This window comes from Emys orbicularis, chromosome 5, assembly GCF_028017835.1.
Source record: "Emys orbicularis isolate rEmyOrb1 chromosome 5, rEmyOrb1.hap1, whole genome shotgun sequence".
In the NCBI taxonomy this organism is placed as follows: domain Eukaryota; kingdom Metazoa; phylum Chordata; order Testudines; family Emydidae; genus Emys; species Emys orbicularis.
This window is the reverse complement of record NC_088687.1, coordinates 102737080-102809168: the sequence shown is the minus strand read 5'-3', so window position 1 is coordinate 102809168 and position 72089 is coordinate 102737080. Positions and strand designations below refer to the sequence as shown.

Below are 72089 nucleotides of genomic sequence, written 5' to 3'. Positions count from 1 at the left end.
CACAAACATACTAACACACTCACCAGCCCCCACACTGTTATTCACAGAGACTGGTCTCCTCTCCCTGAGGCACACAAGCCCTCCCAGTGACATACTCCTGTCCCCACCAGACCCATCACAATTGGATTATCTCCTCCACCCCCTCAGACCTGAGGGGACAACAGCTCTCCACATTGGCTACTCTGAGCTTGTGCTCCCCAGCCCTGTGCTTGCAGGAGGGAGCAGTAGCTGAGGAACATGAGGAACTCTGATCAGTCCGTGGAGTTGAAGGGAAGGAGACACAGAAGTGCCAGGAAGGGGGTGTGGCCCTGTTTCTGAGTCCTGGTTTCCATACTAAACAGTTACTAATGAACAAGACCTTATTTTACTCTTACCAGAACCATAAAAATAATCAAATTGAGGGAAGATCTCACCCACTATAGTGCTTGCGTCCTAGTTCCGCCATCCTTACTCAGGCAAAATTCATTCTGAAGTAAATGCAAACTATGCAGAAAGAAACCTACATCCAGCTGCAACAAATCAAATTTAATCTACCAGTCCAGTGGGATGAGCAAAACATTGTGGTAGGTAACAATTCTGTATTTTATCATGGGGCACTACCATTCAGGTATACTGAAGACAAGAGAGAATAAACTGAAAAGCGTGAAGGGGAGACATTCAATCGGTTAAGCATCCAGGAGATGAAATGGCTGAAACTTCTCCTGTGTACCTACTGCTCTCTCCAACTCCCCCAGCCCGACTCCAACTTCCTTCCCTCCTTCCACTCCCCATCCCATCCCACCTCACCTCACCCTCCCATACAGCCCCAATCCACCCCCCAAACATGCTCCTGCAACCCTAGCCCCCCCCCCCCCCCCCGCAGCTCCAGCCTAAAAGGGAGGAGCTCCCCAGGCTCCTACCTCCACTAACTCCCCCTTCCTCATACTGGGGCGGTGGCTGCTGCTGGCCTGCGAGGGGAGGGCGGGTCCACACGTGCTGCATCGGCTCCAGGGCCTCTGCCCCATATAGGGTACGTCTTCACTACGGGGGGGGTTGATTTAAGATACGCAAATTCAGCTACGCAAATAGCGTAGCTGAATTCGACGTATCGCAGCCGACTTACCCCGCTGTGAGGACGGCGGCAAAATCGACCTCCGCGGCTTCCCGTCGACGGCTCTTACTCCCACCTTCGCTGGTGGAGTAAGAGCGTCGATTCGGGGATCGATTGTCGTGTCCTGACGGGACGCGATAAATCGATCCCCGAGAGGTCGATTTCTACCCGCCTATTCAGGCGGGTAGTGTAGACCTAGCCTCAGTGCATGCAAGGGCACTCTGCAGGCACTGGGAGCAGCTAAGGCTGCCACTTTCGAGCACAGTTGCCTCTGGAGGCGGAAGGGGGAACTGCAGCAGACAAAATTACTGAGCTGCCTGTGGGTGTTGGTGTAATACCTAGTAACTCCCCGGTGGAAGGAGCGAGAGGTAATAGAGGCTAGGGGTATGCGGGCAGCAGCTGCTGCTAGACACAGGGTTTGATTAATTATCACATCCACCTTGAGAGAGCATAGAGGGGAAGACGGACTGAAAACCATGATTTATCCTTTTTAAAGTCTCACTACTTGTAGGCTACTCTACGGATTTTCTGTAGCGTTCAACTCCTGATTTTTGCAATACTGCCTTGAAATATGGTTTCACATTTCACGGTTTTGTTTGTTTTTTGTTTTTGGCTCAGACCTGGGAATCAAACCATGGAGCTGATCCTGCCACAGAAATCTCAGTTGCTATAACCCCCCCCCCCCAATACCCCTTTGGGGGAGCCAAATTTGGAATGGTATTTTTCACAGTCAGGGCCAGCTCCAGGCACCAGCCGACCAAGCACGTGCTTGGGGCAGCACCTTAGAAGGGGCGGCCAACGTTGGGGTGGCGGGGGGTGCTCGCGGTGTTTTTGTTTTTTTGTTTGGCGGGGCGGCGCTCGAGGGGTTTTTTGGGGTTTTTTTGTTTGTTTGTTTCAGCCAGGCAGCACGGGGGGTGTTTCGGCGGCACGGCGCTGGGGGGCGGGGGTTTGGGCGGCCCGGCCCGGCGCTCGGGGGGAGGGGCGAGGGTTTGGCCGGCCCGACTCAGCGAGGCGCTCGGGGGTTTGGGCAGCCCGGCGCGGCGCTCCGGGGGGGCGGGGGTTTGGGCGGCCCGGCCCAGCACGGCGCTCGGGGGTTTGGCCGGCCCAGCGCGGCGCTCTGGGGGGCCGGGGGTTTGGGCGGCCCGGCCCGGCGAGGCGCTCGGGGGGGGGGGCGGGGGTTTGGGCGGCCCGGCGCAGCGTGCCGGGGGTTTGGGCAGCCCGGCGTGGCGTGATGCTCGGGGAGGGGGGGCGGGGGTTTGGCCAGCCCGACCCGGCACAGAGCTCGGGGGGGGTTGGCGGCCCGGCGCAGCGCTGGGGGTGTTACGGCGGGGCGGTGCTCGGGGGGGTGGGGGTTTGGGCAGCCAGGCGCGGCGCTTGGGAGGGGGCGGGGGTTTGGCGGGGCGGGGCGGCGCTCTTCTTTTTTGCCTGGGGCAGCAAAAAAGTTAGAGCCGGCCCTGGCCACAGTTTAGCTTTCATTTTACGCTCACACCTAATGTTCATGACCTAAATAGAGTACACTAAGCATGCGCAGACAAAGGAGCTGAAAAAGTATAGCTGCATAACTCAAAGGGATATGCCTAGTCTTTGATTATGAACTACACACAGTGTCAATTCAAGACCAAGCCCCCTCCAGGACAGAAATCTGGACGAGGGGTGAAAGCATGTTGCTAAATTCTGTCTTAGTCAGAGAGTCTTTTCATTATTATTATGGGGTAATGTAATCAGTGTGTTTTTGAACAAAAAAAATTGGACATGCAAATACTTTGGGGGGGGGTTAGAAGACAGGAGTTGGGGGAATACAGGGAGAGAGAATTATGGGGAGAGGTAGTAGCAGGGGGCTCAGCTGAGGGAGCAGGAGAGGAAGGCTAGGACACTAGGAAAGGGACAAGGGGATGAGTGGCTGGGGAAATATAGGTTATGGGGCACTTGTCATCAGTTCCACAGCCTTCCCTCATGTGTGTGGCCAACTCTGGGGGTGGGGGGGTCTGAGCCTCTCACCTTTGTGTATGTGCCAGGATCTGGGACCCCTGCCCCTATAGGTGACTAAATCCCCCTACCTACCCACCTTATGTGAGCTAGGCAATAGGAGGCCTTGACCCTCTGGGGGTATCTCAGCCCCTCTCCCGGACCTGTGTGTGTGTACACGCACCAGGATCTGGAGCTTTGATCACCTTCCCTGTCTCCTCTCCTCTGAGCTGAGTTGTGGAGAGGGATCTAAACCCTTCTCAACCCCTCCCTGCCAATGTAAGCTGGTATCAGTGGGGCCTTGTCCCTCTAGGTCTGAACCCTGCTCCCTACCCCCTATGTGAGCCAGGATCTGGGGAAGCCCTGCCTCGCTGGGTAGGGAGCTGAGAAATACACGTATGCTGCAGAAATACACCACAAACACATTCCTGCGATTGGATTGAGGAGTTGAGAATGGGCATGCTTGTTGCACATCACAGGCGCTCCAGCACAGAGGAGGGGGAATGGGAACACTCAGCTCTCTGGAGCCTTCTGTGCTTCAGATGGATGGATAAAGCCCCTTCCCCCCTTCAAAAGTCCCCCTTTCAGCATTACCCTGTGCTGGGGATCTGGATCAGCAAAGCAATTGATGAGGATTGATTTCATACTACATTACAGCAGAAGCACCAGCTTTGCTTTAGTTAAGGTTGGGAAGCCCTTCCTGTTTAAAGAACAATTCTTCCAGCTGCTCACATGGATTGTCTTCAAATTTGCCATTCCTCCTGGGAGAGTAGGGTAGGGTAAGTCAGTCATGGTGGGGCTTATTTGAGCAAGGGGTTCCTGAGATACATACCCTTGGGAGGGGGGGAATTTCCTACAATTCACATAGTCTAGCAACTCCGAAGTTTGAAACCCATTCTGCACAGAAGTCTGAGAGGGAACTGTAAATATTTGAGTAAAATCCACTTCTGTCAAGTTTCATTTTTTTATTTAATTTTATTTTGGAGAAATGTATCTGAGAACAGGAAATGACACTGCTCTACAGCCAAAATGCTTCTGAAATAAATGTAGTCAAACTTTACTAATTCTGGGTCACTGAGAACGAAAATGATGCTTAAAATTGTTGATTGGCTCTAGTTGTCAAGATATGCTATTGGGTCAGTATATACGACCCTTGACTTGGGAATGGCGGAGGATAAGTGAGTTATAAAGGGAAGGGATCTCAATTTAAACCAGAAATGACTAAAATACATCTTTGACTGGATCTATGAATAAATCTATGACTGGGTTTGGACAGTACTTGCTTTTTAGGCAAAACAATGAGTGATGCAATCTGAAGCTGGTATTGCGTCATACATGATATGAAGTGCATCATGTTATTCCTAGAAGTCATGGATGATGCAATCATAACGAAGCTTACATCACTCTGCTGAACAAATTGCCCTATATCAGCTCAGAAATCATACAGTGTCGTGCTCTCTTATTTGTCAGTGTTTGATTTTGCAAAGGGACACATTTCTGTTTAGCCAAAGTGAGCAGAGATGCCTCGTACTTGTGTGAACAGTGCAGATAACTTCTGCTAAGTTTGTGGTGAAGTGACTTTTGCATCACAAAAGCGCAGTATAACCACTATGGTTAAGAAAGCCTATCACCTTTATTTTGGCTGCAAAATTGGAGATCAGAACAAGAGGTGGGCCCCACACATATGCTGCAACACTTGTGCAACAAATCTTCGCCAGTGGTTGAACAAGAAAAGGAAATCTATGCCTTTTGCAGTGCCAATGATTTGGAGAGAGCCAACAGATCATACCAGCAATTGTTACTTCTGCATGGTGCCTCCAGTTGAGAAAGGTGTGTCAAAGAAGGAAAAGTGGACTGTGCATTATCCAAACATTCCATCAGCTATACGCCCAGTACCCCACGGAGAAGGACTGCCGGTTCCTGATGCACCAGAATCATTCTCACTTGAGTCAGACGAGGAAGAGGAAGAGGATGAAACTTCTGGTCCTGAACCATCAATGTCCCAGGACCCACATTTTCTCCCATCCTCCTCCTCTGAACCACACCTCATAACACAAGGTGAACTGAATGACCTTGTCAGGGATTTGGAACTACCCAAGAGTAAGGCAGAGCTGTTGGGCTCCAGACTACAGCAGTGGAATCTCCTGGCAGGTGATGTTAGGGTTTCCATGTTCCGTGACCGTCAAAAGGATCTTGTCCCATTCTTCTTCATGGAAGCTGATCTTGTAGCCTGCAACAACATCAATGGTGTGATGGCAGCCCTCAACGTCGTTCACGATCCAGATGAGTGGAGACTGTTCATTGATTCATCCAAGACGAGTCTTAAAGCTGTTTTACTGCATAATGGCAATGTTTTGCCATCAATTCCAGTTGGTCATGCAGTCCATATGAAGGAAACCTATGACAACATGAAACAACTTTTGAGGTGCATAAACTATGACCAACATCAGTGGCAGCTTTGTGGCGATTTGAAGGTTGTTGCTCTCTTGCTTGGTCTGCAGACTGGATACACAAAGTACTGCTGTTTTCTCTGCGAATGGGATAGTCGTGCAAGAGATTCCCACTACATCAAGAAAGATTGGCCACTCCGACAGTCATTGGAGCCTGGGAGGAAAAGTGTTCAGCATCCACCACTTGTTGAATCAAGGAAGATTTTGTTACCACCCTTACACATCAAGCTGGGTCTGATGAAGAACTTTGTCAAGGCCATTGACAAAACACAAGCAGCTTTCAAGTACCTCCGTGGAAAATTTCCAAGGTTAAGTGAAGCTAAGATAAAGGAAGGTGTCTTTGTTGGTCCTCAGATTCGTGAACTTCTTCGAGATGATGCATTTGACCATGCACTGCGTGGCAAGGAAAAGACGGCATGGAAAGCCTTCCAGTTAGTGGCAATAAATTTTCTCGGAAACAACAAGGCAGACAACTACAGGTTGTTGGTGGAAAACCTCCTCAAGGCATACAAAAGCCTGGGTTGCAACATGTCACTAAAGATACATTTTTTGCACTCTCATCTAGATTTTTTTCCACCGAACTGCGGAGCAGTGAGCGACGAGCACGGCGAGCGATTTCACCAGGACATTGCAACAATGGAGAAACGCTATCAGGGCAAATGGAGCCCAACAATGCTTGCAGACTATTGCTGGACAGTGACAAGAGATGCTCCATTTAATGAATACAAGAGACAAGCCAAGAAGCGCCGAGTAGACACTGAATAGGACTAAACTATGTACATAATAGTTTTTTGCCTTTTGTTTCATAATAAATTTTATTTATATAACCCTTTTGCTGATTTTTAAAGTGTTACATAAACAGGACCGGTGAAATATTATCATGTAAAGCAACCATAAACACATGAAAAGACCTAGGTTTACAATTTATGATTAAAACTCTACTATCTACACAATATACATAGACATAAAATGTAAAAACTTAAATATCTTAGAAACAGTAGCCAATCAGTTGTTTAAATTGTCATATTTGAATTCAGCACATCAAAATACATAATAAATAGCACATTTTATCTCTGAAGCAGACGACTTCTCAAAAATTGTAGACCAGTGTAATTGAGAAGGTGCCCAAACTATTTTTGAAAAGAAAATACATTTAATATACAAATGGTAGCTGGGACAGGTGACTACAGATGGGAAAGGATAAGAGGAGTTTGGTTGTAAGGCCCAGCTTGGGATGGGTTGTGGGGATGACCGACCTAGCCCAGGCTTCATAACCAAGGAAGTGGGCAGCCCTCAAGTAAGCTGCTGCCTGCGATGTGGACACAGCAACACAGGAAACAAGACAGCAAAGAGCATCTTCTTACATGCCAACAGTCTCTACAGTGCTTACTAATGGCTTAATGGGATGGGAAGAAGAGAGTGAGCTGGAAGTATTGGTGCATGGGGGAGAGGGGCCTATCTATCGTGGGGAAAGGTGGTAGGGTAGAAGAGACACAGCTGTCTTCTCTTGTGCACTTAAAGGTTACCGTAGCCACCATGCGGTAAAAGTGTTTAGATTCTATGCCACACATAAGCCATGTCTGAGAATTCTCACACGGGCACTGTTAGCAATTAGACCTTCTAAGCACAATTATCCCCATTCCACTATAAAGCAAAGGTAGAGCGGGGGGGAAGGAGCACAATCACACAGCAACTATGTGGCCTGGTAAAGAGACCCGTACATTGGGCCTATTCAAGGCTCTGCCACTGGCCTACTGGGAGACTTGGTCAAGTCACTTCACCTATCTCTGCCTCTTTCCCATCTGTAAAATGGGGATCAATGGTATAAAAGTACTTTGAGATCTACTGATGAAAAGTGCTATATAAAACCTCGGTCTTTTTGTTATTACCTAGCCCCACTAATGTATCAACTGCAAACCTAGGTGAGGAACAGCCTAAATGACCATTAAGTCAAACTTTTTTTTTTTTTTTTTTTTTAAATCAAAAGAGATTCACTGACAAAAAGTTTAATTACCATAGAGTTAAATAAAAGTTGGCTGGAGCTCTCTCAGGCCCTTCCAGAATGCTGAGATCTCAAGCCTGTGAAAACCAGGAAAGGAAGAAGAACAGGAGTACTTGTGGCACCTTAGAGACTAACGAATTTATTTGAGCATAAGCTTTCGTAGGCTACAGCCTACTTCATCGGATGCATAGAATGGAACACACAGAAAGAAGATATTTATATATACAGAGAACATGAAGAGGTGGGAATAGCCATACCAACTGTAAGAGGCCAATCAATTGAGATGAGCTATCATCAGCAGGAGAGAGAAAAAAAGAAAAGGAAGAGTTAAGTGAGACACATATTTTGGATAAATATGTATGTCAGTGTCCCAAACTCAGGTCAGACTGTCAGAAAACAGTGAACACACCCAAACCGGTGGTATATTTGATAACTAGATTTTACCAAACCAGTAACAAGTGTGCACTCCTGAATTACTATATTAGCCTTATCATGGAGCTACACATGGTCCCCTTAGGCTCTCCAGCGCATCTTGCCACTCAGACAAACTGGACTTTTGTGAAGAAAGGTTATTAAAACCAAAAATCACCACACATTAGGTTACTCCCAACACCAAAGGGTCAGTCATTTACCCCATGTAACGGATGCTCTGGATCTCACCAAAAATAACGCTATAGCCAATCCGTTGGTAAAAAAGAAATGAGAGATATTGAGAGGTTAAAAAAGGTGGAAGTCAGAGTTTGTAAGTCCAAATGATGGGAGCAATGTGGTAGCTGCTAGTTTCCCATAGGTCTCTCAGGGCTGCCCAAAATGGCTTTGCAGACCTCTATCTTGTATCTGGAACGCCTCCTGACAGCATCCAAATAGCTGAGAGATGCAGAATCACTCCCAGGGTCCCTTCTTATAGCTGAAAAGAGTCTGGAAAGCGTTACCATCACAGCATGGGTCCGTATTCCCCATTGCTGAACACCATGCTTTGAGGTAAACATGTTCCTGAATTAACATAACCAACACTCCAATCTCCAATGGGTAAACATAATGTAAACACAAAGTGACAACCAGAAACAATTCTTTATTAGTTTTCATGCAGCTTACACATCAAGTAAATTCACTTTTATTTAAATGCTAACACACATTTCAATCTAAGGCTAATTAAGTACAGGCCACAGATAGATGAAAACAATACAATCAACGTCTCTCTTGATTTGTATCAGAACAAATGAATTGGCCTGAATATTGATACTCAACCCTCCTTTGATATTCATACACAAGTGAATTGCCTTATTGCTCTATTCTGAGCTAGTCTGTCTGCATGACATAGCTGGAAACCTGTTTAGACAGCATCACAATTTACTCCCACTTGGGAGGTGAGAGACCCAGGGTTCAGTCCCCCTGCTCCAATGATTATTTATTCAGAATGGAACATCTTCAACAGGAGAGATGGGGAGAGACCCACATCAAAATATCCCATAGCCCAGTGGGTAGGGCACTTACCTGAAAGGGGGGGGGGGACAATCTTGTTTAAATCCTCTCTCCTCCCCCCCATTCAGACAGAGGAGGGAACTGAACCTGCGTCTCCCACATCCTCAGTGAAGGCTCTAAACACCAGGCTAAGTTATAAAGGAGGCACTTGCAGCATCACCTCCTCCAGCCATTTCTTGCAAAGAATGGCTTAGTCACTTATCTCTGGGTGAGGGTTTCCCTGCTGTAAATCCCAAGCAGAGGGAGGCATCTACAGCTTGTATTTGGGGGCCTAAATTCCAGAGAGAGGTGGGGCTTAGAAGTACTGACAGAAGGGGTGTGTCCTATCGGCTCACTTAAGCAGGGGGCTGTCTAGGATGCTTGCTTTTGTGGCACCTAACTCAGGCTTTGTGGATTTCAATGATTTTCTTGGTACCTAAAAGTTGGGCATTGCAACACAAAGACCAGTTGTACATCTGGGGCTAAGCTCTTTCTAGGGTGCTCCAACATTTAGAAGATTGAGACAAAAGGAAAATGGCTCATCCTGCACCATATACTGCACTACTCAATTAAAAAACCCCTTCACAATAGCTTGAAAAAGGCCTTGTTTTCATGATGCAGGTAGAAACTCTTATATAAAATAGCAAAGGTTGCAGGACATACCTATCCTGGTAGCATATTGATAACCCAACATGGGTTAACCCCAGTAATAACTTGCTTTGGGCCTCCTCCTGATCCACCCTGCAATGAAGTCATAATTGTACAGTTGTCATAACAGTTATTACAGCTTGCTGTCATGGAGATTGCAATGTGACAAAGAACATTGTAACTTCACTGCAGGCCAGGCTGAGAAGCAACAAATGCAAATAGCTTCCTGTCATTTGTAAACACGGCAAGAAAAATTGCACGTGAAAAGTAAATTGAGAATTGTGCACACCTAATATATTTGGCACCGATTCTTCAAATCTTAGGTTTAAAGCACTATGTCATCTGTCTTCCTACATTAAATATATTTCAAAAAAGGATCTACAGGAGGTCTTTCACTGGAAGTTAAGCAGCTGTTGCAAAAGTGAAAGTGTGGCATAAATTCCTTGCCACCCCACAGACCTTGACAATTTTACTATAGTGCAAACACAATAGCTACAAATACACAGCATGTATATATTTTTAAGAATTAAGCTTTTTTAAAACAGGAACACAAGGGAGTTTAAGAATCAGTTTATTATTTATTTTTTTACTACTTTGGTAGTACAAAAATCTTATACAAACCATATTGTTAAAAATACAGTTGATGTGCAAGATTAAGAAAAACTGACTTCAAAAAGTTTAGGTTTATTTGGTTTTTTGATGATGACAATGTTTGTACCACTGAAAAATGCTGTTAGTAGTGTTTGTTATATACAATAAGATCACACAGTCACCAAATTCTTTTGCTAAAGTGGCAATACACATTTTACTTCCCACAAACATTAGCCTTATGTACATAAGTAGAAATTCATGTTTAATAATTACTAGATAATCTCAACTAATAAGATTTTACACGTTGAATGTACTGGATATAACATTTTTGCATATTTCTAATGGAATCAAAATAGCAATTATTGTTAAATTAAGTAAAAAATAGCATATATATTAAACATTTTCACTCGTTTGAGCATATTTACTCACAGTGTTAAGCAACAATTTCTAAAATGTACTCTCATCAGAACAAAATCTCAATTTTTAAAGTTTTTGGGATACTCTACAATTGTGCATCTTCATATTCAAAACAATGAACTGTTTAGTTTGGCTGTGTAAGTACAAAACAACTTTTACTCTAGAGTCCATATTTTCATCCAGTAATTTTAATATTAATAATACTGTCACATATGTACACTTCAGTTACCTATTCTCACAATATCCTGAAATCCTGAAATTAATATACTGGCACTATTTAAATTCCTTCTGCATACATTTTAGTATGCTGTAGAGCTGTTCATGAAAACAGAGTGAAATCTGCAAACCTAAGGGGGGAAAAAAGTAGGCCAGGGATTTCTCAATTTGAGTGTCTCTTTTAGTAGTTTTAATTTTATTTTGGGAGTCTGAGTTAAATCTGAGTGAAGCAAGAAATCTTATTTACACTAATAATGAAAAATCTATTAATTCTTTGGATTTATTCCCAAGTAGCAGTCGGGCTCAGATAAAAGTTACTTTTGGAACTTAGTTCTTGAAAACTATAAATAAAACATTTGTTAAAAGACTTAATTTTATTTAGAATTGACAAAAAAAATTTGTTTCTCTTGTAGGTCTGAGATGTCTGGGCTACATCTGCCACCTATGGATCAAGTAGAGCACAGGCAGCAGCGTAAACTTCCCTATATACAGTGTTGCCAACTCTCATGAGTCTCATGATAATTGTTCTCCTTAAAGCCCCAGCTCATGGAGTCAAGGGATACGTGATGATTTCAGCCTTCATTCTTAAAGAAAAAGTAAGTTTCTAGCCCCCATGGCTGTGGAGAAAGCTTCAAAATGTCACCTCCAATGCACCCTGAAGGCTCAAAAAGCGGAAGGCAAATAAAAAACATCAAATCTATTATTTGTACATAATTTCATGATTTTTGGTGAGCCTAACTCATGATTTTTGAACATTTGGGGTTGGCAATAGGGCTACAATAACCCACCAATGTGCCTCATTCCTGAACTTTAAGTGGCAACCTATGAGGCATTTGAGATGATAGCCAGGGGAAAGTTCTTTTGCTGTTACACATATTGATAATTAACATTGCATGCGCTGATGGAGAAACCTCACTTTCAGAGATAAAGAAAAAAATTAGAGCACTTACTCAGACTAAAGAAGATTGACAGTATTCATTTAAAAAGACAAGGTGAGTAAGGTAATATCTTTTACTGGACCAACTTCTGTCTCTCTCATCAACAGAATTGGTTCAGTAAGAGATATCACTTCACCCACATTGTGTGTCTAATATCCTGGGACCGACACAGCTACAAAAACACAGCATTAATTTAAAACATGAATCAGTTACAAAGACAATTATTTACAAGAAGTTTGTGAAGCAGACTGAACTGCTTTATAGTTTTCTCATGATTTAGTACAATCCCTATTGACATGCATTAAAGCTACAGATTGATGTGTATTCTTGTTAGGCACACAGTAGAACAAAAAAGTGTCACTTTTCAGTTTCTCTTATACAGCAAAGTCTGCCAAAATATCACAAATGTTCCCAATTAACAGATCATTTCTAAGACAAAGTGGTAATCATGGCAAATAGATACAAACAACAATTAGCACTGCTTAACAGTCATTGATTTTCTATCAGTGAGCCACACTCAAATATGAAGATAAGAAAGGACACTGACATTATGACTTAATAGTTGGCACTAATGGATGGAGGGTACCTATTTTCTGAGACAGACACTCTGAAGGATATGGGGCTGCTCTATAATAATATTTGAATACTGTATTGTGTGCTATATGTTTGATTGTTGTCAGGGAAGTTTACTGTATGGATGTTGGTTTAGTTTAATAGGCTGTTGTAAAAAAAACAAGCAGGAAGGCAAAACAATGACTCAAGAGGTGGGCTTGACCTCAATGGAGCCCACCAAATAGGTTTTGAGCAGCAGAGTCCAAGCACAGGAATGTGAGAAGACAACTTCTGGCCAACAGTCACGTGGTTATCGGGAAGTTGTTCAGGGGAAACAGACTGACACCTGACATGGTGTCTGACAAAGCTAAGCCTTTCTAGGCTCCTCTGGCAGGGTGGAAGGGCTTAGATAAGACAGACAGCATGTAGGCCTTTTGTTGTTTAAAAATCCTCTCTCTCTCTTATGTTTTATTTTGTTGCTAACTGTTAAGATTAAAAAATACTTTTGTTTTCAGAAGGCTGTCTGGGTCATTGTATTTGCCACTGGTAACAAGCTCCCAAAGGAAGACCAGCAGGTGCTGAATGTAGTTGGACCTGCTGGCATAAGCATACTTGATCCAATGTAGCCCATGACCCACTCTAAATGTGGGAGAATCACCACTCCAGGGGAAGTAAACACCTCAGGCTCAGGACCTGAGGGGGTAACACTCAGACCAGACAGTGGTCAAAAGTGCAGTTATCCCTGTAACCATGACAGCCACCATGCCATAAGTTTCTTATTTGGAAATAAAGGATAAAGCTGTCCCCATATAATACAACTTGCCTATGTTTTCCATTGTTTACATTGCTGAGCTCATTAAATATTTTAATTTGGACAGAGCAGTGAGGAAGTTTTGGTAGAAGAACTTTTGCTTTCCCCGAGAGTTACATGAATTTTTCTTTGTAAGATGAAGGCAAACGAATAGGCTGCTGACCACAGGATCCAACACTATGTCAGTGACTGGAAATGTTTTATTGGCTACAAATCTTAAGTATTTAGGACCTACCCCTGGCATAGATTCATTCACAGAAACTATAAAGAGCTACAGTGGCATAAATACATTTCCTATAATAGTACAACTCCTAAGTTTTCAGTTTCAGTAACATGTTATCAAACACTTCTAAAAACTCCATCTGCGACAAACAAAACTAGTTACCCCACAATAAAACTGACAGACTGTTGGTTTTCCTTTACAAAAGTTATTTTAAGTACATTGTTGACAATGCAACGGAATGTCACTCATGAAAAGTGGCCTGATTCACTACTATATTGGAGCTGCTCTGCACCACTTTGGGTGCACAAAGCAATCCTGAGTCCAACTTAACTGGCCACTGAAAGATCTCTTGATCACTGAGCTCCTAGGCCACCCTTAATTCCAGCTAGAGGGGCTCTGGTGAGGAAAAAAGTGCTGCAAGGCCCAGGAATGTTCCTTTATCTGGCAAAATCCTGGCTACTGTAAGGGCCCAGAGGGTCACTGGCAACAGACAGATTAAAGCAGTTTACAGGCTACTCTAACACACACCAGTGTCTGGACAACCCAGAATTTGGGAGGAGGGTCCTCAGACTGGAGAAGATAGCACAAGATATTAGTTTAATATAGTGAACAGTATGTGTGCAGGCTTTTTTCAGCATGCTCAAATGTAAGTAATTGCCATGTATTTAGATTAACAGAACTGTAAATAAATAACAGATGCCTTACAATTAAACTTACAATTAACTGGGGGGGGGGGAAAAAAAAACCACAACCTGTATGCATACCTTTCAATTATACCGGATTTAACAACCTGATTGTGAATGACTAAACTAGGCACAGGAATGTACCATGAGCCCTGCCACAGAATTCAGATCTGCTTGATCCATAGTACAATGAGCAAGAATACAGATCAATATTTTGAACAGACTTTAGGAAGTCAACCAGTAGAGAAGAGTCGCTTGAGTTTTAGTGCTTATTTACATTCCTTACTCTGTGTCTTTTCTTCTTCTCCTCTTCTCAGTGTGTTTTCTCTTCCTCCTTGTTGCCTTAGCGTAAATAGGTCATCTGATGATGGCAAAGACACTGGAGTCAGAAAATGGCAGTAGAGCACACACCCTAGTACAGGTTTCAGAGGGGTAGCCGTGTTAGTCTGTATCAGCAAACGAGGAGTCCTTGTGGCACCTCAGAATAACAAATTACTTGGGCATAAGCTTTCGTGGGCTATAACCCACTTCATCAGATGCATGGAGTGAAAATACAGTAGGCAGGTATAAATATACAGCACATGAAAAGATGGGAGTTGCCTTACCAAGTGGGGGGGTCAGTGCTAATGAGGCCTACTGTATTTTCACTCCATGCATCTGATGAAGTGGGTTATAGCCCACAAAAGCTTATGCCCAAGTAATTTGTTAGTCTGTAAGGTGCCACAAGGAGTCCTCATTGTTTTACAGTACAGAATCTGACAGGGCTGGTGCTAGTTAGAGTGCATTTTATTTATTATGAATATTTTCATTTATGAGTTATACTAAAAAAGGGAAAGAGATGGATGTGGGGGTTTTCTTAAGTGAACTTGGTAGATTTACCTGTGCTAAAATTTTAATACATATCACAGTAACTTAAGAGCACTCAGAAAACCCAAGGCAAACAATATGTCACATTTGAAAATGCCTTTTTTAATATTAATATAAAATGACATTCCTAAAATTTATCCGTGTCCTGTGCAGAGATGAGAATTTTACCAAGTGGGTAATCTATTATAAAAGACATTCAAAGAGCATATATATACACCTACCTTAATTATATCACTTCTCCATGGCGCTCTGGTGCTGGAAGTTTAAGATGACACTCATTAGTGGGTGTGACAATGATTATACCTACTTATCTTTTGGATTTCTATAAATCCTGTTACAGTTGTATCTAGTTTATTTGTACTGTGATTTATAGACTTTTTTTCCCCCCTAGTAAAAATTATTAACATTATTTGCTTGCAGCACATGGACTATTTGATATGAATTGCACTTGTTATTCATTTAGTAAGGTTAGTACGGTCTCTAAAGTACTGTGTTATCTGTCAAACTTAAACCTGTAAACAAAGGTTATCTGAGGGTAAAAAAGTAATTTTAACTTGCTAAAGACACCTTTAAAAAAATGTCAAAGATAACAACAGAGTCCATCATTAGTTTTAGGATGAAGCAGGCATGTATTCAATTTATTAGGGCAACTGTTGGCAATATTGTGCAAAACTGCCCTAAAGCAAGAATGCCCCCAGCATATGGGAATCCTCAAGTGGCACAGCAATGCTGTAACAGCTCCTACACCAGCCCAAACCCTGCAGCTGATGTCAGGGCACAGGGCTGCCTCTGCCATATCCCAGTGATCTTCAGCAGCCAGAAATGTCCCCTTCATGCTGTGTGGGCAGCTGGTGCATAGCTTTTAAGATGCCTTTGCACCTCCCTGTCCTGCAACTGCATGAAGTCTTCTTTTACTGTAGCAGAGGATCAGGGTCAAAATTCTCTAGATGTGAATGTATTTCATCAACATATGTTTACTGACTGCAGTCACAAAAACTCTGAACTGGTACCAATCTCTGTTCAGTTTCAGTAAGTCGGGATATTTTCTTAGGAGATAGTAAAAGGAATACGTGGGTTACATTCCTGAAATGACTATTGCTTCAATTTTCTGAAACACAACTGTGAAATAGGATTTTGATTCCATTTATATTAGAACAGCTTTTTGCCAATATGAACAGAAAAAAACAGGAGTCTATAACTATGTTATGGAAAAGTATTTTAGCCATCAGTCAACACCTGATTATGGCCTAACACAGGATTGGGCTTTTTCCCAGATGATTTGCAAAACAGTTATGTCAGACTGGCATGAACTTTACAAAAGTTTTCACTGAGTCCCTCCTCCACTACGCATATTATTTCTGTTTTCAATAGAGAGCAACCACTTAAATCCTATGGGAGATTCTACAATACAAACAGGGTTGCCTTAGATGGACATTCAAAGTTTCTAGCAAAACTTTAACAGTATCATGCATTCCTCGAATACAGTCTATTTTTAAATTTAAAAGATACAGTACATTTTAGAGAGCAGCTTTTAGGTAATATGCAGCAATACTGTTTTATTTAACAAATGGAGTCTTAAAACTATCAAGTTGTATGCTATCAAAAAGATTAGAGAAATACAAAACCTGTTTGATGTATAGTTTTGTATAGGTTTGAAATAAGACTTTTTTACAATAACCCTCCAAATGTACTGGAACTCAATTTTTACTTAAACGTTGTGTGTCATTTTTTTTGCTGCTTCATGATATATATTAGAAAGCCTGGATTTCTTCTTTATTTTTTATTTAAACAAAAACTTAAAAACCCTGCATGCAGGTTAGTGTGCCCAACCTTGTCTTATCCTGGAAGACTTTATGGAGACAGGAGAACCAGTGAAACAAGAGTCAGAGTCAAGAAACAAAGATGAGAACTGAGGGTTTGGTTAGACTAGGAAAAGGAGTCAAAGTTAGTCCCTAGTGTAGAATTAAGTTATCACCTCAGGTTAGCTGGCAGAAATAGACTCTAACTGGCCCAAAGCAAAGAAAGAGGGTTGGTGTCCCTGTGACGTTGCACTCTATATGATTTTATGAAAATATGCTAATGAATATGAATATAATGTAACTGGAATATGCTTCATGCAAAAAAATCTCTTGTAAGGTATCATTACAAAGCTTATAATCTACTGAGTGTGGTCATTCTATTTGTATAAATGTATCACTCTTGTATCTGAAACTAGAAATATAAAATATAACTCTGAGGGCCTATTGTAATTATGCAAAGTGTGGGCCATTAATGGTGGTTTGGAATCTTGATGACTCCCATTAACCAGGATAATTGACTGTGGATGGCTCTGTCTGCAGGCAGGCCTTCCTGTGAGTCAGGCTGGGAGGAATGAAGGCTTGGGGTCTTACAGTGACATGTGATCATGTCACCTGAACTGGAATCCATCTTTAACCTGGTGTTTTTCCATTGAGAAGGAGGGGAAGGGAACCCAGAGGGACAAAGGATTCCCGCCTTATGCAAAAAGATATATAAGTGGGTGGAACAGAACAAAGGGGGGAGCCATCATGAGAAATCCCCTAGCTACCACCTGAGCTGGAACAAGGGCTGTACCAGGGGAAAGGATTGTGCCCAGACTAGGAAGGCATCCAGTCTGTGAAAAACTTATTGAAACATCTCTGAGGGTGAGATTTTATCTGTATTCAGTTTTATTACTGTATTAGGCTTAGATTTGCATGTTTTATTTTATTTTACTTGGTAATTCACTTTGTTCTGTCTGTTACTACTTGGAACCACTTAAATCCTACTTTCTGTATTTAATAAAATAACTTTTTATTTATTAATTAACCCAGAGTATGTATTAATACCGGGGGGGGGGGGGGATAAGCTTTATACAGGGTAAAATGGATTTATTTGGGGTTTAGACCCCATTGGGAGTTGGGCATCTGAGTGTTAAGGACAGGAACACTTCTGTAAGCTGCTTTCAGTCAAGTCTGCAGCTTTGGGGCACGTGGTTCAGACCCTGGGTCTGTGTTGGAGCAGACTGGCATGTCTAGCTCAACAAGACAGGGTGCTGGAGTCTCAAGCTGGTAGGGAAAGCAGGGGCAGAAGTATTCTTGGCACATCAGTTGGCAGTTCCCAGGGGGGTTTCTGTGATCCAACCCATCACAGTCCCCTTCAGCTACCACCAGCAGGCATCTCAACAGGTGACTAATGTTACACTAGAGACCAAAGTCCTTAAATCAGGAGGAGTCCCCCATTGTGCTAAGCACCATACAAACCATTAAGAATGCCCAGTTCCTATCCCCCAGATCTCAATCTAATCCTTAAAAATAACAGGAGTACTTGTGGCACCTTAGAGACTAACAAATTTATTAGAGCATAAGCTTTCGTGGGCTACAACCCACTTCTTCGGATGCATATAGAGTGAAACATATATTGAGGAGATGTTTCACTCTATATGCATCCGAAGAAGTGGGTTGTAGCCCACGAAAGCTTATGCTCTAATAAATTTGTTAGTCTCTAAGGTGCCACAAGTACTCCTGTTATTTTTGCGGATACAGACGAACACGGCTGCTACTCTGAAACCAATCTAATCCTTATAATTCCATATGGCAGGCAGGCAAGTATTATTATTCCCAGTTTACAGCAATGAGACCTGAGGTACAGCGTCTAAACACAGACTGGAACTTTAAAAACATATCTACAAACTCTAAATAATAAACAAAACTCCATTTTTTCTCAACCTTAAAATGTGGAGTTTTCTTGGTGTTTGGTTTTAAATATTCTCCTGTGAGAATCATAGAATCATAGAATATCAGGGTTGGAAGGGACCTCAGGAGGTCATCTAGTCCAACCCCCTGCTCAAAGCAGGACCAATTCCCAACTAAATCATCCCAGCCAGGGCTTTGTCAAGCCTGACCTTAAAAACCTCTAAGGAAGGAGATTCCACCACCTCCCTAGGTAACCCATTCCAGTGCTTCACCACCCTCCTAGTGAAAAAGTTTTTCCTAATATCCAACCTAACCCTCCCCAACTGCAACTTGAGACCATTACTCCTTGTTCTGTCATCAGGTACCACTGAGAACAGTCTAGATCCATCCTCTTTGGAACCCCCTTTCAGCTAGTTGAAAGCAGCTATCAAATCCCCCCTCATTCTTCTCTTCTGCAGACTAAACAATCCCAGTTCCCTCAGCCTCTCCTCATAAGTCATGTGCTCCAGCCTCCTAATCATTTTTGTTGCCCTCCGCTGGACTCTTTCCAATTTTTCCACATCCTTCTTGTAGTGTGGGGCCCAAAACTGGACACAGTACTCCAGATGAGGCCTCACCAATGTCGAATAGAGGGGAATGATCACGTCCCTCGATCTGCTGGCAATGCCCCTACTTACACAGCCCAAAATGCCGTTAGCCTTCTTGGCAACAAGGGCACACTGTTGACTCATATCCAGCTTCTTGTCCACTGTAACCCCTAGGTGCTTTTCTGCAGAACTGCTTCCTAGCCATTCGGTCCCTAGTCTGTAACAGTGAATGGGATTCTTCCATCCTAAGTGCAGGACTCTGCACTTGTCCTTGTTGAACCTTATCAGGTTTCTTTTGGCCCAATCCTCTAATTTGTCTAGGTCCCTCTGTATCCTATCCCTACCCTCCAGCATATCTACCACTCCTCCCAGTTTAGTGTCATCGGCAAACTTGCTGAGAGTGCAGTCCACGCCATCCTCCAGATCATTAAAGAAGATATTGAACAAAACCGGCCCCAGGACCAACCCTTGGGGCACTCCGCTTGAAACCGGCTGCCAACTAGACATGGAGCCGTTGATCAATACCCGTTGAGTCCGACGATCTAGCCAGCTTTCTATCCACTTTATAGTCCATTAATCCAGCCTATACTACTTTAACTTGCTGGCAAGAATACTGTGGGAGACCATATCAAAAGCTTTGCTAAAGTCAAGGAATAACACATCCACTGCTTTCCCCTTATCCACAGACCCAACTTCAACTCAATCACTGTAGTGTGTTTAAGAGCCTTCTGGAAAGTAAATAGCCTTTAAACAGAAGAGAAAGTAACTTGAAAATGTCAGTTTCACTCCCATTTAAACTCAGTTTCTAGTCCATTATTATTTGTACTACCGTAACACCCCTAGAATCCCAGATAGGTGCAGTATAAACTCACGGGGACTTGCCCTAGTAGGGTGTTTCCAAAAGTTAAATGATCTATTCCAATTTTGGGATTGGGAATATCTTGCTATATTATCTCCTCATTGTTCTAAATTTAAATATAAATTTAAATGTGGCTTTAATTGGTGTTTGTATGTATTTTTTCTTTCTTTATATAGGAATTAGATACAGGGCTCCTGTCAGCTAATTTCTAAGTTATTAACTGGGGGGGGCGGAGAGGGGGAGAGAGTTTTCAGGTGCCTAAGTAGCCCCTGGGATCATAGTTAAAGTTGCCTTCCCACCCCGACCAAAATATCTGAAATGGTGCTCCTAACATGGTATGTGCACCATATAGAGATATCAAAGATTCCACAGTTATGGCACCATCTGATACAAGAAGCAATAACCGCAGCACTTAAACTAGAGGAAATAACAGGCATCTCAGATATTCCTGTGAGGCTGTGATCTGCAAGTCTTTTAACAACCACCATTATAAATAAGTTTGGTTCCATGCCCACTCAGTGCTTTGAGCCTCTGCTGACTGCCCAAGTATTTTCCAGTTAGTGCCAGTTGTGATAGTGTTTTTTGTACTGAGGACATATTCCTCACCAGCACCTGGAATGAAATCAAGTAATTTACAGAGAAAATGAGTAAATACAGATGTTCTTTTACACCTCTTCATTCTTTGGATTGTGGAAGCCACCATAAAAGATAAATGGATTTTATTTCAATGTAAACCTTAAATATAGAATATAAATAAATAATTGGGTAAGAGTCTGGTTGGTTAAGAATCTGGCTGGGTACTGTTAATCTTGACAAATTAACTAAAAGGTGGTAATAAATCTTTATAGATGTATTTTCTCTTTGTGACATTTTATAATTAACCAATGTGTGTTTAAATATGTGGCTATCCATATTCTACATCTCAACAAAAGAAATCAGTGAGAATATATCTGACCCTCTCACCGGATCCTACTTTCCATGTCAGTCTATAATCTTTAATACCCACCTGTTATTCTGTGCTAGTTCTCCCTCTTGCTCCTTGTCTGACAGGTGTGGCAGGCACTTCTCCATTGACACTTTCAACACCATTAACAGACATCAAGCTTTTCCGCTCTTTGGATGTAGATTTGTGCTCTGCTTTTGTGACTCTAAATCTGAAACAAGCAATACAAGAACCCACTTAGGATAGGTTGGTTGGTTGGTTGTTTTTTCTCCAGAAATCACCTAATCAATCTTCAACATCCCAATGAGGCAAGTATTATCCCAACTACATAGATGGAAAACAAGAAATTTTAAAGCGGCTTTCCAAGAATACAGCAGGAGGGAAGTCTAAAGTTGGGAATTCCTATCTCAGACTCTAGTGTTTGGACCATACCTACCTCTCTTGGAAAAAAAGAAGATCTCTAATTTTAAGAAAAGAATACACTATTGGTTGAGCAATCATGAATAGTCCAAAAGCCAAAAAAACAAACTAGAGGGAAAACTGCATCTTCTGTATTTGATACTTACTGTAAAGAAAGTCAAGAGAAGGATGAAGATCTATCTGTAATTCTTGCTCTCTTTTTAGGCAATTGTGTTACTGGATCCACAGCTTTGGATTTCTACTCACACTATGAAGGGATTTTAAAAAATTCCACAGCACAAAATTCTAAAGCCACCTGGCTCTGAGGCAAAGTATAATTCATTAGTGTACTTGACTAGATTAAAAAGAAACATATTAACCATATTAGCCCACACTGAAGTGAAATTCACTTAATTTTGCTCCTTAAGCATCTTCCATTTCCATCCCCTCAAAGAAAGCATAAACACTCGGAGACATACAACGTCACAGATATCAGGGTCCACATGCAATCCAAGCACTAAACTGCAAATACTCATGTCAACATGCTGTGCACATGAGCAGAAGAGAGGAAGAACCTGAGTCCAGGTCTTCTGTGGTTCCTATGATGGTGGAGGAATTCATCCATAAAAAAGATCCTATTATGAGGGAAAATTGGAGCTTGTAGACTTCCCCACCTAACAGTTATCTCTATCAGGGTGTGTGTGTGTGGGGGGGGGGAGAGAGTAATATGCACACACATGTGCTGGAACCCTGAAGCTCTAAAGACTCAGTATAAACCTGAATGTTATTGAAGTATGGGGACCCATCAAGAATTTCATGACAACAGCAGATAAGTGCAAGACGCAGGTCTTCAGGCCTCATTTCATGCCTTCTGGGAGGTGGTACGGGGGGGGGGGGGGAGGTAGGGATAGCTCAGTGGTTTGAGCATTGGCCTGCCAAACCCAGGATTGAGAGTTCAATCCTTGATCTGGGGCAAAATCAGTACTTGGTCCTGCTAGCGAAGGCAGGGGGCTGGACTCTATGACCTTTCAGGGTTCCTTCCAGCTCTATGAAATAGGTAACCTCTAACCTGAGCAAGGAGACTGTGACTAGGATGGGAAACCAGAGGAGTCGTGACGTGGCTAGGTGAAGAAAATGGAAGAATTCTTCCATCTTGCATCTACAGATGGGTTAGATCAACCTAACAACATCACAAAGGGAATGAAAATTTTCATTGCGCAATGTAGTTAGAATGACCTAAGTTTTAGGTGTAGACCAAGCCTTAGACTGCAAGTTGCTTGGGGCAGGAGCTGTCTTTTTATTCTGCATTTGTACAGCATCTAGGATAATGGGGTCCTGGTCCATCACTAAGGCTCTAGACACTAATGGTAAAACAAATTAATAATTAATCATTAAAATTCTTTAGCTTGCCAGTATGCTCATCCGAATCCCAATAAAAAAAATTTGATCAAAAAAGAGAACTAGTGAACTGACAAAGTTTGGATTTACAGGTCAGATATCTGATGTCTAGGGAAACAACACAATGCCTCGAAAGTTAATTACAGTCTTACAATTCCGAAAAATCCATGTGCTGGGCTGTGGCAAGAATCGTTACAGAAGTAGGTGATAGCAGCATGTAACTAATCCAACAGTGAGAGTCAGATAAGATAACATGTAAATAAAGCACGAAACAAAACAAAACAGAACAGTCTTACCTTCCCACAGAAAGTACTGTAACTTCTCCTTGTCGGCTTTTTTTAGGTTCTTTAGATTTGTTGGTTGGCTTTAAAAGGTGCCATCTTTTGTGACTACAGCGACTACAAACATCCTTCTCTACTACTCCCCCAACTGTATGCAAGTGATGGCCATGACAGTTATGTTTTGATGGAGTATCACCTGGTGACAAAGGAGAGCCTGGACTTGTAGGACTGCCTGGAGTGGTAGGAGACACAGGGCTATTTTTAAAAACAAAAAAAATAATTAACGTTTAACTTTAGTTGCATATATTTGTTCTTCTTAGAAATAGGGTTTCTTTAAACTTAAATAATCGTCCCACTTTATTCTCTGATCACATACCCTAGGGTTGTATTCAGCTAGTGTTAAATTTAGGTTGTTTTTTCCCCTCACAGAAGGTAGTTTTAGCTAACAAAAAGATACTTTTCCACAGCAGACTAATGTCAATGATTTATTCCAGCCTTCCCCCGCCCCCTTTTACTAGAGAAGAGCACCAGCAGACACCCCCCTCCAGCAAAAAAGGCAGTTTTGCAAATTCACATACACATCTTCATTTTCTCTTGTGAAAAGTCAAAGAGAAACCAAAACCATTTAGTTGTTCAAATTTTAAGTCAACCACACACTAGTGCATCATCAGCAAAGATTATTTTGAGATTGGCCCATATTTGAAAACGGACATCTCTCAAGTTTGTAAAGATATTTTCCTCAAAAAATTGCTCCAAGTAAAATAAGAGGTAAAACGAAGGAGAAGGAACAAAGTGTGTAAATAATGCATACAGAGGGCTGATTTACACACAGGCTTTGTACTACTATAATTATATTTGTTTAGAAAATGGTATAATCAAAAGTGGAACCACCCTCTTCAGCATGGATGCAGTTGTACCAGCCTAAAGGTGTTTATATCGGTGCTGATATAGCTAAACATGTTTTATCAGTACAGACACAAGCACCTTTAGAGACTGGTACAACTGCATTCACACTAAGGGTATGTCTACACTGGCAAGTTTCTGCACAATAAGTTATACCATTTTTATTAAAGCACTGGAATTAAACCGCTGTTGCGTGTCCACACTGTGCTCCTTGTGATGGTGGAGCGCATCCACATTAGCAGCTCTTGCAATGGCAAAGAGAGCAGTCAGTGCATTGTGGTAGTTATTCCACTGTGCAACTGGCCACAGGATGCTTTGGGAGGGGTTTGCAATGCCTCAGGGGGCAGGCACAGCGTCACATGATGCAGGTTTCCTAGTCCCATTGTTCCATGGGCATCCTATTACATTGCCAGCTGCTTTTCAACTGAAAGGGGGGGAGGCAGAGGGTGTGACAGGGAGAGTGTGTGTGTATGGAGGTGGGGAGGAGAGACAGTGTGTTTTGGTGGACAGAGAGTGTGTCAGCATGCTGTCTTGTAAGTTCAGAGAGCGGCAGGAAGCAACCAGGACTCAGACAGGGTGAGGGGGAAACCCCCAACATCAGCATCTGCCTCCCTCCCTGGGCTGGCGCTGGCGCTGGCTCTCTCTCTCTCTCTCTCTCTCACACACACACACACACACACACACACACACACACACACACACACACACACCTCTGTGTTCAACAGCACAAGCATTCCACATTAATGGCTTGCTTTGTGTCCCGGAGCAGATCAGCACAGCATGCAAGGGCTGTCAGAAACGGAGCTTTAAAATGGGACGGGCGCATGTCTCCAGGGCAGCCAAGTTCAAAACAATGAGCAGAGCAGCCACTTGAGGGATTATGGGACACTTCCGGAGGCCAAATGATTGCTTTCTGCACTGTAATGTGTTTACGCTGCCAATACAGCACTGGGCCCTCTGCGCTGTAAGGCTTACGACTCTTGTTGCGGTGTTTTTTTGGCAACGCTGCAACTGAGGAGTTTCTGCGCACCAAGTGACTTGGCGGTGTGTACACCTCGGTAGTTACACCACAGAAAGCTGCTTTACTGCGCAGAAACTTGCCAGTGTAGACAGGGCTTAAGGAGGGTTGTTCCACTTTAACTATCAAACTACAAATCAAGCCTCTAGAAAGCTACTCTCTCTTCCCCTCTCATCTTTCAGATCAGCCTCTAGCAATCTGTGTTAGTCCTCTAGCTGTTAAGTGTTGGGTTAGTTTTTCAAGCCCTAGCCTTGTTTTAAAGAATTAAACAATTGTGCAAAGGCACTATGAGTTACTGTCAATTTTCAATCCCCAGTATGATAGATTTCTATTGTAAATCTCAATGCATACACACAGAATTGAAAGTTCCTCAGAAAAGTTTCTCTCAGAAGAGAAAGGAAATCTTAGTGAATCAGAGAAAAATAAGACAATGAAATCAAAATATTTTTTTTTCAATCAATGACTCAGGCAAGTGGGAGCAAAAGAATAGAAAAAACTTGATTAGCAAGTAAAGTAATTTGTGGCAATCTGTACTTTTTCTAATAAGAGATATAGATACCTTGTTTTTATGAAATCAAATGTACATTTCCAGTTTTGATAAAAATGGACACTACATAAACTTACAGGAGTAGTGTTACAAGAATGTATGCATTTTTTATTAAAAAAAAAAAAAAAAAAAAAAAGAGTAACTGCATCTTTGAAATAGCATCCCTGTGATTAAGCTCCCAAATGACTGCTATTGAATGTTATTCAATCTAAAACTAGAGTGAACAAACGTTCAGTTATCATAATAGCATTTAAAGGATTCAAATTTCACTGAGATTTCAGTTTTAATTAACATAGAATCATTGGCAGGGTACATCTTGACATGCAGAGGAAATATACACAGTTAAAATAGAAAGGCCTTACCTTTCAGGATCACACACACTGTTATCTGCCACCATGGCCTTTAACATATCAGCATTTGCTGCAAAAAGCATAAACAGAAATTGTTAGAAGAAATGTGTTGCTATGTCCTTGTATAATCAAAAAAGATAGTAAAAAGTAAGCAAGCTGAAGATTCTAATTTTGACCCAGAACCCACTTAGCAAAAGTGCATTAACAGCAATCTCACAGCTGAACTGAAGGGCTCTGAATTAAGTTCCATCTAGACCAGAGAAGTCTGCATTATGGAATCTCCAAAAGGAAAGATGCCAAAGGCATCAATGTCCCTTCCAGTCCTACGATTCTATGAAGTGCCGATTTATTGAAATGTATGGGCGTTTATATTGAGAAGGTAAAGTTACTCTTGCTATAGAACACATATCTCAGTCCCAATACAAAGCACATATACACCTCTACCCCGATATAACGCGACCCAATATAACACGAATTTGGATATAACACGGTAAAGCTGCGCTCCGGGGAGGGCGGGGCTGCGCACTCCGGCGGATCAAAGCAAGTTCAATATAACACAGTTTCACCTATAACGCGGTAAGATTTTTTGGCTCCCAAGGACAGCGTTATATCGGGGTAGAGGTGTATTACTGTCTATGTTATGAGAATGCTTGCCATTAATACCATGCATACAATCTATCAGTACTGATCACTCTGTCTAAAAAGCACTCCCAGGCCACAAGTCAAAGATTAGTAGAGTTAATGAATATTTAATTATTTGGATGGATCTCAAAGGAATCATTTCAGCCACCACTAAAATAATGCTGCCTTTTGGTAAAATAAGCAACTGTGTAACAGTGCATACTAGTAGTACACAACCTCAAGTAAACTACTAAGAATTATAGGCGGATCACACATTCAAAGCCACATATTGAGGGCCAGCTACTCCCAACCTGCACAAAAAAAGTATTCCAATTATAAACAAGTGAATTCTGAATTGCCACTACATTCTCTCTTCAGGGTATTTATGAATGTACAGAAAGGCCAGAAAGGCCTTCAACTGTGAAAAGCCCAAGTTTCCGGAGGAAAATCTGGTCCCATTCCCTTAGCTTCCAGGACATCCACATAGATACTAGCCTTTACATTGCTTTTGGCATATTCCTAGAGCTGTACTGCTACTGGATCACTAGCTCAGCTATTCACTGCAGATTGGATGCCACAAAGGAGAAGTTAATGGTCTAAGGGGCAGTCTTAACCTGTACGTAAATTTACACTACTAGAAGTGCAGTTCAATACAGAGCAGCTACTCCCTGATTAAGGTCCAACAACTCTCTAAAAACCCATGTAATCCCAACTGTGTGATGTTTCAAAGAGCAGATTCCATCACTGTTACAGAGAAGAATGCTACACAGACACCACTCTCAAGTCTGCATAGCTGCTCAGAAGCATTCTTTTCCCCTTCCAAACATTTCTTTCTTTTTCCATTGTTTAGATACAACCATCACAAAGTAAACAGCAGTGTTGCTGTCCTGTTTTCCCTACTTCGCTGAAAACCTTTGCCTCAGTCACACATGTGCAGTAATCGGAACTTGCCCCTCCATTTCAAGCCATTCAACGTGATGTTAGTATTTAAATGCTCCCAAATAGGCTTTGACATTACCATTAAGCAAACAAGCTAGTTCTTTTACCTTCTTTTAAAAATAAGAAAATTCAGCCTCTTGCAAAGACTGCAAAGTTAAAAAAAATAGAAATGACACAAAAAGCAAGTTTGCAGTTTTGTAGTTGTGTTGGTTCCAGGATATTAGACAAGATGGGTGAGATAATATCTTTTATCAGACCAACTTCTGTTGGTGAAAGAGACAAGTTAAAGTTCTGACATGAACCAACCTTCCAAAAGAAAAAAAATTAACTTTAGATAAGATATGGAAAGTCTCATTCTAAAAAGCAATTTCAGAACATTAAGTGTGTGCAAACAAGAACATAAGAACGGCCATACTGGGTCAGACCAAAGGTCATCAAGCCCAGTATCCTGTCTACCGACAATGGCCAATGCCAGATGCCCCAGAGGGAGTGAACCTAACAGGTAATGATCAAATGATCACTTTTCTGCCATCCATCTCCACCCTCTGACAAACAAAGGCTAGGGACACCATTCCTTACCCATCCTGGCTAATAGCCATTAATGGACTTAACCTCCATGAATTTATCTAGTTCTCTTTTAAACCCTGTTATAGTCCTAGCCTTCACAACCTCCTCAGGCAAGGAGTTCCACAGGTTGACTGTGCGCTGTGTGAAGAAGAACTTCCTTTTATTTGTTTTAAACCTGCTGCCCATTAATTTCATTTGATGGCCCCTAGTTCTTATATTATGGGAACAAGTAAATAACTTTTCCTTATTCACTTTCTCCACACCACTCATGATTTTATATACCTCTATCATATCCCCAGTTAGTCTCCTCTTTTCCAAGCTGAAAAGTCCTAGCCTCTTTAATCTCTCCTCATATGGGACCCGTTCCAAACCCCTAATCATTTTAGTTGCCCTTTTCTGAACTTTTTCTAATGCCAGTATATCTTTTTTGAGATGAGGAGACCACATCTGTACGCAGTATTCAAGATGTGGGTATGCCATGGATTTATATAAGGGCAACAAGATATTCTCCGTCTTATTCTCTATCCCCTTTTTTAATGATTCCCAAGACAGTATAAGAGAATATCGGAATGAAGCAAGCCCTATAATATGCTATGGAAACACTTTAAAAAGCTACATAGTATCAAACTGCATCAGAGGGATTCACATCTTTAATGGAGAACACTGATTTTAAACTGTACCTTCATTTTTCATAATGATGTTGACGATTCGCCCCACAGTATCATTATTGTCATTTACACTTTCATTCATTTCTATGGGGGGAAAACAACAACATATAGTCAGTATTACAGCCTCCTAGAAATTATTTTTCCTATGGTAAAGTAAGGAAAACAGGAGAACATCTCACGGAATATATAAGTATTATATCACTGCCATATTAAAAAAAACACTTTTTATGGATTTTAGTAACAATCCTGAAGACAGTCCTGCAGCCCCCTATTCAGGCAAGATTCTCTCACTAAAGACATCAGGGCTGAGTTCTTAAGTTCCATATTTTATGTATTTCATCTAATACCCCCTGAAAACTCAAAATTTTCATAAAACTTTGAAATATCAAAGTTCTATCATCACTTTCATCCTCCTTCTCACCTCGATTTTAAGAAAGCAGAAGGAATCCAAGTCTCAGCAGAAAATGGGTTTGGACATTAAGCTACCACATATGGAATGCCTCACACTTGACTAGTAGCAAATTAACGAGTTGTTGCAGGGAAGCTTGCACTGCTATACTGTTAGCCACAACAGACTGCAGTATCTAAGACTGTAAATTCAGCGCCTTTCACTACAAATAGGAAGACAGGAGTCAAGTACTGCCAGCCCCAAGCATTCAAATATCACGAGCCAGACCCTCCCAAAATCATGAGATTATCTTAAAAATGGAAAGATTTTATAAAAATACTAAATTTTAGATTTTTTGTTTGCCTTCTAGTGTTTGAACCTTTAGGATTTGCTTTTTCAAGCTTTTCCATACAACATAGGGATAGAAATTTTTTATTAAATGAAAGCCAAGATTTTCATTTAACAGCATGACTCCAGGAGCCAGGGCTTTAAGAAAAGGCACTAAATAGAATGAGTATATAAATATACTTGTGTACAAAATCTCTGAATTGAGAACTCTTGGGGGTGGGTCTCACAAAAAGCCTTCTCAAAGTAGTTTAAGGGGTGAAAATTGACCCTGTGACTGTGGATATGGAATACACCACGGCCTTTCACCCTCTTATAGGGCTGCCAACTTTCTAATCCCTGAAAACCAAACACCCCTCCCCCACTCCTTCCTCGAGGTCCCACCCCCTGCCCTGCCTCTTCCTCCGAGGCTCTGACCACCACCCCAACTGTCCCGTCCCCCCCCCGTCACTCTCTCCCCACCCCTGCCTCTGTCACTCACTCCCTCATCCCCTGGGACTCACCTGCCACTTGCAGAGCTGGGCTGGCAGGAGCTGGCGCAGAGCCTGCCCAATCGGGGCACGGCAGGGGTCAGTCCCCAGACCGAGGGGCTGGGGTGGGGAAATCAGGGCACAGTGGAGTGGGAGGCAGTCCCTGGAGCAAGGGGCTGGGTGGGGAATTCAGGGCACAGCGGGGTCCATCCCTAGATCAAGGGACTGGGGCAGAGGGGGAATTGGTCCCCGGAGTGAGGGGCTGGAAAATCGGGACACAACGGGGCAAGAGGGCAGACAGGTTACACACACACCCCTGGATGGCGCCAGTACTTACTTTGGAGCCCGGTCCCGGAGCCAGCCAGTTCTCTGTCAGGCTGGAGGGCAGGGACAGCAGCAGCTGCTAAACAAAGCCGCTCCTCCAGGCTCCAGCAGCAGCTGTTGCTCTTCCTGCCCCCCCCCCCCCGGTGGTGGAGGCCACTGACCGGAGGCAGCCGAACAGAGGCTGCCAGTTTCCCTTTTCGACCGGACATTCCGGTCGAAAACTGGACACCTGGCAACCCTATGTGGCAACAAAAATATAGAGAGTGTCACTTCCTTATTCAATATTTTAATTTTATTAGAATAGGAAAGAAAGCATTATTCCTAAAGCTACTTGGTCTCTCTGCTTCACTGAGGAGCTCCTGCCTGTCTCCTGAATAGAACCCACCCTACCATTCCTACCTGACTTCCAGCTACAAAGTTAAAGAAAAATACCCACGGCTCTCACAGGACCTCCCAATAAAGACAGCAACGGGAACAACCTACCAGGCCTAAGCTTCTCTCCTCTGCTCCCAAGTCAAATAAGTAACTTCAGCTCCACATGCTACTGAATTCATGGAACCACTAACACACACTCCAAGTACTTTTTGACAAGTAAGGGGACAAGAACAAGAGTACAAAAGAACAAAAGTTAGAGAGGGGAAAAGGGAAAAGATGAGGGGGAAAAAATAATAGCAACAAATGTGCTAAGGCCTGACACCAAAGAATATAGCCAGAGCACACCAATGTTCCAGTCCATCACAACAGGGGAGAAGAGAGAGGGTGGAAACCATAGTACTAAAGTATTAAATTTACTCAAATAAAATTAAAGTATCTGCACTGTTAAACACACACCAAAAAGTTATGCTTTAATAAAAGCTGGTTTATGGATATCTATCTTTAAAAGAGTTATGCACAGCACTCTATTGCTGCTGACAGAGATGAAATACAAAAAAGTGGTTAGCTACTCAGATCTCAGTTTATAGTCACAACAGCTATAAAGTATTTTGTATGCAGTGTTGTTGTAGCGTGTTTGTCCCAGGATATTAGAGACACAAGGTGGGTGAGGTAATACAACGTCTGTTGGTAAGAGAGACACTAAGAGCCCATGTCTCTCGTCTGTTGGTAAGAGAGACACTAAGAGCCCATGTCTCTCTCACCAACAGACGTTAGTCCTATAAAAGATATTACCTCACCCATCTTGTCTCCATGAAGTATTTTGGACATTTTGATCCTTCAAAAAAAGGTTTCAAAAGTATATTTTAGAGGACTGGCATTGGGAATTGGTAGAATTTCCTAATGGAGGTCACTTGGTTAGGTTGGGAATGGCCAAAAGTAATTACCATTTGATTGTCTGTTAAGTCAATGTTCTTAAACTATTTAATAGAGGATATATATTGGGGGGGGGGAGGGGGGAGGATCATTCCGGATTAGTAACATACTGCATACAAATTAACAAAAAGACATTGACATTACTTACCTATCTTTTCTTGAAGTTTTTCCTCTTCAATTTCTTGCCCGGCCTCTGTTGTACACCGATACCCTTTTTTCTGAAGCACGTGACAGATGAGGATCCCCAAAAGGCCCATGATGAAAAAGACAGGAACCAACCCATAAGCAAGATATTCTGGATGCACACCACTTCCTGTGCGATCACCGACAGCATGCGTCGTCGTACTTTCTAAACCATGGCTTGCCAAAATATTAGGAAAATCTTGATTTCCTACATAAAATAAATAAATGGTTATGAAGCACAGTTCTAGATAATACTTTGCACTTCCAAGCAGCTCTGACTTTACGCTCTCAAAGGATTGGGTGAATTATGAGCCTGACCCTAAGACCACTGAAGTCAATAGGAGTCTTTCCACTGATGGATCCAGGTCCATTGATGAATTAAGCCACAAACCCCTATAACAAGTAGGTATTCTGTTTTACAGATGGCGAAACGAGCACCGACGAGGATAACCTGACACCACTTTAAAAATAGGACCCTTGCAGCTCTTATCTTCCATTAAAAAAAAAATTGAGATACTGGAAGGATCCATATCTTCCCTATCTGAGTGGAAACTGGATGTAGCACCTAAGATGCCAACTTTCAGCTTTCCCTGGGGGTGCTCCACCCCCCGTCCATCCCTTCGCCCAAGTCTCCACCCTCATCCTGCCTCTTCCTGCCCCCGCTCTGCCCCAACACTCCTGAGCATGCCCTGCCCTCACTCCGCCTCTTCCTGCCCCTGTTCCTCCCCTCCCCCCAGCACCTCCCTCCCACAGTTGAACAGCTGATCAGCGGCAGGTGGGAGGTGCAGGGGGGGTAAGGGGAGGAGCTGATCTGAGAGGTCCACAAAACAACTGATTGGGGGGTGGCTGCTGAGTACCCACTATTTTTTATCATGGGTGCTCTAGCCCTTGGGCCTATGTTTAACACAGACCCTTGTAATGGGAAAAATATACATCACCAAATTTAGGAGAGGCAACCTGTTCTTCCCATACTGGGGTGCTACAAGACATATAAAGAGGCTTTTACAGTAGAAGTAACATCTTTTACTCTTCCTCCTCAATTTTCACCTCATATAGATCAACAAGGTGAAAATTATCTTGTTTAACTGAACTTCAATACTATTACTTAAAAGTTAGTTTTTATTTCCTCCCCATAATATTGGCACACAGTTTGGACCAACCTGTAACTTTAAATGCTTCTAACTGAAAAAAGTTTACATCCATTATTTGCTTATACCAAGTGAAGATTTTATGTACAGACTTTGTCTAATCTGCTCTCTGTACCTTATGGAATACAAAATGTGCTAAATGGTTTAGGAAATCAGGGTGTCATACATGCACAGCGGCTGTTAAAGTGAAAGCAATTAGTCACCTTTAATGACTTGCTACTTAAAATAATACGCACACCCCTAAACTCCATTAAGATTTGTTGATTTCTAATAAGATTCTAAAATCTTCTAAATCTCAAGTAAAAAAGCACAGCTTGTGCCAAGAACTTGTACATTATAACGTAAGTGAAAGATTTGTTCTATACTGACATTTAAACTCTCACAAAAATTTCACTAATCAGCTGAATAAAAAAGTTTACTGGTATGGATGTAGAGGCAGATTGGCCTTTCTGGAATAGGAAATACATGCAAATGTTTTAAAGACAGCAGTCAATGTTTCAGATTTTACTGTATATGGCTCATTTTGAAGAGACCAATTTTGGTTTTATCTGTGCAATACTATTCGAGTACTCCAAATTCTTTCTACATAGCGTCTGCTCCTGCTACTAAATCACAGGCAGATCAGTTTGTAGGTCTGCCTTACCTAAAGATATTAAATATTGCAGAGAATGTGGGAATTCTTTCCTTTCCTCTATCATCCCTCTTTTCTCCCTGTCCCATCCCCCCAAATAATTTTGAAGTTTGGAAGGAAAGTAACATGGCTAAATTAGGAAGACCCACCAACAGCCAGTGAAAAACTAAGAAAGGTGTGAGAACAACCGGGCAAGTGGATTCTCCTACCTAAAACAGCCTAAAACAAGAGCACTCTCAAAATACCTGAGAGCCACTTATGGACTAGGCTTGATGAAGGCAGCCTCTCTGCTATAGCAGGTTTCAGAGTAGCAGCCGTGTTAGTCTGTATCCGCAAAAAGAACAGGAGTACTTGTGGCACCGTAGAGACTAACAAATGTATTTGAGCATAAGCTTTCGTGCGCTACAGCATGCATGCATCCGATGAAGTGGGCTGTAGCCCACGAAAGCTTATGCTCAAATAAATTTGTCAGTCTCTAAGGTGCCACAAGTACTCCTGTTCTTTCTGCTATAGCAGTTAAGTCTACAGTTACCTGTGCCAACCTTGCTAGCTTCCTTTGTACTGCTCAGATGCTTGGCTTCTATCCCATTCATCCAGTTCCTCCTTTTGTCCCCCCCCCCCCCAGATACACATCTCATTTCCCTTGAATTTTGCAATATTCCTGGATTTATGGTACTGTGACATCAGCAACAGCAGGGGTGGAAAAAGGAAATGCTGCAGCTCAGCCTTCAGAAGTGTCATGACATTTTTTTAACCTAATTCTGGATGTAAATAAGTTTGAGAGAGAGGGAGCCCGTATGCATGTGTGTGTAAAGGAGGAGCAAGCGAAAAGAAACCTTTGCAGTTTAGGTTTAGATATTTTGTAAGTATGGACTCAAATAGCAATATGGCTTGGAATGGGACAAATATTTAAATTTGTATTCCAAACATATTTAAAAATTTAAAAGGTATTTAAAAATTTAATCCGTACTATAAGGTATGTTAAAGATACATTGTTATTGCAGTAACTAAAAGCAAGTGTCTGAACAAATGGCTTGAAAAAAAGAGGATATGGGGTATGCAAGTCTATTCAAAATTGTAGGAAGTTTTTGCAAAAAGTGAAAGATCTCTAGCAAGTTTTTTCTCTGCAGAAAGAAGAGCTCCCAACATTTGTGCAATTTAGATAATTTAATAAGAAACCTACATTTAAGTAAATGTAACTTAGATTTGAAATTCATGAACCAGGTCCTCACTATTCCCTCTTTGCTGGAGGTCTTTAACACGAATGTTGAAGGACCTGAATAGTGATGTTACATGACAACAACCTGGAATTGCAGCTTCCCACAAAAGTGAGCAGGGAAATTCTGATAGAAAGGAAGTGGTGTCCACTAAGGACTTGTCTAGAAAATTAGAAAAAGTTTTACCCACAGAAGTTCTTATGGAATACTGCTACTGACATAGCTATTTCAACAGAGAGTGAACATTTGGCTACTTTTTTTGCAGTTTTTTCACCTCACCACCAGAAGCCACACAGATCAGTGGAACTTCTCTTGCCCATTTTAAGAACAGGGTAAAGGATTTTTTCATATTTGCAAGAACCACACTGTCGAGACAGAGGGGATACAGAGAATGAGTGGAAAATAGCAAAAAAGCTAACCAGATACTGTAGGTATTCACTGACAAACTGCACACAGTATAACAGTGTTTTGGGGGCCTGTACTACAAGCACTGAGTGGTAGGACTAGATCATGATGCAAATCTGGGATGATCAGCAATAGCTCCAGAACTTTTGTATGTGCAAGGCCACATTCCTGGTGCTGTATGCCACATTCATCCCAGCACGCATAGACACCAAGACAAGAGCTGCTCCGACAGTAGAGAAATGGGTGGTAATTGTTCTCTGGAAGCTTGCAACCCCAGTTGCTATTGGTGGGTGAGCAATCAACTGGGCATTGATGAAAGTCTACAGTGAAGGCTGTTGTCATCCAGTTGTGTAAGACAATTAAACATCTCCTACTTCACAGACTTGTCGGGCTGGACGTGTCCACGAAACAATAGATGATTTGATGAAATGGGACTTCCTCAATCAGGGTAGGGCAATAGATAGGATGCTTTTCCTAATTCTGACCCCCACCCCAAACTGCTTCTGAGGACAAACAGAAAGGGGTACTTCCATGCTTATGCAAGCATTGATGGATCACCATAGAAACACAGGCCTGCCTGGAAGGAACCTCGAGAGGCTGTCTAGTCCAGTCCCCTGCACTCATGGCAGGACTAAATATTATCTAGACCATCCCTGACAGGTGCTGGTCTAACCTGCTCTTAAAAATCTCCAAGGATGGAGATTCCACAACCTCTCCAGGCAATTTATTCCAGTGCTTAATCACCCTGACAAATAGGAAGTTTTTCCTAATGTCCAACCTACATAGCCCTTGCTGCAATTTAAGCCCATTGCTGCTTCTCCTATCCCCAGAAGTTAAGGAGAATAATTTTTCTCCTTCCTCCTTGTAACAACTTATGTACTTGAAAATGTATGTCCCCTCTCAGTCGCCTCTTTTCCAAACAAACCCAAGTTTTTCAATCTTCCCTCATAGAGCATGTTTTCTAAACCTTTAATCATTTTTGTTGCTCTTCTGTAGACTTTCTCCAATTTGTCCGCATTTTTCCTGAAATGTGGCACCCAGAACTGGACACAATACTCCAGTTGAGACCTAATCAGCACAGAGTAGAGCAAAATAATTAACTCTCATGTCTTGCTTACACATCCCAGAATGTTTGCTTTTTTGGCAACAGTATTACACTGTTGACTCATTTAGCTTGTGATCCCCTACAACCCCCAGATCTCTTTCTGCAGTACTCCTTCCTAGGCAGTCATTTCCCATTTTGTATGTGTGCAATTGATTGTTCCTTCCTAAATGGAGTACTTTGCATTTGTCCTTATTGAATTTCATCCTATTTACTTCAGACCATTTCTCCTGTTTGTCCAGATTATTTTGAATTTTACTCCTATCCTCCAAAGCACTTGCAACCCCCTCTGAGCTGGATATCATCTGCAAATTTTATAAGTGTACTCTCTATGCATTATCTAAATTATAGATGAAGATATTGAACAGAACAGAACCCAAAACTGATTCCTGCAGGACCCCACTCAATATGCCCTTCCAGCTTTACTGTGAACCACTGATAACTACTCTCTGGGAATAGTTTTCCAACCAGTTATGCACCCACTTTATAGTAGCTCCCTCTAGATTGTATTTTCCTAGTTTGTTTATGAGGTCATGTGAGACAGTATCAAAAGCCTTACTAAAGTCAAGATATACCACATCTACCACTTCTCCCTTACCCTGTCAAAGAAAGCTATTAGGTTGATTTGACAGAATTTGTTCTCGATAAATCCATGCTGATTATTACTTAGTTTTATTTTCCCGAAGTCATAATCATTCTGAATATCACTTTATATACTGGAGATGGAGAATCACTAAGCAGTGCTTTTCCAGAGCAACATTCCTAAAAACTTCAGTTCATGAGAGAGGCAGTACATAAAAAAATAGATTTGCTTAAAGGTGGCTGACAATGGTATTCCTTTTCTAAAGAAGTACAGCTGTTAAAAATTAAATCATTAGCAGAAGAGAAGCAAGAAGCACTTCCTTTAGATGAGAATGAAGACTTGAGTTTTCTGTATATTAGCAACAAGGAATAAAAGCAAACATGGAGGGACTGAGTGAAAGAAAAGCAGATATGCAGGTGGGGTACATACACCAAATTTTAAAATAAAGCCACAGAACATTTATTTTGGACTCTACCAATTAGTTTTTGGTTTATTTTTCTCCCCTACCCAGATGTGCTGAACTAGGGGTGCTGGGGGCGCTGCCGCACTGCCTGGCTTGAAGTGGTTTTCATTATATGCAGGGTATACATTTGAATGAATGGCTTTCAGCACCCCCACTATAAAAATTGTTCAAGCACCTCTGCCCCCACCTTCTGAAAATACTCAATTTTGAGAGTAGTCACCAATTTATTGAAGACTTCATTGTTTCTTCAAGGAAATGTGATACAGTACTTTTGTACAGAACTTTTTGGTTATGCCTAGGCATGGCAGTTGAACTATGTATATATATAGGAGCACTCTAAAAATGCAATTCCAATAAGCACCAGGGATAAAATGAGACAGCAAATGAATCATTAGACGAAAACCTCCAAGCCCTCCACACCCCCACACACCCCCACTGAAAAGCTAACATTTTTGCTCAGTTTATTTAGTTTATCTGCTTTAAAAATGCACATTACAAGTACTCTGAATGAACTGAATTAACAGTAGTTAGTTACAAAAACTTTTCATAAAATACTAGTTTCCATTATCTACAATACTCTCTAATTAATCACAGCAGTACGCTAGAAGGTCTAATCTATTTTCTGGCAGTGGAAAATGATCAGGAGCATAACACTTTTAAACTGGGGAACTGTCCTTTTTATTATAAAAATGTACCAAATACAGATATGAAAGAATCAAACATACTTAAATTGCAAATGATACCATGGTGCTTTGGGGAATCTCTATATGTACAGATTATGAAGTCTGTTTGATACTGGGACTCTGTCAAACTGCATTTTGAATATGGGGCTTGTCTGAATTCTATCATCTTTTTATCTGCCTCACAGTGACACAGGGCTAATAATAATAACAACAACAGAAGTACTTGTGGCACCTTAGAGACTAACAAATTTATTTGCGCATAAGCTTTCGTGGGCTAAAACCCATGATATATATACATACATATACATACATACACATACACATACACACACACAGAACATGAAACAGTGGGTGTTACCATACACACTATAATGAGAGTGATCTGTTAAGGTGAGCTATTACCAGCAGGAGAGGGGGAAAAAACTTTTTGTAGTGGTAATCAAAATGGCCCGTTTCCAGCAGTTGACAAGAAGGTGTGAGGAGCAGTAGGGGGGAAGAATAAACATGGGGAAATAGTTTTACTTTGTGTAATGACCCATCCACTCCCAGTCTTTATTCAAGCCTAATTTAATGGTGTCCAGTTTGCAAATTAATTCCAATTCAGCAGTCTCTCGTTGGAGTCTGTTTTTGAAGTTTTTGTTGTTGTAATATTGCGACTTTTAGGTCTGTAATCGAGTGACCAGGGAGATTGAAGTGTTCTCCGACTGGTTTTGGAATGTTATAATTCTTGACGTCTGATTTGTGTCCATTTATTCTTTTACGTACAGACTAACCGGTTTGGCCAATGTACATGGCAGAGGGGCATTGCTGGCACATATCACATTGGTAATGTGCAAGTGAACGAGCCTCTGATAGTATGGTTGATGTGATTAGGTCCTATGATGGTGTCCCCTGAATAGATATGTGGACAGAGTTGGCAACGGGCTTTGTTGCAAGGATAGGTTCCTGGATTAGTGTTTTTGTTGTGTGGTTGCTGGTGAGTATTTGTTTCAGGTTTGGGGGCTGCCTGTAAGCAAGGACTGGCCTGTCTCCCAAGATCTGTGAGAGTGATGGATCGTCCTTCAGGATAGGTTGTAGATCCTTGATGATGCACTGGAGAGGTTTTAGTTGGGGGCTGAAGGTGACGGCTAGTGGCGTTCTGTTACTTTCTTTGTTGGGCCTGTCCTCTAGTAGGTAACTTCTGGGTACTTTTCTGGCTCTGTCAATCAGTTTCTTCACTTCAGCAGGTGGGTATTGTAGTTGTAAGAACGCTTGATAGATATCTTGTAGGTGTTTGTCTCTGTCTGAGGGGTTGGAGCAAATGTGATTGTATCGTAGAGCTTGGGTGTAGACAATGGATCGTGTGGTGTGGTCTGGATGAAAGCTGGAGGCATGTAGGTAAGTGTAGTGCTCAGTAGGTTTCTGGTATAGAGTGGTGTTTATGTGACCATCGCTTATTAGCACTGTAGTGTCCAGAAAGTGGATCTCTTGTGTGGACTGGTCCAGACTGAGGTTGATGGTGGGGTGGAAACTGTTGAAATCATGGTGGAATTCCTCAAGGGCTTCTTTTCCATGGGTCCAGATGATGAAGATGTCATCAATATAGCACAAGTAGAGTAGGTGCGTTAGGGGACGAGAGCTGAGGAAGCGTTGCTCTAAGTCAGCCATAAAAATGTTAGCATACTGTAGGGCCATGCGGGTGCCGCTGATTTGAAGGTATACATTGTCCCCAAATGTGAAATAGTTATGGGTGAGGACAAAGTCAAAGTTCAGCCACCAGGTTTGCCGTGACATTATCGGGGACACTGTTCCTGACAGCTTGTAGTCCATCTTTGTGTGGAATGTTGGTGTAGAGGGCTTCTACATCCATAGTGGCTAGGATGGTGTTTTCAGGAAGATCACCAATGGATTGTAGTTTCCTCAGGAAGTCAGTGGTGTCTCGAAGATAGCTAGGAGTGCTGGTAGCATAGGGCCTGAGGAGGGAGTCTACATAGCCAGATAATCCTGCTGTCAGGGTGCCAATGCCTGAGATGATGGGGCGTCCAGGATTTCCAGGTTTATGGCTCTTGGGTAGCAGATAGAATACCCTGCTCGGGTTCTAGGGGTGTGTCTGTGCGGATTTGCTCTTGTGCTTTTTCAGGGAGTTTCTTGAGCAGATGGTGTAGTTACTTTTGGTAACCCTCAGTGGGATCAGAGAATAATAGCTTGTAGAATGTGGTGTTGGAGCGCTGCCTAGCAGCCTCTTGTTCATATTCCGACCTATTCATGATGACAACAGCACCTCCTTTGTCAGCCTTTTTGATTATGGTGTCAGAGTTGTTTCTGAGGCTGTGGATGGCACTGTGTTCTGCACGGCTGAGGTTATGGGGCAAGTGATGCTGTTTTTCCACAATTTCAGCCCATGCACGTCGGCAGAAGCACTCTATGTAGAAGTCCAGTCTGTTGTTTCGACCTTCAGGAGGAGTCTACCCAGAATCCTTCTTTTTGTAGTGTTGGTAGGAAGGTCTCTGTGGGTTAGTATGCTGTTCAGAGGTGTATTGGAAATATTCCTTGAGTCAGAGACGTCGAAAATAGGATTCTAGGTCACCACAGAACTGTATCATGTTCGTGGGGGTGGAGGGGCAGAAGGAGAGGCCCCGAGATAGGACAGATTCTTCTGCTGGGCTAAGAGTATAGCTGGATAGATTAACAATATTGCTGGGTGGATTAAGGGAACCACTGTTGTGGCCCCTTGTGGCATGTAGTAGTTTAGATAGTTTGGTGTCCTTTTTCCTTTGTAGAGAAGCAAAGTGTGTGTTGTAAATGGCTTATCTAGTTTTTGTAAAGTCCAGCCACGAGGAAGTTTGTGTGGAAGGTTGTTTTTTTTATGAGAGTATCCAGTTTTGAGAGCTCATTCTTAATCTTTCCCTGTTTGCTGTATAGGATGTTGATCAGGTGGTTCCGCAGTTTCTTTGAGAGTGTGTGGCACAATCTGTCAGCATAGTCTGTGTGGTATGTAGATTGTAATGGATTTTTTACCTTCAGTCCTAACAATGGAGCACCTAAAACCTTGATGGTCCTCTATTCATATGAAAGCATCAATGGACAAAGAGTTGGCTACCAGGGCAAAACAATTTTTCAAGTCTGAACCCCAAGGGAGAGGTAACTAAGCTACAGATCACCTGGTGGGGGATCCCCATTATCTGATAAGGCTGATTGAGGTCACCTGACAAAGATGACTGGAGGTTATAAAAGAAAGATTCTTTCAGCCTTTTTGGAGAGAAATAGAGGAGACCAGAGAGATGCCATGTTCCAGAGGTGGAGCCAAGTGCAGGTGGGAAGTTGGAGAAGAAGGCTCCTGGACTCTTTAGCAGCCACTGAGCCAAATGCCAAAGAATGCTGAACAGTGGTGAGGAAATTGAGCTAGGGAATGGCACACAGATGTTTATTGATTTGTCTGGATCTGTATGTTTCTTGTTCTGGCTGAAGTAAAGAATAATTGGTTTTAGAATCATTTGCAAAGCCCATGGTTTGCTTCCACTATCTTATGTCCCTGAAGAGGTGAACTGTGTAAGCCAGAGTGCCTACACGGTGGAACTCCGGGAAAAGGTGTGCTAAGCCACTGACGAGTCTGACGAATCTGGCACTAGTTTTGAGGCCAACGGGAGCTCAGCTCTAAATAGAGATAAATACAGATCTGCATCCCCAGGGCATACCAAGAAACCCAAAGCCTGAGGCAGTGCCTGGACTATGCTCAGTCAGGAAACTTTAAAAAAAAAATTTCTCACAGGTGTAGAGTGTAAAGCCCAAACACAGATGCCTGGTGAATGTCCAGCAGGGGGAGTTTTACCAGAACTGTTACAGTTACTCATCATGAAAATAATAGACCAGCAGCTCATGGGTATTTCACACATTTTAGACACTCTATAGATATTTGCTTACATAACTGGGGTAAGCAATGGAAAAGGAAACACTCATAGTTTGTGCTGTAGAAGTAACATTTAGGCCTGGTGTACACTACAGTTAGGTCGATGTAAGGCAGCTTATGTAGACCTCTGTCAGTGTCTACACTAGAATGTGCTCCCGATGATGTACGTCACCCATCACACTGACGTAATTCCACCTATGCGAGAGATGTAGCACTTAGGTCTATGTAGTTAGGGTGACACAGTGTTCATGTAGACACTGCATTATTACATTGCCTGTTGGCTGTCAGCCTGCCGCGGGGCTGACAGCTGGAGTCCCTCCCACCCGATAGCCTGAGAGGTCAGCTGGGCTCAAAGCTGGAGCTTCCTCACCCCCCAACCCTGGTGTTGACAGCCCGAGCTATGAGCCTGGCGCAGGGCTCAATTTCATAGCAGGGAGCCTACTAGCAGTGAAATTGATATTCTTGTCAGTTTCTTGGCAGCTATTATTTCACATTTCCTCTCCAGCTCAGTCTGTCACCCCCGGGACAGGGGTGCTCCAGCTGTAAGTCCTGCACTGCTGTCAGTGCCCCACAATGCTCCACTTCAGTCAGTGCAAGTGCTCCTGGTGAGGATGCACACCACTGGCAAAAGGAGGGTAGTGTGGACACCAACACCCGCTTTAATTGCTGCAATGGCTGTAGGTCAACCTAACTTAAATCAACCTAATTTTGTAGTGTAGACAAGCCCTTAGGATTATGAGCGAACACCAAGTTACATACTAATCAGCAAGCTCTTACAACAGGTTAACATCATCATGTTTAAAGGACACTACCTTATTAAATAGGACTCAGTTGGCATTAACTAGTGGATATGACTATACACATCAAAAACATTAACGTTGTCAAGGGAAGGATTTGAGGAGGCAATCTCTTTGGATAGTAGTTTAACAAGAAGTGCTAAAACTAGGAAGGAAGAAAAAGGCTGGCTACCACGGGATTTATAAAAACTTCAGGATGTAACTGTGGAAGTGTGTGTCTGTGTGTCTTGAAGACTATTTAGTCCCTTCAAGAATACAATTAAAAATATTTATAATTCTTTTTTCTTAAGAAGGAGTTCCCCACCACCACCAATTTTACTAATCAGCTCATCAGTAAAACACACACCAATTCATGCATATTACTTATGGAACACAAGTCAGAGAGTTTTGTTTAACTTAAGTTTCCAACCCAGCACCAAGAACAGTCTAGCTTCTGTATTAACATATCAACCGCTTTACTGACATTCCATAAGCAGGTTACAGTATTCTAGGTCATCAACAATGGTGTTTGCTTCCTTCCCCCTAACAACATGACCCCCGCCCCAGAGGAAAAAAATTGGACTTGTGCCTTAGTTTTCTTCTTTGTGATGTATAAAGAAAGCCTGAAATAGGTGCCAACAAAAAGTTACCTTTTGCACTCTAGAAACTCAGATTTTATTTATCCCGGAGGACTATGGAAAATTATGAAATTATGACACCCCAGGAGTCTGAAAACTGAGATAATCAGAAAGGATTTTGAAATAAATTCTTTATTCCTTTGGTGAGATGGTGTTGGTTTTTGTTAACACCCATATAATTTCAATGCTAACCAATACTTTGAACAAAGTGTTAAAGATTCAACACCTCACCTTTTCAATTAAAGCAGCAGATCTTACAATATCCATTCTCTAAAATCCTACAGCTGTCAGGGAACACCAGTCTTAACATTAATAATATTACAGAGGTAAAAAAGCAAGCATTAAATTCACTCTCAGGTTCTCTTTATACACCATAAGGTAGCAAAAAAAAAAAAATTAAAAAAAGAACAAATCCAAAAAATGTTGTAAGCAGAAGCACACACAAAACCCAGGACTATAAGCAAGACAACAGCTAAACAAACAAACAAAAAATCAAGTATATATTTTAACATGAATGCATTCTGACACAATATCATTATACAGCACAATCTACAAACAACAAATACACGATATGTAGTGCTGCCTAATGGATAGAGCACTGGACTGTGTCTCAAAACACCTGGGTTCTATTCCTGGCTCTGCTACGAGGAGAATACTGCCTTTGTAAAGTTCTTTGAGATCAACTGATAAAAGCACTACAAAAACTGGGTATTATATTTCGGGATTCAGAGGACAATACCATAGAATCCCATTTAAAGTAGAAACCATGTATTTACACAAAATAACTAGAACCAGTGTCCAAGAAAATGGACAACTATAATTTTCCCCTCATCTCACAACCACCCCATGCAGCTTATTCCTTCTCCTTACTCTTCCCTATTGTAAAAGCCTAGGAGAGAAAATGGGCTTTGTAGCATGACCCAAAAAGGTCAAGATACACGGACAGTGTCCCTTTAAAAATAAGGAGAGCAAAAAGGTAAAAAGAAACTAAAGCTAAATGAGCTCAAGACTACACCGAACCATTTAAACATTAACATCAACTTGAAATATAGTCAATTTGACAATTATGGAAGAACTTCATCAATTTGTGACTTAAAAATTAAAAAAGAAAATCAGCAGGAGAAAGTGATTTTCTATACAGGGAAAACATTGAAGACAATCACAAATGTTGTCAAATGCACAGAGAAATACTAGTCCATATAGGTTCCTATACCAGCCTCATCACCATACTATTGAGTGCCCTCCTGTAATGCATTAAGCGATGTGACTAACATGTGTCACGTCTGGTTTATTGGTTCTCTTATTCGCTCCCCAAAGAAAGACGTGTATTGTAGTGTTTCATTGTGCTAGCGCTGTTTGAAAACAAGGCATATTGAAAAAGCTGTTTAAATCTTACAGTAATCATAGAGCTTGATCCTGCAAACATTTCTGCACCCATCTGAGTAACTATGCAAATGATGAAACGTACTGAGTTTGGTTGGACTTTTGAAATGCATAATGTAAGTCACACGCAAGATGTTTTCAAGGATAAGGATTTGGGATCTGCTTACAGACACTTCACCAACTAAAGTTTCTAAATCAGTATATTTAAACCAGTGCAAGTGAAATTTGTGAGAGCAGAATAAGTCTTAGCTATTATTTGTAAGACCAATTTAGCTACACTAGCAAACATTCCTAGTGTATATGCAGCTTACACCAGCAAGAGTGCTTCTTCTGGTCTAGTTTATGCAAGTTCCCTGAACAAAATAAGCTATACCAGCAAAGAGTGCTTCTGCAAGGGTAACTGTGTACATACTAGGGGTTTTGCCAGTATAGAAATATCACATGTCTAATCAAACACTGCTCTATTGGCAAAAGTTTTATTTTAGACCTGGCCTCAATTCTAAAGTCATTACTAACTTATCGGGCGGGGAGGGGTGGGGAACATATCCTTTTTCCATTTACAGTGTATAGGTAACTTGTGCTCCAATATACTAACCGTTATTAAATACAAGTATACACTGTTTTTTTTTCAGCTGCATTCAGACATCAAAACCAAATCTTCCATAAAATTACATTTGCTTTAGTTGGGAGAGCCTAACTGAAACACCTGGAGCCAGCAGAAGGGATTTCCACAAGTCTGCATTAGCACTTCGCTTTAGGACCTCCAGATCTACTGGCATCACTAACTCACTACATATTTTGCATGTTAAGATTAAAAAATTAAGCTGATACTTTTTTTAAAAATATAATTTGTTCGGTGATGCAGATGACATCTTTCACTGGGTTAGTTCCAATGTTTACAATGTCACGAAGATATTTAAGAAAGAGCAGACAAAACATTCAGCATAAACAAGAATATTAAAGAACGAGAAACAAAATAACCTGCTCACATTTTTTTTTTATTGTTTTGTACCATACATGTGAAGAGCAACACAGCTTCTAGTATCAGCAAAAAGAACAGGAGTACTTGTGGCACCTTAGAGACTAACAAATTTATTTGAGCATAAGCTTTCGTGGCCTACAGCCCACTTCATCAGGTTCTACGCATCCGATGAAGTGGGCTGTAGCCCACGAAAGCTTATGCTCAAATAAATTTGTTAGTCTCTAAGGTGCCACAAGTACTCCTGTTCTTTTTGCGGATACAGACTAACACAGCTGCTACTCTGAAACCTGTCACTTCTAATATCAGTCATTCATTCATCAAACATCTTTACACGTCAACATTTCTCCCCTCAAAGCCTTCAGCATATTGTCATTAGATGTAAATGCTCATAGCTATACAGAAATTAGAACAAAAGAGTTATTTTTATTTTGATATGTAAAATTTAACTCTGGAACTTCCAGAGACATCAAGAAAATTCACAACTCAGGCTTCACATTCAGTCTAACTCACTCCAACACACCTGGGAACATTCAGCTTCTGTACAGAACTACAAAACCTTCGAAGATAAAGCATTCCAAGGCCTTTAGATCTAATGTCTTAGAAGAGAGTTTTTGAAGTTCCTGCAATGTGTCCCTTTGTATGCCCAAGAAGGGCTATTAAGTCACATTACCCAATTTAGTTTTTCAAGTTATTAGTTTAATAATGTTTGTATTTGTATATTAAAGTACAGCATTCAGACAACAAAGCAGGATAAAGTACAAGCTCAGTCCATGCTTAGTGTTCAACCAAAGGTAGAAAATGTACATTAATTCCATAATGCTGCTTCTGTGGAAGGAGGTGGAATTACACAGATACTCGCATTGGGAAATTAAGCCAGAGCCAACCTTGCTTAGGTATGGACTCTATATTTTACCAAAAATCCTAGGCAAATCACTCATGTTGTAAATTATTTTTCTTTCAGAGATATGTTGTGCTTATTTGCAACCTTCTGACATCCTACAGCAGGGGTAGGCAACCTATGGCACGCGTGCCGAAGGTGGCACGTAAGCTGATTTTCAGTGGCACTCACACTGCCCGGGTCCTTGCCACCGGTCCAGGGGGCTCTGCATTTTAATTTAATTTTAAATGAAGCTTCTTAAACATTTTAAAAACCTTATTACTTTACATACAACAATAGTTTAGTTATATATTATAGACTTATAGAAAGAGACCTTCTAAAAACATTAAAATGTATTACTGGCACGCGAAACCTTAAATTAGAGTGAATAAATGAAGACTCGGCACACCACTTCTGAAAGGTTGCCGACCCCTATCCTATAGTTTTCTCAAGATGTATGACATTATATCAAATCTGTTAACTAGGGGTTATGTCTACACTGCAATTAAAAACCCACTGATGGCCCATGCCAGCTGACTTGGGCTCGCAGGGCTCAGGCTAAGGGGCTGTTTAATTGAGGCATAGACATTTGGGCTTAGGCTGCAGCCTGAGCTCTGGGACCCTCCACATCACAAGGTCCTAGAGTCTGGCCTCTGCTAGCATTAATATTGCCTTTATCCCTTCTTTCATCTCTCAGATACTGCTGCTCTTCTTCCACAGAACCATCATTAGCCTCCAGTCACTGTCCATTCTTTTGGCAGTTCAAGGAAAGCAGATGGGACAGAATGGTTCCCCTCCTGCAAGGTCCAAAGCAGCTCTAATGTTTGCAGTAGTTTATTGAGTGATTAAGTTTCTTTCTCACAGAACACTTGTTTAGTATTATGTAACAGATTTCATATTTGGCACCATAACTGTGTTCTCTGTACTCTTGAGCGCCAGGCTGTCCCATCAATGACCCACCCGCCTATGTTTGTTTGAATGGAGGATTTGCAACCCTCTAATAAAATAGAACGAGAATTACTGGTCAAGTTGATGTATATAGTACTTTGAAGCTGTTTAACTATGGATTCAGATTCTCTCAGAATAAACCCTCTTTGCAACAAAGATCAAATCTGTTTTTGTTTTTTTTAATACAGACTATACAAAACCAGAGATTAAATACTATATTTTCTTTATTTTTCCAAGTCTCTCATACTGTAACTTGATAAATCTACCACTGTAATGCAAGTCTGATTACTTAAAGCACTTGCCATCAGCTTGTTTTTTACTAAACATAAAATATCCTTTAAACAATGCTTTAATGTTCTTTCATTCATTGGCAAAGAATTCTATTTTATTTCTGCTTTTCAAACTGTGTATAGTTTTAGTCCAATGGATCTTCTGGTGTGTCCTTTCAGGGTTCTTCGTTGCAACAATCAATATTTACAATTGATTAAGCTGAGTACACCTGAAGTAGCAGTTTGTCCCTCTGTATAGTTCAGAGATTTGTATTACCACACTGGTAATACAAGCATGGAAATAAAGTTGTTTGGTAAAATTTTACAAGATATTATTTAAGAAAACTGCCTCTTGATAGTCTGATGTAATTAGCATTAAAACTAAAGATGATCAAACTGCAGCCTGCTGATATTCTTCATACAGCTCCCCTCCTACAGGCCTGATGAACAGTACTGATACAGGTTTCAGAGTAGCAGCCGTGTTAGTAAAACTATTTCCCCATGCTTATTCCCCCCCCTCCCCAACAGTTCCTCATATCTCCTTGTCAATTGCCGGAAATGGGCCATTTTTATTACCACTGCAAACAGTTCTTTTTCTCTCCTGCTGATAAAAAGCTCACCTTAACTGATCACTCTCCTTATAGTGTGTATGGTAACACCCGTTGTTTCATGTTCTCTGTGTGTGTATATATATCTATCTTCCTACTGTATTTTCCACTACATGCATCTGATGAAGTGGGCTGTAGCCCACGAAAGCTTATGCTCAAATAAATTTGTTAGTCTCTAAGGTGCCACAAGTAGTCCTCTTCTTTTTTTAGTATTGATACAGTTCAGCCAAATTCAGCTCCTCCTATCAGAGGAAGTACTGTTTTTCAAATGTGGCCACGAGCAACTTTTCTTACAACCACAACAGCCTCCTGGTTGGTGATTGGGGAGGGAGAAGCAAAGCAGCAGCCCTGCCTCCTAAATGAGCCACCTTGGTGTTGGTTGCTGGGGCCACCAGCAGAGGTCAGTCCCTTGTCCTAGCTAGCTGGGAGGCTGTGAAAAGTTATATTAACAAACATAGAAATATCACTTTTCACAGAAGACTTGCTAGTTAATTATATAAATTACTATGATTTGGACATGTATATGCGCATATTGATTTGTTTTTCCTGAAGTTAATTACCGTAATTTTTTAGGGAAAAGTATCAGAGCAGCCACCAGCAAGAGTGGCCATAGACTAACTCAGATATCAGATGCAAAGCCTCTACCTAGTTCAGTTTCTTCCCCAAGCCCTACTTATTTCTGAATTCAGTGCAATAGTGGTAAAAGTGTCTGCCCAAAATTTTCAACCAGGGCTTTACTGCAGGACTCCTGTGAAAGAAAAATAGCCTCCAGCTGCTGCCCTCCAAGCAAGGTCTATGTTCTGTTAGAAGCAAACATAACTAGCTATGCATCAATGTATAGCCCACACATCACTGACTACTTCAAAGTCCCTAAAATGATTCTACAGATTCTAAGAAGTGGATGAACATGAGCTGTGTTTCCTGTTTTTTCCAGTTCAGATATGTAGAGCCTGGTCTACAATTAAAACTTAGCAACGTCGCTCAAGGGTGTGAAAAATTCATTAGAAGTACTTAAGCCAATTTATGCCCCAGTATAGACACCACTAGGTTAATGGAAGGATTCTTCTGTCTGCCTAGCTACAGCCCCTCAAGGGGATAGATTTACTACAGCGATGGATAAACCCCTTCTGTCACTGTAGAAAGCATATATACTACAGCAGCACAGCTGCAGAACTCCTGCTGCTGAAGCACAGCCGTAGCCTCAGTCAGCCAAACAGCCCAAGTTAGAGCTGGTGAACTACATACTCAGGTTTTTGTTCACTTCCCCCGTAAGTATTATTAAGCCAAGAAAATATAATGCAGTTTCTTTTCTTATGTTATCTCAGATATTTAACTACAGACATCTCAGAACACAAGATTTCATCCCCTTGAAGTTGTTTATTAGAAAGGCTGCTTCCAAAAACTTAGTTTGTAACCTTTTAAAACACTATAGTTATTTAAGATTCAAACTTTATTTTGGCTGTGAGTTAACATTTTACATTTTTATTTTTCCCTCTCCTTCCTCGTGCTCAGGGGTGCCACATCATTAGCATTGATTTTAATTTATGTCCTGTGTTAGCAGTTTAAAAATAAGAACTTGGAAAACATTGCAAATATGTAATATCCTTCCTTAATAACTTGAAAGGGAACAATAACTGGGCCATGAGAAGAAAAACAAATACTAAGACTCCCACCTAAGTAAGAGAATTTCATTTAAATTGAAGAAGTCTCAGATCTATAATGCTGACTCGCTACCCTTTGAAAAAAGATAGTGGCACATTTTACTGGAATCTATTTTCAGTAGAGGCTGAAAAACCATGGTGGCCTGCACATCCAGAGAACGACTATGAAACGTCAACACTGAAAGAAATGTTAAAGTCCAGTTGTGGAGAAGAGTGAACACTCAAATTCCAAACTGCACAGAAAGGGACAAAAAAATTGTATATATTTATATATCTAAAAATGCACCTATCCTTTTGTCTCTCAAGTTAACAAGGTGGCATTAGGTGCCAGAACAGATAGAAAGTGGCTCACAAATAGAGCAGTAGCAGGAAACCCAGACCCCTAATTCTGCCCTCCATCCAAGCAAGAAAGCCTCCCTCAGAACGATGACACCAGTGCTCCTGCCCTGCTCCACTTCCTTGGTAACCCCAGAAACAGTTAAAAAAGGATCAAGAAGCAATCACTTAAAGGAGCTTCTCCCCTCCTGGGCAAGGAAAAAACTGTTTTAAAAAAAAAAAAAAGAGTGAAAGGGTACCAAAAACTTAATTCATTGACTCATGTGGTTGAAAATGAAACTTGAGGACAAGAATCAGAAAGAACCCAGGTTTTGTTATTTAGCTATCATTTCTATTGTAGCAGAGGCTAGAAGCCCCATTCATTGACCAGGACCCCCTTGCACTAGGTCCTGTACAAACACAAACAAAGATCAGTTGTAAACGTTTTGGGACAGGGACTAATTATTCACAATTTTTGTAATTTAGTCTGAGCTTTTTTCTTGAACACCAGTTTACACAAAGCCTACATGCAAAACTGTACTGGATTAACAAAAGGTGGTATTTTAAACTGATTTAGCAAAACTTGCCCAAAACCCTCTTTAGACACACTGAAGATTTAAAACCAATTCATATCACTCAAGCTTTCAATGGTAAAGTTACAGATACAAGCTAAGGTGGCAAACAATTTTAAATCATTGTGTCACCACAGAGGGATTTGCACAGGCTTAATTAAAATCAGTTTAAAAACCTATTTTAGTTAAACCAGCACAGCTTCTGTACATAGACAAGCCCTGTATTTCAACAATCTGTTTTAGGGTATGTCTACATTTAAAATGCTACAGTGGCACAGCTGTAGCAGTTCAGTGTAGACACTCACTACAGAAACAGGAGGGGTTCTCCCCTCACTGCAGTTAATCCACCTCCACCGCGGACCTAGCACTGTCCACACAAGGGGTTACATTGGCATAGCTATGTCTCTCGGGGGGGGGTGAATTTTTCACACCCCTGACATGTGTAGCTATGCCAACTTTAGTTTTCAGTGTAGACCAGCCCTTACACTATAGATAGGGCCCTATCAAATTCACGATCATCATGGACCATGAAATCTGGCTATTGTAGGGGAGGGACAGGGCTGGGGGCACCCTAGCCATGGGCTCCTACTTTGGGCCAGGCTCCAGCTAATCCCAGCCCAGACTGGGGAGGGAAAGGACTTCCTTTTCCCTTGCAGGAGCCACTCCGGGAGCTGGGTCAGACCCACCTCTGGGAACCTCCCCCAGCTGTAGGAAGCTCCATGGTAGCTGGCTGGGACAGGCCACAACCCAGGCGGAGAGGCTGCAGCCCCAGCTGTCAGCACCCCTCACCCCAACCCAGAAGGAGAGGCTGCCAGGAAACCCCAAACGTAGGGTAACCCGCTCCCCCATACCCTGCAATCCTCACTTCATGCTGCTACTGACAGTGGTGCTGGCTTTAGAGCTTGGAGCCCAGCCAGCAGCCGCTGTTCTCCAGTTGCCCAGCTCTGAAGGTAGCGCCCCCGCCAGTAGCAGCACAGAAGTAAAGGTAGCGATCCCACGACCCCCCCTACAGTAGCCTTTCCCATGACCCCCTTTTGGGTCGGGACCCCCATGGTTACAATACCCTGAAATTTCAGATGTAAACATTTGAAACCATGAAATTGACTATTTTAAAAATCCTGTGACCGTGAAATTGTCCAAAATGGACCGTGACTTTGGTAGGGCCTTAACTATAGAGGATAGTTGTCACTATCATTTCTGATACTCAGCTGAAAACTGAAATTTAAGCACAGTTGTAATTTTCTCCACACTTCCCCGAGATTGACATCCAGTGGGTCACAGATGTGAAGAAGTGTAGCTGAGCAGCTGTCTTTTTAGAAAAGGGGAAGGGAAGAATTTCATCATAAACCCAGAAAGGAAGTGAGTCTGACTTCCCCAATCTCTTATGAGTTACCTGTCCCAATGTTTTACAAGTCCAGTTTACAAAAACAAGGTCCTGCCCATCTGATGATACTTGGCACTAACTGATTTTTAAAAAGAATATGTTACTAAACTCTCCTCCCACTCAGGTACGCCACTCCACAAATTCACCAGCGTAATTATCTTCAAGCTCAACAGAACTAAACCTGAATAGACATTTACTGTACATGCATTAAATGTCTGTACATGCTCACAATTCCAGTCTTCTGGCTAATTAAACAAATCTGTATAAATGCCAGTTTCTCTCCATGAAGCTATAGCACATAACCTGCACAGCAACTATAGCATGCACAAACCTGTATTGCATATACCAACATAGATATGTGACAAAGGTTAATGTAAGTCTTACTCAGTAGTATTTTACATAAACATGAATGAAAACTGAGAGAAGAAAGGCTATGTTTGGGGGGGGGGGGAATTCCCTCTTTTTCTTACAATCTCCTGCCCCCACACACACACCAGAAAAAAATAATTAGTTCCCTTGGCAGAAGACCTGAGTCAATACAAGTTAGTAACTCCAGAAGATGAGCCTGTTTTAATGAAAATTTGGGATTGACAGATAAGAGTCAACTTTGCCAACACCTGGATATGACGCTAAAAGTTAGTGTGTGCTCCAAGGCTTTGTCTACGCTATGATCTTTCAGACCCACAGCGTGCATCTACACTGCAGCTGGGAGCGAGTCTCAGGTAGATGGGGCTGATTTTTTTATATGCCACCCCAAGAATTCACCAGCGTAACTGTCTTCAAACTCAACAGAACTAAATTTGAGTCAGGCCCAACTGCCCACCAAGGCTTGAGAGCATAGGCGGCGGGTATCATCCCCAAACAGCCAGGCGTGGCCCCGCCCACACTCTGCCCCCAGGCTCCCCCTCCTGCTTCCACTCAGCACAGCTCCAGGATGGGGCTGGGCTGCCTGCCCTCCCAACACTCCGTGGCTGGGGCCCCGCCACCCGCCCTCCCAGCGCTCCGGGGGAGGCTGGGGGCACTAGCCTAAGACAGGGGCCTGCAGCTGCGGTGGGAGTGACTCTGGGCTCCATTGGGGGGGGCACGTGACACGGAAGCGGGGGGATGGGGGCTAGCCTCCCCCAACTGGCAGTTCACGCACCGTCCATGCGTGAGAGGCTGAACCACAACATCCATATTGTTATTTTTTGCATGCTAACTTGAGCTCCACTAGTGTGAGTTGATTTACCTGGGCTGGGAGGTTTGCTCCTAACTACAGTGTAGACCGCGGTCGGCAACCTGCGGCACGCGAGCTGATTTACTGTGGCAGGCTGCTGCTGGCCTGGGGTCCCAGCTGCTGGTCCGCTCAGCCCGCTGCTAGTCTGGGATTCCATCCGCCGGCCACCGTAAATGTAAAATGTATTACTGGCACGCGAAACCTTAAATTACCGCGAATAAATGAAGACTTGGCACACCACTTCTGAAAGGCTGCCGACCCCTGGTGTAGACATACCTTTAGGTGCAGCTCCTCCAGCAGAAGCCATAGTACAGATAAAGCTAGGCTGTTTTTACCACTATATTCCCCAGCCCAGCTGCACCATTTGGGAATGATAGATCTGCAAAATCACAGTGTAAAAAGCCTTGGAGCAATGCTTAATATCATACCCAGGTGTTTGCTTAGGTTAACCCTTCCCTAGTAAACTCAAAATTTCAAATTAAACAAGCCAATCCATTGGATTTACCAACTCCATTCCACAAGACTATTCAAAACGATAGTTAATTTAAAAGTCACACTATAAACAAGTATCTTTACCTACAATTCTGGACACGACCTTAAAAATTAATGAATTTTTTAAAACCAAATTTACATGTCACTAATTATGCTCCAATTACTTTCTGCATTTCTTATCTTGGACAATAAAAAGCAATGAAGTCAGTTTCCACTTTTAGTTTATTAGTACTGCAATGTTTGGGTTAAAATCCATATAGAGGACAGTTTTCATTGAAATTTCTTTGTAATGTGAATTATCTACAGGGTTCTCATGAATTATAAAAATTCAATTACTAAAGTTTAAATTTTGAACCAAATTTAAGTTTGCATCTATTTGAAGGGATGCTGTCATCTTCTGTTTCAGGGACCACTTTATCTTCCTCAAGCAGCAACAAGAAGCCTTTGAAGAGAAGTCATCTACCTGGAATGTATGTAACTGACTTAATTTTGGACCCAAGTTTAACGCAGACATGCCAAATTCATATAAGAAATGCAAAAAACAAGTCACGAAACCAGTATGCTAGAGGTTTGTTTTAGCAAAAATTGGGCAACTTGCACCACGAGGTGAACTTGAAAAGCCAAGAACTTTCTTGCTACAGCTTTGAAACATTGCAGGGACCTCACTACCCCCAGCTGTGCTTCTAGTTATGGGAGAATTTTTTTTCACTTCAAGGTCCCAGAAACAAAGGCAAGGTTTTCATCTCGAGGCCAAAAGACCAAAACATCAAGACACTTGATCACGGCCTTGGATAGACCAAGAGACTACCTACACTTGACCAGAGCTCAAAGAGCACAAGAAGCTGTACCAAATTGAACTCTCATTTGCGGGGGCGGCGAGGGCGAGAGCTCTTCCAACTATCAGAAAAGTAAGGCCACCTAGAGAAAGGACAACTGCTCGGGGAGGAAATACCAAGACCGAGCTCTGCTTCTCCTCTTCCACTTCGGAGACTACATAATACAACTCAACTCCTCAAAAAGTGCCTGTGGCCCCAGCCTGCAGCTCTCACCTCGGGCAGAGATTAGGAGACTCCGGAGGCAGCGCCTCCTCCCAGTAACAAGCGGCTGCACTGGGCTAGCTACCCGGAAGGACCCGGGTCACCCCCAGAGCTCCGGCTGCCTCTGTTCCCCCCAGGGTGTGCCCAGGCAAGGCAGGTAGTGGCGAGTGAGCCGGCCCCCGAGGAAGTCGGAGCGCAGTAAGAGGGAGAAGGAAGCAAGGTAGAGGCAGAGGAGTAGAGCAGGGCGCTGCGCTAGGGGACGCCGGGGTGGGACGGGGAGCCGGGGGAAGTAACGAGGAGGGGCCCGGGAGATCGCTGGGCTAGGACGGGGACTGAGCGAGGCTCTGGGGCGGCCCGTGGGGGGATGCCCACCCGCTCAGGGGGAGGGGCGGCGGGGGACAAGCGGAACGGACCCCCGGGGCCACACACACCGGGGTGCTCGGCGGGACGCAGGCGTGCAGCACAGGGAGGCCGCAGCCGGGGGAGGCGAAAGCAGGCGCGGTGAGTGACCCTGCGGCGGGCGGGGGAGAGTCAGGGGTCGGGAAGCGGGTGCTCGGGGGGCGGCGGTTCCAGTCCCGGCCCAACGAAACTCCTACGCGGCGCAAGGAAACAACGGAGTCACCCACCGAGGTCGGAATGGTTCCCCTGGGCGGCCACCGCGCCCCGCATCGGGGGAGCCGGGGAGACCCCGGCCGCCACCGCCGATCCCCACGGAGCCATCCCTGATCCCAGCTGTTGCAGCTCGAGCTGCACAGCCTTTGCCTTCCAGCCCGCCCCGCCTAGGGGCCGCGTCGCTCCCTCGCAGCACTGAGCATGCCCGGGAGCAGCTGAGCCTCGCCCCGCCCCTGAGGCCTCCTAGGGCTGCTCAAGGAGCGGGCAGGGAGGGAAGGGGCAAAGCCTGGGGTAAATGATGCGGGCGGAGGGGGGGATGCAGAGAGAGGGGCCACTCTAGGGGCTTGTTCCCCTGCTGGAAGGGCGCCTCTCTGAGCCCTCCGGCCCTGGGGCGGGTCACGGGTTTATACCGTGTGATCCAGCCTCACGCCTACATAATCTCGCTCAGAAAGCAAAAGTAGCTGCCGGCTGGGGAGTTGATATAGTGACTGTCCCAGTGCCATCACTGCAAGGAAGCAAATGTAATAAAATATAAACCGCTATGTTCGTCCTGCTCCTGCCAAATGCAGATTGGGGACACAAAAGGGGGGGAAGCTGGCCGGCCTAAAGCGTAAGATGTCAGGTAAAGACAAACGTTTCCCTCTGCTCCTTGTGTGTTTCCCATATTTACACGTAGTAAGGAGTAAATTTGCAAAGATTACCCAAACATTTTGCTATAATTACCCACCACATTTAGAGCCTGAGCCTTCAAGAGGATCAACAGAGAGCTCTTGGAAGTATTGAGCTCTACCTGGCTTGATTGATCTAAACAGAATATTCCTTATCCAGAGCTCTAGCCACATGTACCTGTGGAATCCCTAAAGTTTGGCCTTTTGAATAAAATTTGAAATATGATTGAAAGAAATTTCATTTGCTTGTAATTAATAAAAGGCCTTTTTTAAAGATGACACTGTTTTTTAAGAAAATTGTGTTTGGCTGTAGGCATGAGGAATTTTGCCCACGAAGGAATAAGTTTCAGAATTTGTGTCAGCCCTTTACCCCTCTTGACACCATTTCATTTTTTGTTATAATTATAGTAAATAGTGGACGTACTGGAATGAGAGCTTTATAAAAAAACACAAACATTTGGCCAAATCCTGCTTGCTTGCAGTTTATGCCAGTGCTGAATGATTCAATGCAGGCTGATAAGGGGTACCTAAAAGCCCTTCCATCAATCCACTGGAACTATACAGGGACAAAGTTGGGGTGGAGAGGAGTTTGTGTTACAAAGGCAATTACATGCTGGAGGGAGTCACAAAATTATGTGTAAGAAATGCTGAAATAGGCAGTTATGAAATAACCTGCACACAGTGAGAGAAAGTTTCTCCCTGCCCACTGTTAATTATAATCTGGCATATGCTTTGAAGCATATATATCTTTTACCATTTAGTTGAGTTTGTATGTTATTAATGTATTTTAAAAACTTCTAACTGTTGTAACTCCTGCTTTTTTCATTATTTTGAGATGGTAGAGCATCACAAATGGCAAGGAGCAGGGCCAAAGAGCTGAGTGTTAGTCTGTTATGGCTTTCCTTTTTACCAGCTCCTCACAGAAAATTGTTGATATACATCAGTTGGCTGAACTTCCTGCTTTGAGGTGATTGTCAAAAATAGGATTTAGAAGTATGTAGACAGTGTGGTTTTGTGGAATGGAGAGGCAAGAGAAAATGGTTTTTATCTGTGGTTTGACTCACTGTATCTTGCACATCATTTATGGGCTGTTTTTAGAGATGCTTAGAACTTGCCACTCCTGTGCACTTCAGTGGAAGTTGTGGGTGTTTAGCACTTCTGAAAATCTGACTACTCAACTTCTCTGTACCTTCATTTCCTCCATCTGGAAAATGCAGATACACCTACCTTTGACTCTTTGGGGTCCAATCTAGACCAGTGAGGGGCTGTGTCATCCATGCCCTGTAACTGGGGTGCCTCACAATGCCTTGATGCTGTAGCTCCAACATGGACCACTCACAAGCAGCCTTTCAGCATATAAGCCACACTCTGGCTTCCACCAACCTTAGTTCCACATGCAGGGTGACTTCAACACATCCCCCGTCCTGGAATTCCGCCCCCCCCAAAGTGTGTGTTCTGTACTACACTGTGAGCCCTCTCGTGGCCAGTTTAGGTAACAAAGGTCCATTGTCCCTGTCAGGGAACAATATATAGCAACTTGGCACCTTAAATTGAGTTACCCACACACTTTGCAACATTGTAATTTTTGTTCTTTACTCAGAATTAATCCAAAGTGATTTTAAATGAGTATAAGAATTAGGGCATTAAAGTCAGAAATGGTTACAAGAAAAATAAAGATAAAATGCTTCCTAGTACTAAAACTTTACAAATTAAGATTAGTTTAAGGTAAAATTCTTACCATATGCTTTCAGCTGCATTACTGACCAATCATCAAGTCAGGATCCTTCCCAAAGTCAAAAAGCTGGATTCCTTTGTCTTCTTAGGTGGAAAACAGAGATGGACAGGGAGAGAGAACTTGTGGTGTTTTTGCCCCTTGCTTTTATAGTTCAGTCACCCTTTGAAATGCAGTTCCCTGAGAGGGACCCCTAGATAAAGTTCTTTCCAGCTCAGAGCAAGGAGTCTTGTGGCAGGGGGAGGGGAGGAGAGTTCATGCTGTTGATTGCCAAAATCAGATTTGTTTGTTCCTGTCCCCTTTCTTTGCAAAAGCTAGGTGATGGCCCATCAGTTTTTATGACACCTGGTTGAGGCATCAACTTGCCCTTTATCTTTGAGAAACAGGTTTACCCACTCCCCAGGCTTGTCTGGCAAATACACTTCAGTCTTGATTTCAGCTTATGTTCAGAACTCTACATATAATATTACTACATATATTTTACCATGATATTGACCAGCAAGTTATTAGTTTTCAAATTACACCTCTACCCCGATATAACGCCGTCCTTGGGACCCAAAAAATCTTACCGTGTTATAGGTGAAACCGCGTTATATTGAACTTGCTTTGATCCGCCGGAGTGCGTAGCCCCACCCCCCCGGAGCACTGCTTTACCGCGTTATATCCGAATTCATGTTATATCGGGTCGTGTTATATCGGGGTAGAGGTGTATATTTTACGAGGCATATTTTATACAAAGATAGTGTGTAGGGTGGAAAACATGGGTGTATGCTGTCACACTACCATGATTACTTCTCCGAGTTGGTGTATGACTGTCAGTAAATGTTTGTGAATTCTTTGGAGGGAAAGTGTATAAGTGAGTGTTAGTAATATTTTATTTAGGGCTGTTCCTTTGTCTTCTCTAACACAACTGTAGAATCCATTGAAGGTGTTAGGCACGCAGCTGTCATATTCATATCTGAAGACAAGAACAAATACTGAACCCTCCTGCCCAGGCCTTTAACAGGATATGTTCAAAGGACCAATTCTAGACACATGAACAGTGCTGTTCCTTGGTGGCTAATGTGATGGTGCTGGGAGTCGTGAAAATACTACTATTCTTCTAATAAGTAGGAGGAATTTGAAGGGTGTTTTTTTAATTTTACCTGGACCCTACATTAAGTAAAGAAATTAAACCCAACCCCTACTCTGAGCTTTTTTTTTTTTTTTTTTTTAAATGTCACCTCTCACCTGGAGCCAACATACAGGATCAAGGCACCTGCCTTGTGGCAGTCCCCTCCTGAAAGCAGGGTTAATTTGCTTCTCATTTCTCCTTCAGACAATTAGAACAAAGGCAGCGTGTTTGTTTCTTTTTGATAGGCTGAGGAAAGATTCTAATCTCCTATCTTCCAAGGGGACCCTTGGAAGCAGACTACCCATAATGCATTGCAGTCTAGTTAATTCCCTATCTCCATCCCATTCTCCAGCCCTGAGCCCTCTCCAGGGACTACAGCTTTTTGCACTGGCTGGGAAGGTCCCCTGTACACAGCTAGTTCAGGGTGCCATTTCCATCTCCTTTGAGGTAGCTTTAGGGGGCCAGAGCAGTGTAAGAGGGCCTTGGCATAAAAGAGAATTTAGTATGAGTAACTATGAGTCAGTGTTGCTGCTGAAGGTAAATCCCCATGGCAGCATAGAATGGGAGAGCACTCCCACCACCATCCCCACAGGTTTTCAGAGGGTTGGGGTTCTGTGGGTTTGAGGCATGAAGAGGAGAGCATCGAGCAACAGATTACTTTCCTCTGCCTCATACCGTGTATACGGGCAGGTTTTCTGCACAGAAATCTGTCTGAGTTAATAAGTCAACAATAGAGTAGCCTATGCAGGTGGTATGTTGCCAGGGAATCTGAACTAGTAGAGAGACACATGGAGCCATCCAGAATTCTATGCAAACTGGCTTCAGATCAATAGAACACAGGGTGTTGGCACTGTGGCTTACCAGGATCCCTGGGGTTCATAGGGGATTGGATCCCATTGAATTCTAAACCCTTCCTTTTTGGAAGAAATGTTTTTGAAGTTTTCCTGCACTTTCCCCTTGAGTTTCTCCAAAGCAAAGAGCATCTAGTCCTCTACTCATTGTATAGCTGTACTCCTTTAAGACCTAAAACTCTGATCCTACCAGAGTATGACTACATGTAGTCTATTGAAAACCAAGCAAGGTATGTGAGAACATTTAAATAGTAGGGTTTAAACCTTATACTTAACCAATACACTAGAAACCATTTAATGAGAATGTGAAGCAGTGGGTAAACAAAGCAACTCTCCCCCTTCAAGCTACCAATTGAACAACTACATCTGCACTAGTTATAGGTGACAAATGGGCTTATATATTCATTACAGAGTTCAATGAACTAATTTACAATATATCAATATGGTGAATGATCTACAGAGAAAAACTAATTGTATATTGAGTAGAACAAATATTTGAATATTATATAAGTCATAGGGTATAAGATTCTGTGACGTGATTCATATCTGCGGCAAGTGGATATTTACTAGAGAAAATCTCTAAGTTAGGTAGTTGATAACATGAGGGCTTGGGTATATTTTCCAAAACCCAGCCTCTTTATAATCTCTAATTTCATAGCAGTTTGGGAGAATATGTTTTACAAAAATTGAGTAACAGTTGATAAATGTCAAATTACCCATAATGAAGAACACAAGAATGGCCATACTGGGTCAGACAAAAGGTCCATCTAGCCCAGTATCCTGTCTTCTTCCAACAGTGGCCAAAGCCAGGTGCTTCAGAGGAATGAACAGAACAGGTAATCATCAAGTGATTCATTAATCTATCCCCTGTCACCCATTCCCAGCTTCTGGCTAACAGCCATTGATGGACCTATCCTCCATGAATTTATCTAGTTCTTTTTTTAATGCTGTTATAGTCTTGGCCTTCACAACATCCTCTGGCAAAGAGTGCCACAGGTTGACTGCATTGCATGAAGAAATACTTCCTTTTGTCTGTTTTAAGCCCTGCTGCCTATTAAATTTCATTTGGTGTCCCCTAGTTCTTGAGTTATGAAATTAAAATACACCATGTGGATCAGAGTTGCATTTGAGGTTTCAATATCTTCATTGTGGTTTATTTTATAGTATTTCCATCAAAAAGTCTCATTTACCTAACCTGAATCCAAGATTTTTAATATAAAACTTTGGCCCCTATTATTTAGAATACATCACTAAAGTTAATACATTTACATAGTAACTGTCATCTCAAAGATCTTTACAAATTTAAACAGATGTGTCAACTTTATGTAAGGATCACATCACCAAACATTGTAATGTAGCCACCTCTGAGGTGAGATACAGGAGTGCAGCAACATTTCACAATAGCATAGAAAGGAAGTGAAGAGGAATACTGTCACATATCAAACCTGTAAGGGGAATTGAGATAGGTAGAATGTAGTTTCCTAAATTACCTTTGCAAAATATACCATGGAAACCTTAGTGACTAAAAGTATTCATGACCATAATTTGGCATCTCATGAAGGTAACATTTATAAATTAAGACTTATAGGAACTGACACAGAATGTGTGTGTATATTCACACATACCCACTCTGGATAGTGTGTGTGTGTGTATCCCCCAACATCTTCTGAAATTTGGGATGAAGGGATAATGGGAATCTTCAGCTGTCCCTTCTCTGACAATCACATCACTCTGTCCCACTCATCCACTGTGCCTAGGATTCATATCTATCTCATTTTGCATATTCTTTGCAACTGAATCCCAATTTAGATAGTTTTCAAAGAAGTCAAACTCATACATAGGCATAGTTTACAGATTTTTGCACCCCTGCTTCTGAAATTGGCTTTACATATTTACATGATATAAAACCAAGTCAGAGTCTTGTATGAAAGCAGTCATTTTAAATTCATAATGCTGCCAAACACATTACTCTTTTAAAAAATGTTATGCATAAACTTAATTTGTTGAATTTCCCTTTACTCATTTTTGAATACACACAATACAATAGTTTGTTTAAAAACCAACAATGTGATTGTTATAAAACTACTTGCATTTATTTCCATATTACCTTCCTTGAACAATTTGTCCATCTAGTTCAGTTAATGATTTCAGCCGTTTCCACAGAAATATGCTCCGCCAGCATTGACCCATCAGACCTCTTCCTCCTTCTTCCTCCTCTCAGCTGGTAATCAGCCAATCTGCTTTCTTTTTCAGGTTTTTGGTCATGAAGAAAGGACCATTGTTATGACATTTTAAAAGAATCATGTAGAACAGTAATAAATGTTTATGTTTGAAAATATAACATGCTGGAAAACCATGATTCTGGGAATCACAGCAGAGAGCCAAATTTTTAACAGTTGAACAGTTCAAAACAGTCTGTCACAAATAGCAGCCAATATTATATATATTATAAATAAATCTACTGTGCTGCAGTTGACTATATTTAGGGTCTTTATCAGCTGTCCATCATTGTAGTATCCAAGCACTAGCAGCTGCACCTACTCTGATCTCAGAGGCCTATGACATTCTTTATAAACACACACATTAACAAGTTTCTCAGTCATGAACAGAAAAATGAAATGTTAACTTTGTACTTAAGGAACATTTACTTTCTTTTCCATTCTTGTCTGGTTCTAGTGACAAGAATACAATTTGACATATCATTTAGGCTTTCATTGTCATTATCTGAAAAGGAAGCTGTTTCTACACCACATACATCTATAGTTGATGTGTTGAAGTTTGACATGACATTCTTCTTTTATCACAGCTTGTTAAAGGCCCAGTGCTATATTTCCAACATTTGCTCCTAAATATACTTAGATTTTAATGTTATTCTTTTAACCTTCGGCATTTCAATAATTTGTTGTCAGCAACACACTATCACCTTTTTCATCTAAGCCACTATAAACAAAATTATGATGTAAGCTTGGGACCATTTGTTATCCTTATGATCTAACAAAAAGCTAAGGCAACAGAGCTTTATCCAAAACATAGACAAGTGAATGATTAACTTATCTTTTCTCGTTTATGAATGTAATGACAGAGCAGGAGGTAAGTTTGCTTCAAGTTTAACAGCAGGTATATGATGTTTGCAGTTTTGACTCATGCACAGAAGGAATGCAGCTTTATTATGAGCAGACACCCATATTTCTGTAACAAATACCATATAGCATAGGCATTGTAAGCTTTTTGGCTTGATTTATAAACAGTCAGAATATAATTTGGGGATGTTTAGCTTAATAATAGTCTAGTAAGAGTTTGCATCCAGTTAGGAACTGAAGATCATTCTATAGGTCATTGGAAAAAACAGTTTCTCATAGATATGCAATAAAAACCAGTGGTTGAATCGCTGACATTTGACTTATGTACTATATCAGCCAGACTTATAGATCAAGAGTTCAAGAAGTGGAAAATTGTGTTATATGTCATTGGATAAGTTATCTTCTCTAGATTTGCAATAAAATCTTGGCTTTTCAGATCACCTTGATGTCATGATAATTTAGACATTAATATACACATTCTTCAAATGGATAGCTTCAATATTTAAAAAAAAAAAAAAAAAAAAAAAAAAAAGAGGATTGCCTAAATGGTCTTTGACCTTGCTGATTCTTTCGGTTCTTCATGTTTTATGCAAGAGGGGAAATTAGAAGGGTAAGCATTTTCTCATCTACATGCACTTTGAGGAGGTAGAAAGTTATGAATCTTTTCACAGTTAACATTACTGCTTTGTTCTGCATTTTTCTTTAAATTGTCACTGCTACAGTCAGTTTCTTCAGCTAGTTTTGCTCTCCGCTCAAAACAAAACCAAAAAAAAAAAAAAAACAAACACAACATTAACTTTTGCAATGAGAATTTTACTTCAGAAGTTTCGGTTTAATTTTGCTTCTCTCTCTCACACTCACACAAGGTGCTGGTACACTGTATTGATATGTACCACTTCACTTCAAACCCTGGACTTGGCTGTTGTAGTTGTCATAGGGGATGATACAAGTACACTCTTATTTCTAGATTAACGTATTACTACATTTACAACACGAATAAACCAAATTAATTTAATTTAAAATACATTTTCTTACTTTTTGTGGAGTGTAGAGAGGGTTCATCGGGGCTCATCCCTCTCCGGGGTGGCAGGGAACCACACCACCTCCCTTAGTCCCTGCACTGTCCCCTGGGGAATCAGTCAGGCCACAGGAGTCCTGGCTCAAGCCGTCCAGCAGGGGCTGAGCAAACACAGGTAACAGTTAGCAGTTAACAAGCCCAGGCCCTGGGTCAGGGTGGGGCAGCAAGGAGTTCAAGGCTCAGGCAGGGGCTGAGCAAACACAGGTAAATAGCACACCCAGGCTTCAGACTCCCAGCGGCCTGGGAGGGGGGAGACTGCCACCCACACATTGGGGGAACGCAGGCCCTCCCACTCTACTGTGTCCCAGCCCGGGGCCCTAGCAGCAGCCAAAGGCCCTTTGCTGTGTCAGTGGGGATCCCGTCCTCAACACACTGACATGGGTTCTGGCTGTGTTGCAGCCAGACTCAGGTCGGCTGCCCCTGGGCTACTTCCCAAGTCCCACTCTGGAGGTACCTGGGTCAAGGTGGTGTCCTCAGGGGGGTTGATCACCATTGGATCCTCGGGGTAGCTGGTGAGGGTTAGGCTCAGCGATTTTTCTGGGTAGCTGGCAAAGGGTAGGCTCAGTGACTCTCCCACACACTGGTCCGCGTCGAGTATTGGCTGGTCAGGCCAGTCTCCAGGTCCACCGCTGGTTGCTGGAGTCTCCCCAGCGGGAGCTGGGCCGGAGACATCTGGCTTCGAGTGAGCTCTGGGGTTGGGCTCTTATACTTCCCGTCCAGCCTCTGACAACTGTGGGGGGAAGGCTTGGAGTGCTCTCACTCCACCCATTCTGGTGTCCAGCAGAGCGCGTCCCTCTCTGGGGCGCCGGGGAACCACACCGCCTCTCTACATGGAGTAATGGTGTTATTAGCAATTAAAAGTAGAGATTCTGTATGGCTAAAATACTAAACATTCAGAAGCTAATCAGAGATACCCTAATGGAGCTTTATTGTGAATTGACTTTGAGTTGTATTTTATTCTATAAAAATTATACTAAAACCATCACTGTGATATCTGACTGTATTTTAGAGGTTTGGGGTTTTAAAAACAAAACAGGGGACTTGCATCAGCAAGATAAACTTTCCAAACTCATTTGTTTCAACCACTGGACATAACCAAGAGGGGAAACTCTCACTGCACCAGCCAAGGAGAAGAGAGAGCACTCCATAATAACTACACCAATCCAGGGATATTTTCCCTCTGATCTTAGAGGAGGTAGGGGAGTTGTGGTCCCTCTGCTCTCCTTTACTTTAAACCCATAACATGTCCTCACAACCACAGGGTAGCCCCAAGAGACTGCTATAATTTAGGCAGCCCCCAGGGCTGTCTAAGTTATACCAGGTCCTCTCCAACTCCCAGAGCAGCTCAGGAATGGGGAGGGTGGGTGCTATGATGGCTTAAAGCCACCTTTGATCCCCCTCCTTCTGGGCTCTTAGATGTGCAGCACAGAATCTCACCCACCGTCACATTTGGGATTAGAACTCATGATTTCCTGTCTCCCAATCCTGCATTCACACCACCAGGCAGCAAAGAATGCTCCAGCAGCTGGCCTGGCTGGCATTAAGTGCTGTGGATTCTGGTAGTTAGCAGCTTTCTGTGGAGTTACCGGTCATGAAAATTATAGATAACCAGCACGTCATAAGCCTTTGATAAAACAATCACAGGTCTCACTCGCTCAGTAGAAACTTACTAGAGCTTCACAGCTAAGTTGTTTGAAGACTCCAGCCACACTGGGCATCCTGCAGCCTAGTGCTGAGCAGGACTTTCCCTGCAATTGCAACTCTGGGGTGAGACAGGCTGGGGCCAGGAATTGGAACTAGAGACTGCTCACGTCAAAAGGGGTAATAACTTTTTATATATAAATATAAAAGAGATCGTCCATGGTTTTTCCCGCAAACAAATCCATCCTTATAACTGGAGTGCTGGAGTGAAGTTTCCCTCCTGAAGGCTTTAAGGTTACTCCTGAGTCAACCAAATGGAGCTCCTCAAAAGCAGAGACTGGTAAAGGAATATCATACTTTCATTTGAATTAGTCTCAACAGTTTACACTAAGTAGTCTGAACTACTGTTGGACAGAGTGTATCTGTGACTGCAACCTCTCCCGGCCTCCACTTATGACCCACTGTAGCACAGTACAGCCATGGCTCTGCTTCTGTTTCCTTTTTAGTTCTCCCAGTAGCCCGGTGATGGGCCTATCTTCTTTTAGGGAACCTCTGTCATGTAGCTATCTCAAGTTTAAAAAAAACAAACAAACTGAAAGTGTCTTTCACCCTTATTAGGCTATCCATCCACACCACTTTCTCACAGAGGAGCTGACCCCCTGGACTTTCTCCATGGAGGTTCAGCTCTGACCAAGCCACTGACGCTCAAGGCTTCTTCCTTTGAGTCCTTTCCCCAGTCTGGTTCCTGCTGTCAAACCATCTGCCAGGGAGTTGACCTTTTCTTAGGAACTTCCTACTTCCCTTCCCCCCACCAAATCCATTCAGGACCAGACACAGAAGACAATAGCCCTCCTACACCTCTCCTTCTCAAACAAGGCTCTCCCAGCTCTTTATGGAAATCATCCAGCTCCTCCCCAGCTGGGTCTGATAATTAATCCAGACACCTGATCTCCAGCCAATCAGGATCAGCTTGGAGGTAGCTGATGTCACTGGAGAACTGGCAGTGGACACCCCCAGAACTTACAACATATTTCAGTAACAGCCATATAGTAAAATACACACTAATGATATACATATTTTGACAGAACAAATTGGTTTCAACAGATCATAACCTTTCTTATGATATCTTACATGGCATGTTTTGTATTAAATATATCATCATTATATGATGGGGTGAATACAGGGGTTCCAGAGTGCTGCTTTGAGGTACAGAGTGCCACAGCATGTTATTCCTGTGCTCTACAGATTCCACCACTTTCTAGCGCATTTTTGAATAAATATGCAGGGTTATTTTTAGGTCCTGGCTATTCTAGAGACAGCCTCTCCTCCAGTGCTTTAACTTAGCAGTTGTGATCAACTGGGACATTGAATTGACACATCTTTGATTTGTTCACCTGGGGCTTGGGTCAACTGGTTCTCCATGGAGGAACTTGGTCTCTGACTTTGCTTTCCCCCTTTGATCTGACAGTCCAAATTAGCTGATATTCAGGACACATTGTAAAATCTATCTGCTTGTGTCAAGGCTGATTCCCCACTTTGGCACTTCGAATGCAGAAGGTGGGGGCCCACAAGGATTTTAAAAATTAATACTTGCCACTTCAGGCTTGTATTAAACTCCCAAGATTGCAGCTTTTCTCTGACCTTGGCTTGATAAACACTGCCACCACACAAATGCAAAAAAAAACAATAAATTAAAAAAAAAAAAAAACACCTTTTAAAAACCCAGGAAGACACACTTGGGAATTCCTTCCTGTGGGGCACCCTCAAGCCCTTTCACCCCCCACCTCCCACGGGGAAGAGTTGAGAAAGAAAACAAAGGAAATTAGCTGTTGCCACCAGCTAATTAAACAACATATGCACAAACCTCTTAGGACACCAAAAATTCAATCCTGTTCGTAAAAAAGTAAATTTTATTAAAATCAAAAAGAAAGAAAATACATCTGGAACTTAGGCTTTTGCTAGATTTAAAAAAAAACACTTACAAAAATTAAACGTCAAGAATAACCTTCTTGAGGTCCAGCTTAAAGGTTACAAGCAAAACAAAAGCATTTGGGGTTAGCACAGAGGAGATCCACAAGCCAAAATAAAGAAATAAACCTGATTACATTTATCCAAATTTCAGAGTAGCAGCCGTGTTAGTCTGTATCTGCAAAAAGAACAGGAGTACTTGTGGCACCTTAGAGACTAACAAATTTATTAGAGCATAAGCTTTCGTGGGCTACAACCCACTTCTTATGCATCCAAAGAAGTGGGTTGTAGCCCACAAAAGCTTATGCTCTAATAAATTTGTTAGTCTCTAAGGTGCCACAAGTACTCCTGTTCTATTTATCCAAATGATTCTTCTAGGTATGGAAAATAATTATTCATACCTGGTTCATACCTTACACAGCATTCCTGCTTATAAATTGCTGCTCTATGTCCCTGCAGCCCAGAGAGAACAACAGACAAAGGGAAAGTTTCTTTCCCAATTTTAAAAAGTTCTGCCTTCCTATTGGCTCTCTTGGTCAGGTGCCCACTTCCTTTTCTTTACCTGGGGGACTTTTAACCCTTTACAGGTAAAGCAAGCAGAGAACAGCCACCAAGAGGGACTTTATAGCTAACTGGCTGGTTGGGTGTCCATAAAAGGGAGCTAACTCCCCCCCCCGCCCTTTGTTTATCACAGCTTGTTCAGACTTTTTATTCTGGGGTGGATTGAAGGAGTTCTTTTGTGGCTAGTGAGTTCCTAGTTGAATTACAATAACTAAGGGTTCAGCTGAGTTCAACTAATTGTTTAAGTATGGTTATATAGCTATTGATTGTACAAGAACATGAAGATCACGGTAAGCACATATTTATACAAATTGTATAAACAACTAAACTAAATAAATCAGTCACTGGATACTCTAAAATGGGGAACAACTGAACAACAAAGTAGACATATTGAACCAGTAAGGATTTTCCCCCCCAAAATTTCTGCAAGGCAGCCCATTGACAAAATCCATCATGTATACCATTGATGAATTCTTATCAATGGTAATAACTACAGCTGGTTGGAGGGTGACAAGTCCATTTTGCAACAACTTTTGAGGTTTCCGATTCTGTTTTCATTTTCAAACCGGAATATAAACAAAGCCTTTCAAACATTTTCACAAAACAGAATTATGTTGCAACATTTGTTTATGGATCAAAAAGGTCAGGTTTTTCACTTTGGGTCTCTTTCTGGATCTCAGAAACCTTTCCATCAAAAATGTAGTCAAAATGTATACATCTCTGCACAACATTCTGATGAATTTATAGCATAGGATTCAGAGCCCCTTACCAAGATATTGTTAACTTGAAACAAAATTATCCTTTTCTCCGTAATATTTTTCTGTTACAAGCAATGAGTCTGAATATCTTCTGTTAAATGTTAAACCAGCTGGATATATGGATAAGCATTCAGGTCAGATAGGTCAATATGGGGCTTCAAAAGCCTTCCCGATCCAACATACAGGTGTTTATAATATAAAAATAGAAGCTGCTCATGGAATTCTAGGCAACTATATTGAAGCTCACTGTTTTACACAGGCCCAGTACTCTAGCAGCAATGAAACAGTTTCTAATCAAGGACATTATAAACCCCCACAAAAGGGGGCATAGTAATATGCACATAGAAATCTGTAACTGAGACTGCGTGTAACATTCCAGATTGTTTGCTTGCATTAAAAGTCTGAAGTAGAATGTCTAAAATACTATATGAAAGTATTTTATAAAATTTTAATGGGAAGACGTGCGAACCAAATGATTTATGATCAGAAAGAGCATTCATTATTTGACTTTCTTGTTAAACGTAATGTAGGCATTTTACTGTTTCTCTGGCCTCCAATTTTATCTTGTGCTTTAGGCGCTCATTTAAGAGATTTTGAACTGTAGAAGTTTTAGACTATTTTATTGATTATTTATGTCTTGGTGTGTGTATGACCTTTTCTGTCCTTAACTAGTTGTTTTAATCTATGGTATATATTAGGAATCTCTCATTTTTCTCACTTGATTCAAAGGTTTAGAGACAAATGAAAATATCTGCCTTTTCCATATAGATATTGGCAACATTGTGAATACTCATTAAATATTTAATTTTGAATATTAGTATGTCTGTCTTTTAAAATATTTTAATTTCTGTATTGGATCAAAATACATTGCAAGATGTTCTATTAATTTGTTTTGCTAATTATTGAGTCACGTCATTGCTGGGTTTATTTGGTGGAAGACTTATTATTATTAAAATGGCTAGTCTACTAGATTGTGCTTTAGAGTATCTGTCATAACTATAAAGGGAAGGGTAACAGCCCTCCTGTGTACAATACTATAAAATCCCTCCTGGCCAGAGACACCAAAATCCTTTTACCTGTAAAGGGTTAAGAAGCTCAGGTAACCTGGCTGACACCTGACCCAAAGGACCAATAAGGGGACAAGATACTTTCAAATCTTGGTGGGGGGAAGGCTTTTGTTGGTGCTCTTTGTTTTGGGGGTTGTTCACTCTTGGAACTAAGAGGGACCGGACATCAATCCATGCTCTCCAAATCTTTCTGAACAAGTCTCTCATATTTCAAACTTGTAAGTAACAGCCAGGCAAGGTGTGTTAGGTTTATCTTTGTTTTCTCAACTTGTAAATGTTCCTTTTGCCAGAGGATTTACCTCTGTTTGCTGTAACTTTGAACCTAAGGCTAGAGGGGGTTCCTCTGGGCTCTTTGAATCTGATTACCCTGTAAAGTTATTTTCCATCCTGATTTTACAGAGATGATTTTTACCTTTCTTTCTTTAATTAAAAGCCTTCTTTTTAAGAACCTGATTGATTTTTCCTTGTTTTAAGATCCAAGAGGATTGGATCTGGATTCACCAGGAATTGGTGGGGGGAAACGGGAGGGGGGGAATGATTAATTCCTCCTTGTTTTAAGATCCAAGGGGTTTGGATCGGTGTTCACCAGGGAATTGGTGGAGGAGTCTCTCAAAGCTACCCAGGGAGGGAAAGGTTTTGGGGGGAAGACAGAGTTTCCCAAATGACTCAAACTATTTGGGTGGTGGCAGCAAAAGCAGATCTAAGCTGGTAGTTAAGCTTAGAGGTTTTTATGCAGGTCCCCACATCTGTACCCTAGAGTTCAAAGTGGGGAAGGAACATTGACAGTATCTGAAAAGGAATAAGTGACTTACCAATCCACTTTTAAAAATCAACTATAAAGCAAAAAGGGGGGAGTAGTAAGAGGAATGGGGAGGGGGCGAGAAAAGGAGGGACATCTTGCTTTTTACTGCTTCTTAATGGATAAAGCAGTCTCAAATGTTAGTCCTCTCTTTTTTCTTTGCTGGAGATGCTTGGCAGGATCAGGGTCTAAACAGTTACATCCCACAAGGCTATAACTTGAGCACATAAGTTGAACAGATAGAAAAGGGGATGCTGATTCTACTATTAGTTGCACAATTAATAATTCAAATATTTCAGCTTAACAATCAACGTTTCACAAGTACCTGTACAAATAAAGCTTGAAAATTAAAATAGACACAAAAGGATAATGAACCGGACCAAATCAAAATTCCCTTTCAAATTAAAATGGTATTGTTTTTCCCCACTAATTGCTTAATATTATTCATTACCTTAATCTTGATCACTGTTTTCAAGGCACCATATTAATATTCAAGAGATTCATATACATCAATAATGGCACCATCTGAGATTAAACAGCTCATCCATGCTGCAAAGTATTATGATGGAGCTGGTGAAAAGAAACCCATTGTGACATATAAAGTTTGTTCTGTTTATTTTTGCCCTCCCCCCCATTAGTTTCTTGGAAGAATAGCTTCCAGGAAAGGAAGGAAATTACTTAGAAAATGTGTTGGGATTGCATTCGTCTTGTAAATCTTTAGAAGTGTTGAGCCAAATACACCAGCTATGTCACTTGAGAAGAACACAGGAGACCCAGGTTTAATTCTTGATCCTTTGGCAGATTGCCTGTGTGACGTTGTCTAATTAAAATATAATCATGCAAATCATTATTGCTACCACTGTTATATAATTGAAAAGAATCTTATACAAAGTATAATACATGGCCAGAAAGGATTAAACAGCTTGCAGGCTGAATAACCCACAGCCAACCTTTAAAGTCATGTTAGGAAAATATGTGAATGGTAATTAGGGCCATTCCATGGTAAATAGGCTGGAACTTTGAAGTGCAAACCTGTATTGTTAGAGAATTGGAGGTGATACTTATTGTGTGTACCTTAGATGCTAGCCATGTAAACAGACAGTTCCTGTCTGTCACTATAGCTATGGATTCAGAGATCAAAAGGGAATGTTTAACATTTAGATGAATCTTGGGTGCAATA

General features: G+C 42.0%; 1 protein-coding gene across 1 annotated transcript; it reads right to left on the bottom strand.

Moving 5' to 3' along the window:
* Nucleotides 1–21061: 21061 nt before the first annotated feature.
* RELL1 (RELT like 1) lies at nt 21062–55748 on the bottom strand. Its single transcript, XM_065405503.1, has 6 exons — nt 55607–55748; nt 31670–31912; nt 28699–28770; nt 25904–25961; nt 23089–23328; nt 21062–21206 (listed from the first exon to the last, which is right to left on the bottom strand). Exons 1-6 carry the CDS (start codon nt 55698–55700, stop codon nt 21062–21064), a joined length of 852 nt encoding a protein of 283 aa, XP_065261575.1. The 5' UTR covers nt 55701–55748.
* Nucleotides 55749–72089: the final 16341 nt, after the last annotated feature.

Coding starts and splice junctions, on each gene's coding strand:
- RELL1 (XM_065405503.1), bottom strand. CDS start 55,700: ATGGCTCCGTGGGGATCGGCGGTGGCGGCCGGGGTCTCCCCGGCTCCC. Junction 28,771..31,669: donor AAAACTTCAAGAAAAGATAG/GTAAGTAATGTC, acceptor TTCCCCCCATAG/AAATGAATGAAAGTGTAAAT. Junction 23,329..25,903: donor AGTGTGTGTGATCCTGAAAG/GTAAGGCCTTTC, acceptor TTTTAAAAATAG/CCCTGTGTCTCCTACCACTC.